This window comes from Bos grunniens, chromosome 29 (genome assembly GCF_055505025.1).
Source record: "Bos grunniens cultivar Pamir isolate PY7600 chromosome 29, Bosgru_T2T1.0, whole genome shotgun sequence".
Classification (NCBI taxonomy): Eukaryota; Metazoa; Chordata; class Mammalia; order Artiodactyla; family Bovidae; genus Bos; species Bos grunniens.
The window spans coordinates 7863780-7931587 of NC_141193.1; the positions used below are offsets into that span (position 1 = coordinate 7863780).

Consider the following 67808-nt stretch of genomic DNA (forward strand, 5'->3'; position numbering starts at 1 on the left):
CAATCATCTATCTGTATGGTCTCAGTATCCAGCGTAATGCTTGGCTCAAGGACAGAGTTTGGTGGACCAGTGTTTACTGGAGACCATTAACCTCAGAGTGGATTGCATTCTATCGCAATCATAAGTCATTGCTTACTTCCCTCTCCTTGTATTTGGGCCCTTTAGGCAAGTTTCAGTTTTTCTTCTGGCTGTCATTTGGCTACTATGGACCTCTGTGTGAATTATTTTTATTTCTTTTGGAGATGTTTCTAAAGCAAAGTTTCCAAGCAAAGTTACCAGGAACACCTTGCATTTGCAAGAATTCAGTTGACAAGATACCATTACTGTATAGCTTTGGTAGGGTTGCCAGATAAAACACAAGACACCCCAGTGAAATTTGAATTTCAGATGAAAAACAAACACTTTTTAAAGTATGAGTGTGGCTTGTTCAATGTTTGAGATATGCTTGAAAAAATGACCATTTATTCTGAAATTCAAATTTCACTGGGTGTCCTATATTTTACCTACAGAGGCCGCCCCAAGAAAAGCAGGGGAGGCTGGAAAGGGGAGACCAGCGGGATGGTGGGGGTGGCTCACCAAGTGAGTTACCATCTCCCTCAGTGTCCCTGGGATGGACAAACAGCCCACTCAGAGCCTGAGGAGAAGCCAGCGCCGCCACCTGCTGCGGAGCAGAAGTCAGAAGACACTCAGATCTCCGGAGAGCCGGATACAGAGGTGACCAGACCTCCCAAGGCCGAGGGCAGCGGGGGCGGGGGGGCTGGAGAAATTCTTCTCCTTCCTGGAGGGAGGCCTGAACGCCTCGCCACTGTGCCCATCCTCTGACTGTCGGGTGTGGGAAGACCCCAGTTCTCAGGTGGCCAGCCAGCCTCATGCCGCCTCAGTCACCAGGGCACCCTCTCTGCCAAAGCCATCTTTTTCAGATTCTTCAGAGCAGCAGCTGGGCCAGGAGCAGGAAGCCAGCGCCACATTCTTGTTTACCCTCCTGACCGCAACTGAGCCCGCTAGCGACCCTGCAGAGTAAGGCCACGTGAGCCGGGTGAGAGGGGAGGGGGCGGAGGGTGCCTCTCCGCCATCAACATTCAGACCTGGGCCAGGACTCAGCCCTAGGGCATGTGTGTGGGGGTGGCTCAGGCAAGACTGAAGAAGCCTGGGCCTTGGGCTGGGTTCCCCCTCTGCTCACCCCAGCCTCCCCAGCCTCCAGCCTCAGGTCCAATCCTCACTGTGCACCCACCCAGGGACTTGGACCTCCAGGAGTCCCAGTTCCTGGATAAGGAAGACTGGGGCCCGCAGCGGACCTCAAAGGAAATGAGCCATTTGCAAAATGTTTGCCTGAGGTGAGCCGGGACCGGGGCAGGTGGGGACAGGGAGGGGGACAGGGTTTCCCAGAATGGAGTGCAGGGCCTGGGGCTTGATGTAAGTTGGCGCCTTCACTGGGCCCTCTTCCTTCCCTCCTTCCCTTTCCTGCTCTCTGTTCTGCTCTGGGTGACCTCCTTACTAGCCAGTAGGTCCCTTCCCTCTCAAGCATCAATGGCTTGTATGTCCTGTCCCAGAGGAGTGGGGGCCACAGCCCGTTCCCATCAATGTGCCCATGTGCCCGATTAGCGGGAAGTCTATGATGTTGCCTGCAAGGGGCTGCCATCTTTAAATGTCCAAGAACTTGAGAGGTATTTTGTTCTGTGGAGAAAGGGGATGGGGGTGGTCAGTTCTCTGGATGTCAGGCTCTGCAGCTTAGGTCTGCACAGTCCCATGGCTGCTTGTTTATCAGTGGCGATGTCAGGGTCCAAACTCCACCTGGAGACAGAGGTCTTGGGGTGGGAGGAGTGTGACAGTCATTCCCCAAGGCTGCAGGAGATTCCCACAGCCATGGATCTGAGTGGTCAACGCGTATTCATCTACAGCTGGCCAAGGAGCTCGGGCCAGGCTAATTCCACACAGAAACCACACAGAACCCTGCCACAGCCCCCACTGCAGACCAGAGGGGTGGGCTGCTAGCCCAAGCCTCCTTTAGAGGGTTCCCGGGCCAGTACATGCAAGGCAGCAGCCGGATATCCCCTTGCTAAAGAAGAGAAGCAGGATTCATCTGCCTCTAGGTCCCCTGCTGCCAGTCACAAGGGAGAGATGAATTCCCTCCCTGCCTTTGGCTTTGCCAGAACCAGACCGGGCTCCTGGTGAATCCCTGGGCTTGTGGCTATTCCAGATCAGGAGCTCATGGGGGGCTGCCTAGGACAAGTCTGGGGGCTGAGGGGGCAGGTCTCCCTTTCAACCCTAGGCTTCGGGAGTCACTCAGCACTATCCAAGCCGACAATCTGGCTCTGGGGGAGAAGCTTCGAGACCTGGTGAGACCTCAACCCAGGACCCACCTCCTTTGTGGTGCCCCCTCCCCACCTCCCAGCCCTGCTCCTGGGCAGGCCCCTGGCAGGCCGTCCTGCCTGGCGTCGTCTACCCACCTCTGGCCCCTGCAACCCTTTGTTCCAGCCTGACTCCTTGTATAAAAGCCTGAAAGAGGAAGCAAGGGCCATCCTGGAGGGAAAGAAGGCCATCCAGGAGGAGGGTAAGGCCTTTCAGGAGGAGGGTAAGGCCATCCAGGAAGGAGCCCAGGCTGTCCAGGAGGGGGCGCTGTTCCAGGTACCAGGAACTCCACCCAGCTCTGGGTGGGGTGAGACGACCAGCTTGCCTAGCGCCACTCAACTGGTTCCCCCCTGTCTGCAGCAACCCAGCTCCCAGATGGCAGGACTGGTCATCCTGCAGCCTGACCGTGCCCTCAACAGCAGAAACACATGTCAGCCCTAGGCCCTAGCTGAGCTGAGGCTGGAGACAGCACATCTCCTTGGGGAGCCCCCCTGGCTGTTCCTCTCCAGCTCCCCGCAGTAAACTTTACCAAATCTGAGCCATGGCTCCCCCTGCCTGTGTGTGGGCCCTGGGAATCAGAGCCCACCAGCTCCAAGTAGGCCATCCTCCAACATCCTCCACCTCCCTGGGTCCTGAGCTGCCCCCACCCCAGAGGAGGCTCCAGATCTGGCTGTTATCATCCTCAAGGTCAGCGATCCTGTGATAAGCGCTGGGGTGGGACTGGAAGGGGGCCGCACCCTCTCCTTGGGAGGCTGGAAGCCCCAGGTCTAACTCCAAAGGGCAGATTAGGGAGGGGCGGGAAGAGCCACTTTCCACCCTGTGGCCTTGGATGAGTCTCTTCTTTTTTGTCAGTCAAGTCATGGGGGAGGGGGGAGTGAGAGCCCCAAAGGGGTCCCAAACCCACATACTTCATGCCTGGAAATGCTGCTGGAATTTGAATTCCCACTCCCACCTCCAACCAGGGTCTCCTGGGGCCCCGCCCTGAGACCTGCTCCCCTTCACCAACGATGGTCTTCCTGTCCTGAGTCATAGATTCCACCCCTACCTCATCCATGGACCCGAGTGTCCAGCTGTGGTCCCTGTGCCCTGGCCACTGACAGGCCCTCAGGGCTTGTACCCCTCATCTTCATTGCCCTCAGACCTGGCCCAGCCCCGGGAGCCTTCCTAGGCATACCCTGATTACTAATGTAATGAGAGAGAGAAGACAAGAGACAGATGCACAGAGAATGTATAGGCAGAGTATTCAAAAACTTAGACATTTTTCCCATACCACTAAACAAACAAAGTGCTTTAGATTTTTTTTTAACTCCCTAACGAAGGAGATGACAGAGCCAGCAAGCTGACAAAGCCTGTTCAAAGGAGGATACAAGAAAGCAAGACACATATATGTTCAAGGGAGAAAAAGAGGAGGAATCCTGAAACAAGATTGCTAAATGAGATACAAAATTGGTCAGCGTGCTATAGGACAACTTTTGGCAAAGCCCCATAACCCTAAGGGTGGTATTGTTCACTGGGCAGAATCCTCTAGTGTGGCATGGGAAGAACCATGACCATCTCTCTGCCTTCATATACCCACTGCAGGGGACACTAGCTGGGGGGGTGCAAGTCCAGGTTGGGCCCCTTGTCAGACCCAGTTTGACTTATACCAGACCCGTGGGATCCTGCCCAGGCCAAAACCTGACGATTCACTGGACCAGTGAAGGTTTGATTTGGTCCCAGCTTTAGACTGAGCTGTGTGTGTGTGCGTGCTCAGTTGTGTCTGACTCTGCAACCCCATGGACTGTAGCCTGCCAGACTTCTCTGTCCATGGAATTTTCCAGGCAAGAGTACTGGAGTGGGTTGCCATTTCCTACTCCAGGGATTGAATCTGAGTCTTTTGTGTCTCCTGCATTGGTAGGCAGATTCTTAACCAGTGAAACCTGTAGTCTAGTCAAGGCTATGGTTTTTCCAGTGGTTATATATGGATGTGAGAGTTGGACTGTGAAGAAAGCTGAGCACTGAAGAATTGATGCTTTTGAACTGTGGTGTTGGAGAAGACTCTTGAGAGTCCCTTGGACTGCAAGGAGATCCAACCAGTCCATTCTGAAGGAGATCAGCTCTGGGATTTCTTTGGAAGGAATAATGCTAAAGCTGAAACTCCAGTACTTTGGCCACCTCATGAGAAGAGTTGACTTATTGGAAAAGACTCTGATGCTGGGAGGGATTGAGGGCAGGAGGAGAAGGGGACGACAGAGGATGAGATGGCTGGATGGCATCACTGACTCAATGGACGTGAGTTTGAGTGAACTCCGGGAGTTGGTGATGGACAGGGAGGCCTGGCGTGCTGCGATTCATGGGGTCGCAAAGAGTCGGACACGACTGAGCGACTGAATTGAACTGAACTGAACTGAACTGAACCTGAACTGGGCTCTGATTTGTCTGCCCTCCACTCCCAAGACTCCACCCTCTTCCCTTAGCCAACCAGTGACCCAGGGGTACAGCTGTGTTCTTTTCCTGAAGGGAGTCATACCATAATGATATTGAGGAAGATAGATCAGCTAAATGATTAAATCAGTTTAACCACTTCTATCTCCAAGGACTTCTATCTCCAAGATATTGCATGGTCTCGTTTGATAGGTGGCAGGTTTTTAAAATTTTGTTTTATTGAAGTATAGTTGTTTTCTGATGTTGTGTTAATATCTGCTGTGCCTGCATGCTCACTCAGTCATGTCTGAATGTTTGCAACCCTATGGACTGTAGCCCACCAGGCTCCTCTGTCCATGGGATTTTATAAGCAAGAATACTAGAGTGGGTTGCCATTTCCTCCTCCAGATTTCTGCCTTATAGCAAAGTAATTCAGTTAAATAGGATTGGCCAAAAACTTCTTTTGGGTTTTTCCATAACATCTTATGTGTATATGCATACATTTTTTTTTTCTCTAGACTGCCTCTTTTATAAAGATTGGATTAGGGTAGGTGAGAATCACAAGTGAGGTGAAGTGAAATGAAAGTCACTCACATGTCCGACTCTTTTCTCCCCCATGGACTATACAGTCCATGGAATGCTCCGGGCCAGAACACTGGAGTGGGTAGCCTATCCCTTCTCCAGCAGATCTTCCCAACCCAGGAATCGAACCAGGGTCTCCCGCATTGCAGGAAGATTCTTTACCAGCTGAGCCACAAGGGAAGCCCGAGAATCACAAAGATTTAAAAAATAAAGAAGAACCCACGTCAAAGCTGCCATCAGGTAGCAGCAGTGACAGTTTCTTGCCCTTTTCTTCCCTGTCTCAGTAATCGCCTCCACAGAAGGCAGACTTTATTGGAACAGCTCTGTCTTCCCTGTCAAGTCTCTGCGCACCAGTTTGCTGGCACTGCCCAGCAAACCTGGACAGTGGGGGAATGCCTGCCTTAGGCTGGTTTTATCACAGGATATTGGATATAGTTCCCTGTGCTGTATTTGCAGCATAGGGGATCTTTAGTTGCAGCATGTTTTAGGACCTTGCTTTTTTCTATTCTATATGTAATAATTTATACCTGCTAATCCCAAACTTTTAATACACCCCTCCCTTACTCCACCTCGGCAAGCTAGGCAGCAGTTTCTATTTTATGCATTTATTTATTTTAGTTTAGTTTTATGTATTTATTTGTTTTAATTTTGGCTGTGCTGGGTCTTCATTGCTGCGTGAATTTTTCTCTAGTTGCAGAGAGTGGGGGCTACTCTCTCTTTGCGATATGCGGGCTTCTCATTGCAGTGGCTTCTCTTGTGGAGCCCGGGCTCTAGGGCACCTGGGCTCAGCAGTTGTGGCTCCCAGGCTCTAAAGCACAGGCTCAATAATTGTGGCACACGGGCTTAGTTGCTCTGCGGCATGTGGGATCTTCCTGGACCAGGGATCGAACCCAAGTGTGCTGCATTAGCAGGCAGCGTCTTTACCACTGAGTCACCAGGGAAGCCCACGTGCCCACATTTTGTATCCCTGTGGTTGCCCTGGACACCCCTTAAATATCAGACAGCTGAGTATGAATGCCCAGGGTGGAGGAGCTGAGCTTCGGGTCAGGTTTTCATCCATTCTACAAGTATTTGTTCAGTGCCTGCTATGTACCTGGCACTGCTCTGGGCTCTGGCGATTCAGTGGTGAATAAAACAAAGATGTGGGCCCTAGCAGAACTTACATTCTACAAGGGGAGATAAGGGATAATTAGTATCAGAACAGTGATGGATGCAATAGAGAAAAATGAAGCGGGAGAGGGGAGGGAAAGCCTGAGAGGTAAAGGAACACAATTTAGAGAGAGTGGCAGGGAAGACTGCGTGCAGAAGTGACGTTTGAGCAGAGATGTAGAGGCCTGAGGGAGGGACCACAGTGGGATGTACAGCCATGAGATCGCCTAGGAAATGGGTGTAGCTGGGGAAGCCATCCAAGGCTGAGCCCTGGTCGTCTGACACTAAGAGGTCAGGAGATGAAGAGGACCCAGCAAAGGAGACTGAAAAGAAAGAAACCGGGTGAGTGAGATGTCCTGGAAGCCAAGTGACCAAAGCACAGAAAGATGACAGGTGATCCACTGTGAGCAGCACGGCAGCCGATTCAAGTAAGAAAAGAGGACAGAACTGACCAGGGCATTGAGCAACATGGAGCAAAGTGGACCTTTTCAAGAGTGATTTCAGTGGAATAAAGCCTAAACGGAGTGGCCTCAGGAAAGAATGGGAGGAGAGACTTTCCCGGTGGTCCAGTGGCTGAGACTCCTCGCTCCCAGTGCAGAGGGCCTGGGTTCAATCTCTGGTCAGGAAATAGACCTCACCCACTACAACTAAAGATCCCGCGTGCTGCAACGAAGACCACATACCTCAAGTGCCACAACTGAGACCTAGCACAGCCAAATAAATACCTAAAACAAAGAAGGATGGGAGGAGACGAATTGGAGACGAGCATGGTCCACTCTGCTGAGTTTTTTTGTAAAAGGGGACAGAAAATGGGACAGTTACTAGAAGAGCAAGTAGAATTGAGAGTTCTTTTTTTTTAAGTGTTAAGCACCATAAACAGGTGATTTAGGTGGGTGCAAGTGATCCAGTAAAGGCAGGGAGCCTTGTGGGGCCACATGCTTGAGCGGTGAGGGCAGGGTGGGTTTTGCCCAGGGTAGAGGCTCCCTTGGATGGAAGTGTGGATCACACAAGGGGATGTTCCTTCTGATTTTCTCAGTGAAATAGGAAGCACAGTCTTCAGCTGAGAGTAAGGGTGGAGAAGAACGAGTCGGAAGCTTGAAAAGAGAGGAGGGAATATGAAACCACCATCTAGGATGGGGGGAGGGACTGCGGACCAGGGAAGGATGGTAGGACTGCTGGGCAGTGTTAAAGGCCTGCTTGAGGCCCCGGATTATAAACTTAAGGTGAGATGAGTGAGGTCATCTGACTGCACAGGTACATTTGGGGTCAAGGGTGAAGGTGAAGTGTAGGCAGAGGGGCGTGTAACCAGGTCAGGGATTTTTCCAGTGAATGTGACCAAAGCAGAGAGGATCAAGGCAGTGGAGAGGGTTTGCAAGAGACTCTGGCTGGGTGAGGAAGATAAGCACACTTGGGAGTGGAGAGAGGACGGGAGCCAGCACCAATGGACGGGCCGTCACGGGGGATTGAAGAACTCTGAGCCCAAGGGATGGAGGGAGTGAGGTGGGAAGATAAGGAAATCAAGAGACTTCCTGGCGGTCCAGCGGTTAAGACTGCACGCTCCCACTGCAGGGGTGTGGGTTTGATCCCTGGCCAGGGAACTAACATCCCACATGCCAGGCAGTGCACCCCAAAAGTAAGATAAATGGATGAGTGGCTGGACATAATCATTCACTAAAGGAAATCAAATGCATTAGCTCTCTGAAGGGATTTCCATCAATACCCACAGTCCATCCAAAATGTTCAGAGGGACCATACCATCCTCCCAGCCAAGATGGAGAAAGAAGATTGATCAAATTAACATCTGGTGCAGACAGCAGAGTTGACGTCAGCTGATTCCAACAACCTGAGCTGGAGTTCTCCAATGTCACCTGCTCAGATGTCACACACTCTTGTCCAGGTGTCATGTCTGTGGCTTCACACTTTCCAGGACAGGGGTAGGGCAGGATCATGGGGTTTCTGTCTCATGGTGTCATCACCACATCTGTTCTTTAATTATGAGTTGACCTTGATGTCTGGCTGGCTGCCCAGTGGTGACTGTCCTCTCATGCCCTTGTAAAGGAATGTGTGCACTCCCCACACTGATAGGCTACAGATAAGATCACATCCTGGGTGCTGATAATCATCTCTCCAATACCTGGCTTTTTGGGGCACCTCCCTGAAGTCCCTGATCACACTGTACCCCACCCCTAGTCCTGACACGCTAATGTGCTAACACTCCTGACCAATAGCAAGAGGGAGGTGGGCACCGTGGCACAGGTGAATGGGGCTGTAAGCAGTAGGAAGGGGGCTGCTCTGCTCTGAGAGGGTGCTGAGAAATCACACACACACACACACACACACAAAGTCTACCATGCCCAGCTCTCCTGGATCTCCAGGAATCTTTGGGCCGATCAATAGATTGCAGCCTGGCTGGACAAAATCCCAAGGCAGGATAAGCCATGGATGGTGGAAGGAGTCACATTTGAGCCCCAGGGATCTTCCCAGTCCTTCCCGGCTCCCTTTGAAGTCAGAAAGAGGCTCAACACTTATACTGAGTACTTGGTGGCTCCCTCTCCACCCATCCTCATCTGTATGGATGGCCTGCCCCTTGCCTTTTCTGCATGCCAAATACTATCTTATCATTGGAAGATCCCCTCAAATGTTCCCTTCTGGACAGAATTTGTCATTCATTCCACTGGGAGCACGCTGGTCCTCCCCTCTATAGGGGTGCTCACCACATGGTTCAACACAAAGCCTGTCTGGCTCCTCTGCTGGACCTGAGTTCCTGGGCACTTTGGCTTCCCCAGAGCCTGGCATGGGTCTGGCATAGGGCTGAATAAATGAAATATGCTGGCAGTTAGAGTGAAGGAATGAATAAATGAATGGATGGATGGAGGGGAGGGCAGAGGATGGGTGGATGGGAGAATGGGTGAATAAATGTGGGGGGTGGGTGCATGAACAGATGGATGGATTCCTGAAGGAATGAATGGATGGATGGAGGGGAGGGCAGAGGATGGGTGGATGGGAGAATGGGTGAATAAATGTGGGGGTGGGTGCATGAACAGATGGATGGATTCCTGATACAGTCAGGGGATGATGATGAGGAGGAGGTCACCTTATCAAGAAAGTGTGGGCTTCCCCAGCTCCATCCTCTAGAACAGTTTTCATTTTAAGGGTCCCACTTCCTTCTGTAAGCTTAGGTCCCTGCGGGATAGATATAGAAAGTTCTGGGTCTCTCTTCTTCCCTTAGCTCTAGGCTTAGCATTTTTAGGGGGTTCACATGAGGCAGAAATAGCTAAAATACACTGAGTTCCCACTATGGGTCTAACACCAGGCTAGACATTTTTACAGATGTGGCCTTGTTTAATAAAAATAGCACCCCAGTTCTGTGAAATTTGTTCTATTATCTCATTTTTACAGCTAAGAAAATGGGCTCAGAGACACTAAGTGAATTGTCTAAGGTCATACAGCTAATGTCTAGCAAAGGATGGGATTTGAACTTAAAACCTACTCAAGGAGCCAGGGCTGGATGGGCTACAGATCAAGTGACACCGAGGAACCAGAGGCCGGGATGGCGAGCAGTAGGGCCAGCCCTGCTCTGGATACAGGGGCTCTGAGTTCTAGTCCTGGCCTGGCCTCTTTTACTGGCAGACAGTGGGTGAGACTTTGCCCATCTCTAAGCTTCAGCGTCCACGCGTGGATCTGCTGCCCCTCGGGGGTCTCTTCCAAGTCAATGTTGCAGAAATAGAGGTGGATGTAAGGAGCTCCTGGCCCTTCCTTGGGACGTCCCCTCCTTTCTCTGCCAGCTAGTGACCAAAGGGCAGGGCTGCCCATTAGATAATAGTTAACTAGGTCTGAGGTCCCATCTATAAGGAGGCCACCGAGCTGGCCAAGATTCCACAGGATGCAGTGGGTAAAGGTGCTGGGAGGGGTGGTGGGGGCCGCTGCCCTCTTGGGGCTGGGGATCATTGTGGGTCACTTTGCCATCCCCAAGGGGGCTGACTCACCAGCCCCCAGTGCCTCAGCCTCCCAGGACCTGGACCTGAAGATCCTCGAGACCGTCATAGAACAGCTAGATGCCAACAGGATCCGGGAGAACCTTAGGTGAGAGGCCTGCCTTTGCACCTCTCCCGTGTGCCAGAGGCCCCTCCCCTCCCTGACCCTGGACCCACCCCTCTCTCGCCCACCCTGCAGAGAACTCTCCAAGGAGCCACATCTGGCCACCACCCCCCGGGATGAGGCGCTGGTGCAGCTGCTGCTGCAGCGCTGGCAGGACCCGGAGTCAGGCCTGGACTCAGCCAGGACCACTGAGTATGAGGTGCTGCTGTCCTTCCCCAGCGGGGAGCAGCCCAACCGTGTGGCTGTGGGTGAGTTCCGGCCCTGGCTCCGGGATGCCTGTGGGCTGGGGCAGCCGCCGGGCCCCGCTCCGACACGGCCCTCTCTCAACAGTGAACTCCACTGGGGCCATCCTCTTCTCCTGCCGACACAGTGAAGAGAACCTGACTGGGGAGCAGGGGGGCCCCAACGTGGTGCCGCCCTATGCTGCCTATGCTCCCCCTGGAACCCCGCAGGTGGGCCTGGGATGCCCCCTCCCCACTGCCCGCCCAATTCCCCCTTGTTCCCACCTCAGCTGCTCCCATCCTGACCCCAGGGGTTGTTGAGAAATGCCTCAACTGGGGCGCAGCCCCCACCCAGAATGTACTCGCTTCCACACTCCATTACTACTCCTTTTGCCCATCGCTTAGTCATTCAACAAACACTAACGGGCCCTGCTCCAGGCCTGGCCTGATACAGGGTACCTGGACACAGAGCACAGAGAAAACCAGGTGTGACTTGGTCTTGGGGAGCTGAGAAGCTCTGGGTAGGGTAGGGGGGCGGGATCTAAACCCTTCATCCTGCCATTCAGCCTTTCCCTCTCTTTCCTGGGCCTGGCTTCAAGTCACCTTCTCTTGGGAGTAGGGCCCCCTCGTCTATGCCAACCAGGGCTCGGAAGAAGACTTCAAGGAACTGCAGAACAAGGGAGTCAAACTCCAAGATAGCATCGTCTTGACCCGCTATGGGGGTGTAGGGCGCGGGGCTAAGGTAAGCAGCAGCCCCCAGTGCAAGGGGCTGGGTGGGGAGAGGGGCCGGCAGCAGGCAGGAGGAGTGAGGGGAAGGGGATGAGCAGTGCCGAGTGGAGCACCAAGCCCTGGGCTTGGGGCAGAAGAAGGGGGTGATTCCTCTTTCCACTCACGATGGCTGCTGTGGGACTCCGCCCACCCAGGTTCTAGTCCATGGGTAGGCCCAAAGAATACTTCTGTGCTATGTAACCATGGGTGCCTCCCCCAACATCCCTGAGCCTTGGGAAATAAAGGAATTGGGGAAATTTTTCAGCTTTCATACTCTGGAAGTCTAAGTCCTCCTGTGAAATTCTCCTGAATATTTGACTTAAACCCCTCCTATTGTCCCCTCCCACCCACCAGTTTGCTTCATTTCAATACAGAATTTTGACGGAGGATTCCATGCCTATTGCTATTTATTATTATTTTATTTATTTATTTTTTAGCTGCACTGGGTCATGGTTGCTTGGTGCTGGCTTTCCCTAGTTGCGGGAGCAGGGTGGGAGGCTATTCTTCATTGCGGTGCAGGTGGCTTCTCCCGTTGTCTAGCACCAGCCCCAGGGCACTCGAGCTTCAGTGGTTGCGATGCATAGGCTCCACAGTTGTGGCTTAAGGGCTTACTTGCCCTGCTGCATGTGGAATCTTCCAGACCAATGTCCCCTGCATTGCAAGGCAGATTCTTAACCACTGGACTACTAGGGAAGCCCTGTCTATGGTTTTTAAATGTTTATTTACTTACTTATTTTAAATATTAAAAGGTATATAACAAGAGATGGGGCTAGGGAATTAGTGTTTAGTGGGTTAAGAGCTTCAAATTTGCAAAATGAAGAGCGTTCTGGAGATAAATGGAGGTGATGGTAGCACAGTAATAGAAATGTACTTAATGCCACTAAACTGTACTTTTTTTTTCCTTTATATTTATTTGTTTGGCTGTCCTGGGTCTTAGTTGTGGCACTTGGTACTCTTTAGCTGCAGAATGCGAACTCAGTTGTGGCATGTGGGATCTAGTCCCTGAACTGTACACTTAGATACTAAATTTTATGTTATGTGTATTCATCACAGTTTTTTCTACAATAATAGTAAAGCATATTTATCAGTTTTCAGAATCAATAGCTAGAAAAAAATAAAAGATTATAATTGCAAGCCATAATGAGAATATGATTAACCTAACAATTAAAGCATCTGCCTGCAATGTGGGAGACCTGGGTTCAATCCCTGGGTTGGGAGGATCCTCTGGAGAAGGAAATGGCAACCCACTCCAGTATTCTTGCCTGGAGAATCCCATGGACAGAGGAACCTGGTGGGCTACAGTCCATGGGGTCGCAAAGAGTCGGACACGACTGAGTGACTTAACTTTCTAACTTTCTAACAATATAAAATAATTACATACAATTTGGGGGGTCAAGCAGAGTGATGTGGTAAGTGGAAGTGCATACATGCACAAGTATGCCACCCAGCCAGTCTATATCTCTTGGTTGGTGCATTTAATCCATTTACATTTAAGGTTATTACTGACATGTATGATCCTATTACCATTGTCTTAATTGTCTTGGGTTTATTTTCTGTTGATCTTTTCTGACTGTTGTGTTTCCTACCTAGAGAAGTTTCTTTAGCATTTGTTGTAAAGCTGGTTTGGTGGTGCTGAATTATCTTAACTCTTGCTTGTCTGGAAAGCTTTTGATTTCTCCATCAATATGAATGAGAGTCTTGGTGAATATGGTATTCTTGGTTGTAGGTTCTTCCCTTTCATCACTTTAAATGTATCATGCCATTCCCTTCTGGCTTGTAGAGTTTCTGTTGAGAAATTAGCTGATAACCTGATGGGAGTTCCCATGTATGTTATTTATCAATTTCCCCTTGTTGCTTTTTAAAAACATATATATAATATTTATTTATTTGGCTGCCCCAGGTCTTAGTTGCAGCACATGAGATCTTCAGTCTTCGTTGCAGTCCATGGGATCTTTAGTTTCCGTGTGCACACTCTTAGTTGTGGCATATGGGATCTTTGTTCCCTCACCAGGGGTCTAACCTGGGCCCCCCGCATTGGGAGCGAGGGGTCCTAGCCCCTGAACCACCAGAGAAGTTCCTCCCTTGTTGCTTTTAATATTTTATCTTTGTCTTTAATTTTTGTCCGTTTGATTACTATGTGATTCAGTGTGTTCCTCCTTGGATTTATCCTGCCTGGCACTCTCTGTGCTTCCTGGACTTGGCTGACTATTTCCTTTCCCATGTTAGGGAAGTTTTCAGATATTTTCTCAGGTCTTTTCTTTCTTTCTTCTCTTTCTGGGACCCCTATAATACAATTGTTGGTGCCTTTAATGTTGTCCCAGAGGTCTCTTAGGCTGTTTTCTTTTTTTTTTTTTTTTTCATTCTTTTTTCTATATTCTATTCTCTGGCAGTGATTTCCATATTCTATCCTCCAGGTCATTTATCTGTTCTTCTGACTCAATTATTCTGCTATTGATTCTTTCCAGTGTATTATTCATCTCTGTTTCTTTGTTCTTTCGTTCTTCTAGTTTCTTGCATCTTCTCCATTTTCCCAAGATCCTGGATCATCTTCACTATCATTATTCTGAATTCTTTTTCTGGAAGGTTACCTAACTCCACTTAATTTAATTGTTTTTCTGGAGCTTTATCTTGTCCCTTCATCTGGGATGTAACTTTCTGTTTTTCATCTTGATTAACTTTCTGAAATGTGGTTTTTGTTCTAACCAATTGTGGTTCTTCTAGCTTCTTTTGTCTGCCCTCTGATGGAAGAGGCTAAGAGTTTTGTGTAAGCTTCCTTATGAGAAGGACTGAGTCTTGCTCTGGTGGGCAGGGCTGTGCTCAGTAAAGCTTTCAGATCAGATCAGTCGCTCAGTCGAGTCCGACTCTTTGCGACCCCATGAATCGCAGCACGCCAGGCCTCCCTGTCCATCACCAACTCCCGGAGTTCACTGAGACTCACATCCATTGAGTCAGTGATGCCATCCAGCCATCTTATCCTCTGTCGTCCCTTTCTCCTCCTGCTCCCAATCCCTCTCAGCATCAGAGTCTTTTCCAATGAGTCAACTCTTCGCATGAGGTGGCCAAAATATTGGAGTTTCAGCTTCAGCATCATTCCTTCCAAAGAAATTTCAGGGCTGATCTCCTTCAGAATGGACTGGTTGGATCTCCTTGCAGTCCAAGGGACTCTCAAGAGTCTTCTCCAACACCACAGTTCAAAAGCATCAATCCTTCGGTACTCAGCATTCTTCACAATCCAACTCTCACATCCATACATGACCACAGGAAAAACCATAGCCTTGACTAGACGGACCTTTGTTGGCAAAGTAATGTCTCTGCTTTTGAATATGCTATCTAGGTTGGTCATAACTTTCCTTCCAAGGAGTAAGCGTCTTTTAATTTCATGGCTGTAGTCACCATCTGCAGTGATTTTGGAGCCCAGAAAAATAAAGTCTGACACTGTTTCCACTGTTTCCCCATCTATTTCCCATGAAGTGATGGGACCGGATGCCATGATCTTTGTTTTCTGAATGTTGAGATTTAAGCCAAGTTTTTCACTCTCCACTTTCACTTTCATCAAGAGGCTTTTTAGTTCCTCTTCACTTTCTGCCATAAGGGTGGTGTCATCTGCATATCTGAGGTTATTGATATTTCTCCCGGCAATCTTGATTCCAGCTTGTGTTTCTTCCAGTCCAGCATTTCTCATGATGTACTCTGCATATAAGTTAAATAAGCAGGGTGACAATATACAGCCTTGACGTACTCCTTTTCCTATTTGAAACCAGTCTGTTGTTCCATGTCCAGTTCTAACTGTTGCTTCCTGACCTGCATACAAATTTCTCAAGAGGCAGGTCAGGTGGTCTGGTATTCCCATCTCTTTCAGAATTTCCCACAGATTATCGTGATCCACACAGTCAAAGGCTTTGGCATAGTCAATAAAGCAGAAATAGATGCTTTTCTGGAACTCTCTTGCCTTTTCCATGATCCAGCGGATGTTGGCAATTTGATCTCTGGTTCCTCTGCCTTTTCTAAAACCAGCTTGAACATCAGGAAGTTCACAGTTCACATATTGCTGAAGCCTGGCTTGGAGAATTTTGAGCATTACTTTCCTAGCATGTGAGATGAGTACAATTGTGTGGTAGTTTGAGCATTCTTTGACATTGCCTTTCTTTGGGATTGAAATGAAAACTGACCTTTTCCAGTCCTGTGGCCACTGCTGAGTTTTCCAAATTTGCTGGCATATTGAGTGCAGCGCTTTCACAGCATCATCTTTCAGGATTTGGAATAGCTCAACTGGAATTCTATCACCTCCACTAGCTTTGTTCGTAGTGATGCTTTCTAAGACCCACTTGACTTCACATTCCAGGATGTCTGGCTCTAGGTCAGTGATCACACCATCGTGATTATCTGGGTCGTGAAGATCTTTTTTGTACAGTTCTTCTGTGTATTCTTGCCATCTCTTCTTAATATCTTCTGCTTCTGTTAGGTCCATACCATTTCTGTCCTTTATCGAGCCCATCTTTGCATGAAATTTTCCTTTGGTATCTCTGATTTTCTTGAAGAGATCTCTAGTCTTTCCCATTCTGTTGTTTTCCTCTATTTCTTTGCATTGATCGCTGAAGAAGGCTTTCTTATCTCTTCTTGCTATTCTTTGGAACTCTGCATTCAGATGCTTATATCTTTCCTTTTCTCCTTTGCTTTTTGCTTCTCTTCTTTTCACAGCTATTTGTAAGGCCTCCCCAGACAGCCATTTTGCTTTTTTGCATTTCTTTTCCATGGAGATGGTCTTGATCCCTGTCTCCTGTACAATGTCACTAACCTCATTCCATAGTTCATCAGGCACTGTATCTATCAGATCTAGGCCCTTAAATCTATTTCTCACTTCCACTGAATAATCATAAGGGATTTGATTTAGGTCATACCTGAATGGTCTATTGGTTTTCCCTACTTTCTTCAATTTAAGTTTGAATTTGGCAATAAGGAGTTCATGGTCTGAGCCACAGTCAGCTCCTGGTCTTGTTTCTGCTGACTGTATAGAGCTTCTCCATCTTTGGCTGCAAAGAATATAATCAATCTGATTTCAGTGTTAACCATCTGGTGATGTCCATGTATACAGTCTTCTCTTGTGTTGTTGGAAGAGGGTGTTTGTTATGACCAGTGCATTTTCTTGGCAAAACGCTATTAGTCTTTGCCCTGCTTCATTCCGTATTCCAAGGCCAAATTTGCCTGTTACTCCAGGTGTTTCTTGACTTCCTACTTTTGCATTCCAGTCCCCTATAATGCAAAGGACATCTTTTTTGGGTGTTAGTTCTAAAAGGTCTTGTAGGTCTTCATAGAACCATTCAACTTCAGCTTCTTCAGCGTTACTGGTTGGGGCATAGACTTGGATTACTGTGATATTGAATGGTTTGCCTTGGAAACGAACAGAGATCATTCTGTCGTTTTTGAGATTGCATCCAAGTACTGCATTTCGGACTCTTTTGTTGACCATGATGGCTACTCCATTTCTTCTGAAGGATTCCTGCCAGCAGTAGTAGATATAATGGCCATCTGAATTAAATTCACCCATTCCAGTCCTTTTGAGTTCGCTGATTCCTAGAATGTTGACGTTCACTCTTGCCATCTCTTGTTTGACAACTTGCAATTTGCCTTGATTCATGTAAAGCTTTAATCCAATTATTTGCTAATGGGTGGGGTTGCACTCCCTCCCTGTTAGTTGTTTGGCCCAAGAGGACCTAGCCCTGGGGCCTGTGGGCCCTATGATAGGGTTAATGGCAACCTCCAAGACAGCTTATATGAAAGGGGGTCTTCTAGGAGTGCTCCTGCCAGTGTCCCCATCCCTTGGTGAGCCCCTGCTGACCATCGCCTCCACAGGAGACCCTGCAATACTAACAAGTGGTTCCGTCTCCTGTGGGGTCACTGCTCCTTTCCTCTGGGTCTTGGTGCCCACAAATTTTGTTTATGCCCTCCAAGACTGGAGTCTGTTTCACCCAGTCCTGTGGAACTCCTACAATCAAATCCCGCTGGCCTTCAAGGTCAGATTCCCTAGGGGTTTCCAGTCCCTTTGTCAGATCCCCAGGCTGGGAAGCCTGACGTGGGGCTCAGAACCTTCGCAACAGGGGGAGAACTTCTTTGGTATATTGTGTTCTCATTTGTGGGTCACCCACACGGCGGGTATGGGATTTGATTTAGTCGTGATTGTGCCCCTCCTACCCTCTCATTGCAGCATCTTCTTTGTCTTTGGAAGCAGGGTATCTTTTTTTGATGGGTTCCAGCGTCCTCCTGTTGATGGTTGTTCAACAGATAGTTGCGATTTTGGTGCTCTCACCGGAGGAGATGAGTGCATATCCTTCTACTCCACCATTTTGAACCAGAAGCCCTCTCATCACAATTTTAAAAGAAGTAAAAATAAATACCTATGTACATACATACATAAAAGGAGTGCCCTTGATAAGAGCTGGTGGGAAAAAAAAAGAAAGGAAAGGGGAACAGGTGTAGTAAAATGATACAGACAGTGAAACTCTCAGCTTTTAAAAAAACATATAGAATGAAAAAAGTTTTCTCATAATGCTCCCTCCAAAGAGGTAGCTTTGTTTGTTTGTTTATGGAATGTGATCCAGAGTTTCCTTGGGAAGAAGAATATATGAAGGTATATTCTTCTTTCTCTTTTTTTTATATAAAAATAGTGTACAATACCCACTGTTCTGAACTGTGCTCTTTTCATATTAATATATCTTAGAAGAAATTCCCTGGTGGTCCAGCAGTTAGGACTCCTTGTTTCTACTTCAGGGGGCCCAAGTTCCATCCCTGGTTGAGAAACTAAGATACCGAAAGCCACTCAGCCTGGCAAAACAAAACAAAACAAAACAAAAAAACCAACCCCAAACCAAACAACCAAACAAAAAGTCATCCTGGAGATCATTCTCAAGTGGTACATAAACTCTGTCCTTGATCTCCTTTTTTAATGTACTGTTTTGTTTTCATTGACTTAAAATATATGTAACATAAACTTTACTATGTTAACCATTCTTTAATGGGCCTTTGTTGCTGTGAGGGCTTTTCTCTGGTTGCAGTGAGGACGGCTTCTCATTACAGTAGCTTCTCTTATTGCAGCTCCTGGGATTTAGGGCACAGGCTCAACAGATGTGGCACACAGGCTTAGTTTCTCTGAGGCATGTGTGATCTTCCTAGTTCAAGGACTGAACCCGTGTCCCCTGCATTGGCAGGCAGATTCTTTACCACTGAGCCACTAGGGAAGCCCAGTGAACTGTTTTTTAAATGTACGTTGCAATTAAGAACATTCACAGTGTCAAAAAAAAAAAAAAAATTCACAGTGTCGTGCAGCCATCACTACGACCCATTTCCAGATTGCTTTCATGGTTCCAAGTGAAACTCTGCACCCATTTAACACCCTTATTCTCCCTCTGCAGCCCCTAGTAACCTGTATTTGAGTTTCTTAGCCTATTCTAGGAAGCTCACGTAAGAGGAATCATGCAATATTTGCCTTTTCATGTCTGGCTTCCTTCACTTAGCACAACGTTTTGAGGTTCATTGATGTATCAGAGCTTCACTCCTTTTTAAGACAGTAATTTACGTTTGCATGCTGTATACTGGGTTTTGCTTATCTGTACATCAGTGACGGAGAGTTGAGTTGTTTCTATCTTTTGGCTACTACGAATAGTGCTTGTATGAATAGGGGTGTAGGAGCACACTCTCCTTCCTTCTTACAGCTGCATGTTGCTCCTCTGCAGGGTACCTCAGTCTCACGGCCCCACTGATGAGCCGTTGTCTACACTCAGCAGTCTTCTGCTGTCTCAAGCAGCACTGCAACAAATGACTTGCATAAGAGTCATCTTGCTGGGAGGAAGGCAGACCTGTACTGGCTTCCACAGTGATGAAGGGAAGAAGAGGAGCAATGTGAGATGTGCCCCCCTTTCACCTCCCTTCCCTAAACACAGCCTCCTCTGCTTCCTGCAGGCTGTGAATGCTGCCAAGTACGGGGTGGCTGGAGTGCTAGTGTACACGGACCCCAAAGACATCAACGACGGGAAGAGCTTGCCAAATGAGACCTTCCCACACTCCTGGTGCCTGCCTCCCTCGGGCGTGGAGCGAGGCTCCTACTTCGAGTATTTTGGGGACCCCTTGACTCCTTACCTTCCAGCTACGCCCTCCTCCTTCCGCCTAAACTCTGACAATGCCTCTGGATTTCCCCCAATTCCCATTCAGCCCATTGGCTTCGAGGATGCACAAGTCCTTCTCTGGTGAGCTTGTGCCCTAGGGTCTCCTGCCCACTCTCCGGTGGTGGCCCCCAACTTCAACCCCACATCCATATTTGCTCTGAAGGGCCTCCCCCTCCTCCCCAGTAACCTTGGAGGAAACTTAGCGCCAGCTGACTGGCAGGGAGGACTGGGCTGTGACTACAATTTGGGGCCAGGCTTCCGGTCGAATGGTATCTTCCCAGAAGACGGGTAAGATGGAGTCCCCTCCTCCCCCAACGCTCCCATTCTCTTCCCTTGTTATACTTTCTTTTTTTTTAAAAAAAATGTATGTATTTATTCTTTTATTTTTGGCCGTGCTGGGTCTTCGTTGCTGCACGTAGACTTCCTCTCATTGCAGCAATCAGGGGCTGCTCTCTAGCTGTGGCGTGCCAGCTTCTCATTGTGGTGGCTTCTCTTGTTGCCAAGCACAGGCTTTCGGGCACGTGGGCTTTAGTAGATGTGGGCTCAGTAGTTGTGGCTCACAGACTCAGTTGCTCCACGGCACGTGGCATCTTCCTGGACCAGGGATCAAATCGGTTCCCTTGCATTGCAAAGCGGATTCTTGACCACTGGACAACCAGGGAAGTCGGTTATGCTTCCCTGACCCTAGGCTTCCTCGATGCTCACTTTGAGGCCTGACCCTTCCCTTTCTCCTCTTTCCCAACCCCTCCTTGATTCCAAAACACCTGTCTTGTCCTGGGGAAACCTGTGAATCAGTTGTGTGCTCCACAAGGCTCTGTGGAGTCCCCCGACCTCACCTTGGACCTCCGTTCTTCAGCCACCCTCTCTCTTGAACACACCAAGCTCCTTCCCAAATCAGGGCCTCTGGACTTGCTGTTCCGGCTGATGGAACACTCTTCCCCAAGCTCTGCCATTCCTGGCCTGCCCTAACACCCCACCTGCCACCAGGCACCTTGTCAGTGTCCCCCCAAGCTCCCTCACTGCCTGCAGTTGCTCACTTCCTTGGGGTCTGGCTGCTCCAGGAGAGGGAGATCCGACGAGGGTGGGGTCCATGTCTGTCTCAGCCATTGCCCAAAGCTGGTACGATGCTGACATACACTAAGTATCCAGTAACCGAGTGAGTACAAAGGAGAATTGGAGTCAGAAGAGCTGGGCTCTAGCCTCGCTGTCTCTCCTGGTATTTCGAAGCAGGTGACTTTTCCAGGTTCCTTTCTGACTCTGGGCCTCAGGTTTTCCTGCATTTTGGAGGGGGAGTGGGCGGTGCCGAGACTCCTGTCCCCCTCCAGCCAGGTGAACGTGAGTGTCCACAACCGTCTGGAGCTGCGGAACTCCTCCAATGTCCTGGGGATCATCCGCGGGGCTGTGGAGCCAGGTGAGCGCCTCCTCACGGCTCCCGGCGCCCCCAGGACCCCGCCCAACCCTGGGCGCCGCTGACCACGCCCCCTCGGCCCCGCTTGGCTGCCCCGCCCACCCATGCTCCTCTGAAGTTTCTGACTCTGCTCCTCCTGCCAGACCGCTACGTGCTATATGGAAACCACCGGGACAGCTGGGTTCACGGGGCCGTGGACCCCAGCACTGGTACTGCCGTCCTCCTGGAGCTCTCCCGCGTCCTGGGGACTCTGCTGAAGAAGGGTGAGCGGGCCGCCCTGCCTCGGTCCAGGGACTCGCTCCCCAAGAGGGCACCTAAACCCAGTCCTCCCTGAATTTTGGGCGCTGACACCCCCTCCACTCTTGCATTGGCCTGTGCCCAAGCCTAAGGGCCCTCGGGACAGACATGCATGACACTAGCCCTGGCTTCGCTCAAGCAGCCCAGTGCGGTACAGGGAACTCTTGCAATACCTTCTGAGGGTCTTCTGCACCCTTCCAGTGAAGCGAGATCAGGTGTGGTCGCGAGCAAAGCTGTGCCCAGGCTCTGCCCACGGAGAATCTCAGCTTGGTTGAGGCAGGGGGACAGACAGTCGTTAACTCTACAAACACTTCAGCCATGCCTACTGTGTGCCAGGCCAGCTCTAGGCACTGGACGTCCCCCCAGAGAACCCCAGAATTCTGACTGTAATGACAACTATGAAGCATGCTATTAGGAAAAATATCTACCGGGCTTTCCAGGTGGAAGCCAGAGCTCAGGGAGGTGGCAGTTCCAGGTGGGGGTGGGGGTCCAGGTGGGAAAGAGTGGCTGCACCAGGTGGCAGAGCTGTGTGTTTCCTAAAAATAGGGACATTTTCTTTCATAACAATGCTACAATGATCAGAATCAGAAAATTAAAATTTTTTCCAGTTGTTCCAATAACTTTCAAAAATTACGTATTTATATTTTGGCTGGTCTGGGTCTTCACTGCCCCTTGAGGGCTTTCTCTGATTGCAACGTGCAGCCTTCTCTTGTTGTGCAGCACAGGGCTTAGTTACACTGAGGCATGTGAGATCTTAGTTCCCGGCCAGGGATCGGACTTGTGTCCCTTGGAAGATGGATTCTTAACCACTGGACCACCAGGGAAGTCCTTCCTTTAACATTTAGAGCAAAAGAATGTTCTGGTCCAAGAGTCAATCCAGGAGCACAGGTTGCCTGTGTAGTAATCGCATGGGTCATCTGTAATAGTTTCTTAGCTGTTCTTTCTTTCCTATCCTGATTATTTAGTTTGTTGACTGTCTCTCAATTTCGGTTTCTCGGATTAGATTCAGGTTATGCATTTTGGGCAGAAAAAAGCGTGGGAACTTTCCATTGCAAGCATATAATCATTTTATACTTAAAAAATTTTTGATTTAAAACAAAAAGATGAGAAATGATCAAAGGGGACTGAGTTGCAGCCAGAGATGGGAGTACAGCCCAGAGCACACAGTGCCATGGAGGGTGAGGGGAGTCTGAAGGAGGTGAGGGGCAAGCAAGCACTCCGAGGCTTCCAGGAGGTGACTGAGGACTGTGGCAAGAGCAGTGAGGGCATGAGGCGGAGATGGGAGCCAGCCTGCAGGAGGCTATGAGAGCGATGTGGGGCGTTGGTTAAGCCCCTGGATTCTGGAGCCAGATCCTGAATTTGAACTCTGGCTCTGCTGCCTACCAGCTGTGTAACCCTGGGCAAGTCATTAAACCTCTTTGTGGCTCCATTTCGTCAATGGAGACAATGAGAGTCTGTCTCTCAAGACCTTGTAAGGACTGGCTCAATATGGATAATGCTCTAAGGACAACGTGTGTTTCATCACCAAATGAATAGGAGTAGGGGCCGGTTTTGCATAAGATGCCAGGAAGAGAGTTAGGGGATCCAGAGAGAAGAGGGGCAGGGCATTCTGGTAGAACGGACCACCGGACTGAAGGAGATTGTTGTCGGGGGTGGGGGCCAAAGTTGAGGTGTCACAGCAGAGGAGAGGCCCTGGTAAAAAGAGGGCGAAGCCTCAGCGAAGGTTTGGCCGGGGAGGTGCCAAGACCTACCTCCAATGGCCAGCTGCCCTGTGGGTTCCAGCCCTCTCTCCCTCCACATACCCAACCTTCCCCCTAAGCCACCCCGAGATCTGGGGGATCTTGCCCTCCAGCACTTTATCCTTCTCCCCAGGCACCTGGCGTCCCCGCAGATCAATCGTGTTTGCGAGCTGGGGGGCAGAGGAGTTTGGTCTCATCGGCTCCACAGAATTCACGGAGGTGAGTGAGCCCCGCAGCTGGGCACTCGAGAGGATTCCCGGGGCGGGCCGCGCGGGGCTGACGTGGTCGGGTCCACCTGCAGGAGTTCTTCAGCAAGCTGCAGGAGCGCGCCGTGGCCTACATCAATGTGGACATCTCGGTGTTTGGTATGAGGGGCGGCAGGGCTGACTCGGGGAGCGGGGACACGAAAAGGCGGGGCCCAAATAGAGTCTTTCTTGGATCCTCTCACAGCCAATGCCACCCTGAGGGTGCAAGGCACGCCCCCGATCCAAAGCGTCGTCTTCTCCGCGGCCAAACAGGTGGAAAGGGGAGGGGCTGGGAGCGGGGTGGGAGGAGGCTTGTCGGGGGCGGGGCTACACGGGGTAGGCGGAGCTGATGCTTCGGAGAGGGGCCGGCGGTGGGACTGAGGCTGCGGGGAGGGCCTTGAAAGATCTGCAGGATTGCGCAAGGGCTGGTGCGGAGGACCTGCCTGGTTGTTGGACCTGGGGAGGGGCCAGCGGCAGACTAGATTCCCCTCCACTCAGATCTCCGCACCGGGCTCCAGCGGTCTCAGCATCTATGACAACTGGATCCGATATTACAACCGTAGCAGCTCCGTGTACGGCCTGGTCCCCAGGTGAGCCCGGGACCGGGATGGGGACCCCAGGCTGGTGAGCTGGCCCAGCGCCCTGCAGCCTGACCATATTCCTTCCCATAGTGTGGGGACTCTGGGCGCTGGCAGCGATTATGCCCCTTTCATTCACTTCTTGGGCATCTCCTCCATGGACATCGCCTACACCTATGACCGGGTAAGCAGGCACCCCTTAGTCCCCAGCCCGGGACTTTGCTCCACTAGCCCCCTCCTCTCTCGGGCTGCTCCTGTGCAAACTGCATCCATCACTCAGTAGTTGTGCTACCTCGACCAAGTTTCTTTACCTCTCTTGAGCATGTTCATCCTCATCTATATTATTTTATCAAATTTAAGACACCACTGAGTATAAGATGCACTGTTGTGATATGCATTATTCAGAAGGGAAAAAATACACGGTCAGTTGAATGCAGGATGACATTGACTGTAAGAAGCATCCTGATTTCAGAGATCTTAAAATGTGAAAAAAAGTTTGTCTCAGAGTACATTAAAAAACAGTATAAAACGGGTGATTTGAGGGTAAAATGAGATAAGGGCTGCAGAGTGCCAGACTGTTTCCCTGTTTGATGCTCCAAAATACCCTTTCTCCCCTCCATGGCCACTCTGCTCCTGAGTGGTGGAGCTGGGATGTGAATCCTCCTGTTTGACTGCAAAGCCTCAGGTTCTTCTCCTTCATGCGAAACAGGAAGCTGGCACCTGACCCAGCTCTGGACTTAGTTGTGTGACATCAGGAAGGTTACTTAACCTCTCTGAGCCCATTTCCTCCTCTGTAAGGTGGGAACACCTAGAACCTGCTTCACAGGTGTGGTGACAACTGACTTGAGATAATGGCTCTACACTGAACTCCTCCTTCCACTTCTCATCCCAAGCCTGTCACCGTGGGTCTTGTTTCCTCAGAGCAAGACCTCAGCCCGGATCTACCCCACCTACCACACAGCCTTTGACACCTTTGATTACGTGGACAAATTTTTGGACCCTGGTGAGGAAGGGGGCAAGGGGTCTCCTGCGGCGGGAGGAGGCAGGGCTGAAGGCTGAGCCTGGCCTCATCACCCTCCCCGCCAGGTTTCAGCAGCCATCAGGCCGTGGCCCGGACCGCGGGAAGCGTGCTGCTCCGGCTCAGTGACAGCCTCTTCCTGCCCCTTAACGTCAGTGACTACAGCGAGACCCTCCGCAGCTTCCTGCAGGCTGCCGAGGACCTCAGGGTCCTACTGGAGCAGCACGGCATCAGCCTCGGTATGGAGACCCCGATATTGAGGCATGGGGAGCCTTATGCCCCCAGGGCTAAGATGCTGGCTGTTCTCCCCCAGGACCTTTGGTGACTGCGGTGGAGAGGTTTGAGGGGGCAGCCACGGCATTCAACCAACGCATAGCAACACTGCGAGAGGGCACCCCCGAGTAAGCAAGGGTTGCAAGCAGGTGTCTGGGAGGGCAGCATCCAGGGCAGGATGCAGGCTGGCAGCTGGGTGGTTGTAGGGTGACCAGAAGGTCTTGTCACCCTCAGTCCCCTGCAGGTGCGGATGATCAATGACCAGCTGATGCTCTTGGAACGGACTTTCCTGAACTCACAAGCCTTCCCAGAAGAACGCTACTACAGGTGAGCCTGTCCAAAGCTCTTGGGAGGTGCAGTGAGATGAGGCCGGGCAATGGGTACCCATCCAAGGGAGGAGAATGTCACTTTTGCTGGCCTTTAGAGCACAACCCAGTCCCTTGAGATGGCTGGGGAGTGAGGCTCAAAGAGGGGGAGGCAAATCAGTTAAGGTCACCCTGGGACTACAGCCTACATCGCCTCCCACTACCAGCAGAGAGGTGCATTTGTCCCTAGCTGTATACAGGAGCTGTTGCAGGCTGAAGCTCTGCTCATTCTTGGCCCCTGCATGACCTTGATCCTCCCCCATTTCTCCCTTCAGCCATGTGCTCTGGGCACCCCGCACCGGCTCTGTGGCCACGTTCCCTGGCCTGTCCAATGCCTATTCCCAGGCCAAGAACGCAGGCCACGAACCTGCAGCCTGGGCTGAGGTGCAGAGACAGCTCAGCATCGTGGTGGCAGCCCTGGAGGGCGCGGCAGCCACCCTGAGGCCTGTGGCTGACCTCTGACCCCGCCCTCATTCTTCAGCTCCCACCTACTCTCTATCCTACTCACTCCCCCTCCAGGTTTCTTTGACTATGTCCCCATCTCCCTTCATGCTAGGAAAGGGCACGACCACAGGACCCTCTCAAACTTCGGAGGGGTCCCACAAGTGTGGACGCTTGAAGGGAGTGACAAGCCCCAGATGAAAATTTCCCTCTTGCTGGATCTTGGTTGGCAGAGGGTGAACAGGAGACAGGGATGAGGGGAATGACGAAACCACCAACTGCTCTTGGTAGCAGATGAGTGAAGATGGGACGCATAATGCCAACCTTAGATGTCAACTAAGAGACACCAGAGCCACCCCCCAGTGATCAGCAGGGAAACTAAGGCCCAGGGTGGACAGGGCATAGTCCAGTTTGGGTTCCTCTTCCCCCACGGCCCCAGCATGTCTCAACTCCTCCGTGCCCTCCCCAAATAAATCAAGCTGAGCTTTTGTTCCTTGTACTGTGCGGGAATCATGAAAAAAGAAACCTGAGTGGTTCAGCCCCAGTCTCGGGGCTCTGGGAGGACCCAGTCCTCTTCATACCTCGGTTGTGGGTCTGTCCACAGCCTCATCTTCCTCCTCTGCCATGACCACGTCTTCCAGAGTGCGCCCTCCAAGTTTGTTCCCCACCAGTATCTGGCAGGTCCCGGCAGGTGGCAGCCCCTCCTCAGTGTAACGACCCCTCAGGAACACCACTCTCTCCTGTCCATCTAAGGGTAGTCCGTGGGCCTGGCACAGGTCCCGTGCCTCGTTGGGCCCATCCAGGGCCAGCAGGTGGACCATGAAGCCCAGGGGCAAGGTCTGGCCCTTGGGGGTGCTGAGTGCACGAGCAAGGCGGGCCAGGGCTCCCCGGCGGGCACGGCCCACGTGGCACTGCACAGCGCAGCTCTGAAGGTAGGGCAGCGTCCTGAGCAGGCGAAAGAGGCGGGCGGCATTGCCTTCACGGAAGGCGGAGTCAACTGCCAGGGCAGTGCGCAGGGCCGGGCAGGAACGCAGAGCTGCAGGCAGCCGCAGAACCTCGTGGAGGGCCTCTACCGAGCCTGGAGGGGCGAGAAGCGCGAATGAGGATGCTGAGTCCGGGAGCAGGCCCGCCTTCCGTGCTATCCCCTTTCAGTGGTGTCTGACTCTTGGCAACCCCATGGACTGTAGCCCACCAGGCTCCTCTGTCCGTGGGATTCTCCAGGTGAGGATACTGGAGTGGGTTGCCATGACCTCCTCCAGGGGATCTTCCCAACGCAGGGATAGAATCCCTGTCTCTTACATCTCTTACATTGGCAGGCAGGTTCTTTACCACTGGTGCCACCTGGGGAACCCATCCCCTTAGGTTTCCCCATCCCCCTCCCACCTTCATGAATCTTCAACCACCTTCTCTGGCCTTCCCCCACCCCCAACTCACTCCTCCTCCACCAGCTCCTGCTCTGGCCACGCCATATCTCAAGCAAAGCCAATCCTCCCTTCCCCTTAAGGTGAAGTCGCTCAGTCGTGTCCGACTCTGCGACTCCGTGGACTGTAGCCTGCCAGGCTCCTCCGTCCATGGGATTTTCCAGGCAAGAGTACTGGAGTGGGGTGCCAGTGCCTTCACTATCTAGGTTCAACTGTCCCATTCCAACTCTATCCCCTCCACTTTCATAATGAGAAAGCCGAGACCCAGAGAAGGGAAGGGACCGGTCAGAAGGTTCATGTAGGGGCTCAGTGGATCTTGTGCAATGGCTGAGATACACATTAAGGAGACATTTAGGATGGAGAGGGAGCTAGTGGTGAGGTTTGAAAGCTTCTCCTTCCTTTTTTGGCCTCCACTGTCCCGGCCTCTGCTCTGCCGCGGGGACCCTGACTCACCCAGGTTATACAGCAGAAAGAGGCCCTGGAAGGTGGCCTGGCGGGGGTGGGGACCGGCGCCCAGCGCGTAGCAGCGGCGCAGAGAACCGAAGCTCTCCTGGACCTGGGCTTGCAGCAACATTGGGTCCACTGGCCCGTGCGTCGCGTTGGGTCCGAGCCGCGCCACCACGGCCAGCAGCACAGCCAGAGCCGATTCCAGCACCAACGCCGTCTCGACGTCGCTCGCGGTTTGCAGGGCCAAGTCCAGCCGCACCGCGCGCAACCGGTCCGCCACGAAGCTGGCCACCTCCGCGCAGGAAGCGTCGGTGCGCTCGGCCACCTCGCTAGCCAGGTAGCGCACGGTGGCCAGCAGCACGGACGGCGGACGAAGCTGACTCGGCGGGGGCCGGATCTTCCCGGCGGCCGGCCGGCTGTACTCCTTCACCGCGCGCTGCGGGTCGGCTCGGGGCCTGTCCCTGCGGCACCCCGGCACCACCTCGAAGCGGTGCAGGCGGCGCTCCTTTTCGCGCTGTGCGCGCTCGGCGGCCGGACACATGTCCAGGCACGTGCCCACGGGCAGCTCGTAGCCGGGCATAGGTGGGCTGGGGGGAAAGGACGGGCTCTCAGCATCCAGTGGACAGCGGCGGCCCCTCGCCCCATTCTGCGGGAGAGCACGCCAAGGCTGGCGAAGGCGGGGCCAACCCCTCTCGGCCCGCCTCCCCGCCCTGGTCTGAACCTTCCCCCCGCCCGTCTGGCCGCCGCAGTCCTCACCGAGTCCTGTCGCCTCCCACAGATCTCCGTGCAGGCCTCCCGAGATCCTCTGCGTTGTAGTTCAACGTCGCCAACACTGTTTCTCAGGTTCAGGTCCCACTAAAGCCCAACCACAGTGCACCGCTATAGTCGGACCACTCCCATGATGCACCACTTTATAGTTCCCTTCCGCAACCAATCGCTTTGCAGGAGAGGCGGGGCAAGTGTGGAGCCACGCCTTCCCGGGCTCCCTCCCTCTAATCCCATCATTGTTTAGCTCTGAACCACCCGACCCAAGTGGGGAGACCCGCTTTGGTTCCTCTTTACCCGATAACCTGACTCAGTCGGCCTTACTGCCGTTCTTTTCTGTTCCCTTGAGGACTCTTCTCCCTGTCTTCTAGATCAGGGGTCAGCAAACTTTTTCTACAAAGACAGTAGATACTACAAAGACAGTATCTACAAAACAGTAGATACTCTTGGATTTACAGGTCACAACCAATCACTCAGCCTTGCCGGTGTAGTGAGAAAGCAACGGTCGACAACACTAAATGAAAAAGCCTGGTTGAGTTCCAATAAACTTTTATTTTTTAGATACTTAAATTTCATTATAATTTTCACCTGTCACAGAATATTATTATTTTGGATTTTTTCAACTATTAAAAAAAAGTAAAAACTCTTCTAGTTCATGGGCCTTACAAAAAAAGGCAGTGGGGCATCTCCGGCTGTGGGCGGTAGTTTGCAGACCCCTGTTCTAGATGGATAAACAGATGGCTTACGGACCAGAGCTGCAGCCTCCCATATCAAGATAGAGACAGGCAGGATCAGACATGTGAGTCCCTGATTCCAAGGTGGCAGGTGTTGTCAGGGAGCTGAGAACTCATTATTTTTCTCATTCTTGGTCCAGTTACATACAGAAACAGCCAGTTACAGGACCAGGAGATCAGGCACCAGGGAGAGAAGAGGGTGGCTGGCAGTGCTGGAGCCAGAGTCCTGGGAATAGGTCCACTCCCATCTCGGGGTGGGAGTTAGGACAGATGCAGGTGCAGGATTTCCTCTGCCCGCTTCAGGTACTCGGCCGCCTTCTTCTTCACACCCTCTCGGCGGGCAGGTGATGGATCACCTGGGAAGACAGAATGGCTCAGTGGGTACCTGGATTCAGAACCCTTGGTCTAGCTCCTTACTGTCCACAGAGCATCACCAAGTGTCTTTCCCTGTTCCTTGGGAGTCAGATATATGCTCCCCATTTTACAAATAAGAAAACTGAGGCCACAAGAGATAAAGCAGCAGCCCAAGGTTACACAATTGGTCAGTGAGGAGCAATTGTGATCCTTGTTTTTCACTTTCCTTTCCCTTCACTGTACCATCCAGGATCCCAGGCCTGACCCTCCAGCCTCCAGTCTTGCTCACCAGGAACTCCCTGGAGCAGGATGTGCACGCCGTCCCGGTAGCCCTGCAAAGCGGCAGGGTAGGCGCCTGCCTTCTCGTCCCGTAGGGCCTGGGTGATGAGTTCTGTGGCTTGGCTCAGATAGGCAGGGGCGGGCTCTCCTTCCTCGTCGTCCTCCTCTGCTTGTCCACCTGGCTCCCAGGGTTCCTGGTCCGGCCTTCCAGATCCTGCCTCCAACGCTGCCAGCTCCCCTATGTGGGTAGGACTGGGTCCTGCACCTTCTGTCATCAAATGTGGAGGACTCAGGTCAGACGGGCCCTCTTTTGCCCTGGGCTTGCTGCCCAACCCCAGACCTCTCTGGCCCACCAACCCGTCCTGGGTTTCTCAGTGCCTGAGCAATCCAAAAGCCACTTGTGCAGAGCACACCAGCCACGATCTATTTGGTTGGTGGAGTTTGTGTGCTTTTGTAAAAACAGTCTTACTTCCCTAATTCTTTGTTTATAATGAGATATAGTTGATTTACGATATTATATAAGTTTCAGGTGTACAACGTAGCCTAACTCTTTGAGCGTGCATGCTCAGTTGTGTCTGACTCTTTCGAGACCCCATGGACTGTAGCCCGCCAGGCTCCTGTCCATGGGATTTTCCAAGCAAGAATACTGAAGTGGGTTGCCATTTCCTACTCCAGGGGATCTTCCCAACCCAGGGATCGAATCCAGGGGTCCTGTGTCTCCTGCATTGCAGGTGAGTCATTATTAACATTTTACCACTGAGTCGTCATTAACATTAATTTGCAAGCTCCGAGTCACTGGTTCTACTCCCCTCCCGACTACAACAAATCCAAGAATTTCCTTCACAAAGTTTAATTGAAGGATTCTAGGCCAAGCATGCCAGGTCAAGGGTAGAAATGCTCCAAGCTTTGGAATCTTAGAATAATGGATCCAGTGAACCTCCAGGCTTTTTAAAGTCTTTCAATTTCAGCTGAGGCCCCAAATGGGAAGAAATGGGTGGCATACATTCACACATTCCAGAGAGAAGGGCTCATATATCCTCTAGGACTGGCAAGGAGATGGTCAAAGATTCCCTCTGTAGATTCCACAAAAGAAGGCTAGCGATCTGGTGAACCTTGGATGAAAAGGCCTTTAAAGGGAAGGTGCAGGACTAGGAACCACCACTGCACACCACTGGCCTGGAGAGGGAAGGGTGGGCCTCTCTAGAGCCCCACCAGAGGAACCCCATGTGGAGACCAGGGGCCTTACAGGAAGGTAAGGTGACATTTCACTTTCCAGTTGGACTACAGCCCTTCCTGTGTTGCTCATGAAGCAGAAGACAGAAGAGATCTTGGAACACCCTAGTACTTGAGTTCAAGAGGCTGGTATATTTGATGAAGAGAGAGAGAGATGAGTGCCAGCCCCTCACCTGGAGAATTCTGATGGTAAAAGTTTGGCTGGACGAACCCACAAAGTGGGGCAAGGACAGAAGGCAGCATCTGAGCAAAGTACCCCTCCAGCTTGGTTGGGGCGAGAATTTAGGAGTTTTTTCATGGGCCGAAGGAACATCTTATGGGAGCTGCCTTTGAAGAGTCTTTCCAGGCTCCTGCCCAAGTACCTGGGCACTGGGCATCCCAGGAGGCTTGGCTGGGGCCAGGCAGAGTGCCTGGATCCTGCCTCTCTGTAGCCGGGTTCATCAGCCATGGCGACATCACCCCTGCCTTTCTCCTCCAAAGGACATTCCTCACACCCTGGTTACCATGGCCGGGGGCCCAGCCACCAATCAGGCCCGAGTTGTGGGGTCAGGGGGTGCAGGGTAAGGCTGAAAACTGGATGCAAGACTGAGGTCCTGATTTGGATCGGACCTCAGAGTGAGAGAACTCAAGTGCCAGAGACAATCAGAAAGCTAAGGGCCTGCCCAAGAGGTCACCAAAGGGTAGAGAAGGGAAGCCAACAAAACAGGCTGAAAGAGACAGCTACGGAAGCCAAAATGAAACTGTGTCATGACGACCCGAAGTGCCGTCAACCACTTCAACACCCTAGCTGCAGTAGCAGCATAAACTCAGAATTTTAAAATGAAAAGATTCTGAGTCTCAGAGCCAGGGATTGTCAAGCTCGTGATCTGACAAGGAGCTCAGGACCAGGGCCTCCATGTGGGGCCCTTCCACGTCTGGTGCCCTCACATGCCAGAGGCTGCCCCAGGGGCTTCCTCTGCTGTCCTTGGAGCCCAGACCTCACTGCCCTTCACTGACAGGATCTATAGCCTTCAGGATCTACAGCCAGACCCTGAGCCAGCTAGGAAACCTTCACCTTGAGCTTCGAGCGAAAGAAGTCAGACCCTCCCAGGGCAGTGTGACACCCTGCTGGTTCCAAAGCGTTCTCAGGGAGACGATCCATGGTGGGAAGCGGCTCACTTCCACTACAGTTGCTCACTGTGCTGGAGTACCCAGCTGGCCAGGGCAGCAACAGCACCTGGGAAGGGTGCAGTTCAGTTCAGCTGCTCAGTCATGTCTGACTCTTTGCGACCCCATGGACTGCACCACACCAGGCTTCCCTGTCTATCACCAACTCCCAGAGCCTACTCAAACTCATGTCCATCGCGTCAGTGATGCCATCCAACCATCTTATCCTCTGTGGTCCCCTTCTCCTCCTGCCTTCAATCTTTCCCAGCATCAGGGTCTTTTCAAATGAGTCAGTTCTTCGCATCAGGTGGCCAAAGTTTTGGAGTTTCAGCTTCAGCATCAGTCCTTCCAATGAATATTCAGGACTGATTTCCTTGAGGACTGACTGGTTTGATCTCCTTGCTGTCCAAGGCACTCTCAAGAGTCTTCTCCAACACCTTCCTTGGGAAGGGGCACTGCTTCTAATTATCAAAGCCACCTTTCGCCCACAGGGGGCGCCTTTCTCAGATTTACACAGGCAGGGTGCAGCTGGTGGCTATGCCTCCCTATGGTAGGGACCTCCTGCCCAGCTCCACCCCCTCACCCTACCCTGACCCCACTCATCCCAACTTGTTACCTTCCTTGGAGAAGGGGTCAAACAAGGCAAGCTCAGCCTCGGTGAGGGGGCCTCGGGCAGGGGAACTGGATGCCTCCTCGGTGCTCCCACAGTTAAAGAGGAGATCCAAGGCCTCCTGAGCAGGGCTGGATGGTGGCGGGTCCGCTGAGGAATAGATCATTGGTGACATTCATGCCTGCTTTTATTGTTATCTCCCAGCTTTCAAAATATCGTTACCCACTCACTGAAGCCTTGCAGCAACCACGGGCATAGACAATTCCATTCTTAAAGTTTGTGCCCATTTTACAGATTAACAAACTATAGCCCTGAGAAGGAAAATGACCTGGGCAGAGTTCCTCAGCAGGATAGTGGTAGAGGAGGCGGGAAAGGCTTTTCATTGAGGAAGGAGTGGTTCCCACTCCCCATACAGACAGGCTCTGGACCCTCCAGCCCTGGCTCGCTCTCCTGCTCCACGTACCTGGCACCTCCAACTCCTCAAGGCCCCTTCTCTCTGCAGGAAGCGGCTGGGGCAACCAAGTCTCATGAGGCTGGACCCGGGGCTCGTCGGGCGGTGGTGTGGGAATCAGAGGCGGGGGCAGGATGTGCAGGTCTCCGGACACCTCGGAGGGCCGTGTCACCTCCCCACCCTGCACGAGAGAAAGACCAGCCGGGGGAGTCACAGGGACAGCCTGTGGGCAGGCAGGCTTCCCAGGTGCTGAGGACCAGGGAAGAGCAGGCGCACATACCCGGAAGAATTCCTTGAGCTGGGGGCTGTTGTTGAGCGCGGGGATGTGCACAGTGAAGCGAAGCAAGTCCTCGGCCCCCTTTCGCCGCTCCTCAATCACCGAGGCTTCAAACCGGCCTGCACCCGCCAGGACAAGGGACAAGGAGACAACAGTGACCCACTGGCCACTTTTCCTGGTCCTGCCTGAGAGGATCTGAGCAGCCCCCTGGCCCCCACCCCATTCTCCCAGAAATCCACCTTGGCTCTGCCTGGGGCAAGGGTCTCGCAAGGAGGGACCTATCTCCCTATTCATCCATTTACCGGATGAGTATTGAGCGAAGCGAGGTCTCTGCCCTCATGGTTATTACATCCCAGACAGGGGGAAGCAGGCAACCAACAAGAAACAAATAATTTCAGATGGTTTCGATGTATTAGGGAGGAAAGTAAGACTCAGAGCGGGGAAGTGACTTGCCCAAGGTCACACAGAAAGTAGCCCCGTGTTTACAGCTTCTCTGCTCGGTTCCAGGCATCATGCAGAGTTATTTAACTCTGGGCTAGTTATCGTGCTGCCAGGGGGAGTTATCCCACTGCCTGGCATAATTTGCTAGCGAGGACCTTTCACCTTGCTATACAAGAACATCTCCTGTGAGTCCAGAGACACAAGTAACAGACCAGCCCCGTCTGGGAGAATATAATATAAGCCTCATATGTAATTTACAATTTTCTAGGAGCTGCATTTAAAAAAAAAAAAAGAGACAGATTAAATTTTAATTACATATTCTGTTTAACCCAGTATATCCAAAATAGTCTCATTTGAATATATAATCAATATTCAACTATTGAGATAGTTTACATTGTTTTTTCAGTGTATTTGACCCATAAACACATCTCAGTCCAGACTAGCCACATTTCTGGTGCTCCTCAGCCATAGGTGGTTCATGGCTGCTCTTTCTAGACAAGTGCAGATCTAGAAGAAACACCAGGTTGTGGCTTGGAGTTCTGGCTCAAGCCCCTTCATCCTGAGCCTCAGTTTCCTCATCTTGAAAATGGGGCTAATGAGGACAGGAATTAATATTAAAGGGCTCAACACACAAAAAGGGCAGAACCATTTCCCCATGTGTAAAATGAGACCGTCTCTAATGATCCCTGGGTCAGGAAGGTCCCCTGGAGGAGGGCATGGCAACCCACTCCAGTATTCTTGTCTGGAGAATCCCATGGACAGAGGAGCCTGGCGGGCTGCAGTCTATGAGGTCACAAAGAGTCGGATACAACTGAAGTGACTTAGCACACACACACACAAGGGCCCTTCCAGTGGTCTGAAACACATCTTTGCCAGGAGTTTCAGACCCCTTCCATCCAGCCCTTAGCAGCAAGTGTCCCCTTTGCCCAATGCTCTCTCCATCTTTGGCCTGAATGCCTGAATCAAGACTCACCAAACACCTGGCCGCGGGGGAAGGCTGGGAACTCCTCGAGGCGGCGGAAGAGGTTGCGGTGGGTGTAGGCCAGGTCTCCGTGCAGCTTTCGAAAGTCACTGTACCGCTTCCAGACCACCACCTAAGAGGGACACGTGACTTGACTGGGCTGAGCAGTGGTGGGATTCGGCCTTCGCCAGCCCCAGCCCGGCTCCAGGCTGTGTGCGCGTTAGGGCACAGCAGCCCCTCCTTCCAGGGAGAGAGGGGGGCTGGTCTCCTGTGCAGTTACCAGTGTCCCTGCACTGGTTTTGGATCTGGAATCAGGAGATGGTCCCTTCCTCCTATGAGGCTCACCTCTTTGACATCCTCCGGGTCCCTCTTTGAGATGAACTGAGGAAGAAAGGCAAAAACCAGTGAGACCGACATCCATCCCCTGTAAAAGATGGCCCAGCTAGCTCCCAGCCCCCTTCAGAAGAGCAGAGCCCTTCAGCCAGTGGTATCAAGGGGTCCTGGTTTAAGGCCCTGAGTATAACTTTAAGCAGTTTTTGTACCATGTACCTTAGTTTCTTCATCTGTCAAACTGTTACCGACCTGGGTCCTTGGACTCTTTAATCAACAGAAACTGATGAGGCTGGCCGAGAAAATCGGGCAAGGCGTTAATGGGACCCAGATGCAGCACAAGGGATGGGAAACAAGCGACAGGGACCCTTAAGCACTCCCTCCGAGGAGGGCTAGCTGGTTCCTTAAATGGTTAGGGCCCGAGGGGTGGCTTGAGTGATCAGCTCATCCCCTTGGTGGTGCGGTGTGCAGGCACCATGCACAGCACCCTGCTTTTGCGCCAGGCACCTCTGAAGTGGCAGTAGGTTTACGGCCTTATTGTATCTCATGGTTCACAATTGCTTAGACTTAGCATGCAGGCAGTTATTTTGAGTCCCTTATAGCTTCTTTTTCTTTTTAAAAAATATCTATCTAACTATTTGGGCTTCCCTGGTGGCACAGATAAGAAAGAATCTGCCTGCAATGCAGGAGACCCGGGTTTGGTCCCTGGCTCGGGAGGATCCCCTGGAGAAGGGAATGGCTATCCACTCCAGTATTCTTGCCTGGAGAATCCCATGGACAGAGGAGCCTGGCGGGCCACAGTCCATGAGGACGCAGAGTTGGACATGACGGAGCGGCTGATGCACACTTTCTATTTACGTGAGTATTTACTTGGCTGCTCCAGGCCTTAGCTGCAGAACACGGAATCCTTTAGTTGTGGCGTGCGGATTCTTAGTTGCTGCACGTGGGACCCAAATCCCTGATCAGGGATCGAACCTGGCCCCCTGCACTGGGAGTGTGGAGTCTTAGCAGCTGGACCACCAGGGAAGTCCTAATAGTTTCTTTGTGTTCTGTTTGTCTAGGGGCAAGTGTAAGTACGCCAGTACAGGGTCCCAGGTCCCAGCCAGTCTCAAAATGGGGGGAGCCCTAAAGGCCCATCTAGAGGGCTCCATCCTCAACCCGGCTTTTATCTCACTTCCTTCAGAAGGTAAGCCCCTGCATCTCTTTCTGAAACCAAAGACCTCCAAGTTCTCTAAAGAATGAGGTTCTGTCTCAGGAGCCACCCCTCCGTTCAAGGAGGAAGCTGCTGTGGGTGAACACTCCTGGACACGGAAGTGAACACTCCTGGACACGGACATGAACACTCTTGGACACGGAAGAAACCTCACTGGGGTTGTGAAGAGCAGACTGGTGTCTGAGATGGAAAAAAGACTCCATTTTCATTAGGGCATGCTCATAAGAATTAAAAAATAACACCCTACAGCTTGAAGTAGCTCTGACAGTTTCCAAACATCTCCAATTCATTATTCTACATCCCAGGGAGACACCTATGATTCACATGCCCATTTAGGAGATGAGGAAATGGAGGCTTAGAGAGGGCTCCTGACCTGTGGGAGGACTGCTAGCATTGAAATCCTGGCCTTTGCTTTTCACTACAGGCTTGCCTAAAATATTTTGGGTAAAATAAACTATATTGAAAAACCATTGAGGAATATATACCTGACAAAGGACTCCTTTCCACAATATATATATAACTCCCATGTGCGTGCTTAGTCACTCAGTCGTGTCTGACTTTTAGCAACCCCATGGACTGTAACCCACAGGCTTCTCTGCCCATGGGATTTCCCAGACAAGAATACTGTAGTGGGTTGCTATTTCCTTCCCCAAGGGATGTTCCCAACCCAGCGATTGAACCCATATCTCCTGCATTGGCAGGATTCCTTACTACTAAGCCACCAGGGAAGCCAAAAGTACCCCTATAGGTACATATATATACACAGAATATTACTCAGCTATAAAAAAGAATGCAATAATGCCATTTGCAGTCACATGGGTGAACCTAGAGATTATCATACCAAGTGAAGTAAGTCAGAGACAGACAAATATTATATGACATCACTCATATGTGGAATCTAATTTTTTTTTAAAGTTGCAAATGAACTTATTTACAAAACAGAAATAGACTTACAGATATGGAAAACAAACTTATGGTTACCCAAGGGGAAATGGGGGAATAAATCAGGAGCTTAGGATGAACACACACGCACTGCTACATATAAGACAGATAACCAACAAGGACATACTGTATAGCACAGAGAATTCTACTCAATATTCTGTGATAAACTATAAGAGAAAAGAACCTAAAAAAGAATATATGTATCTGTGTAGCTGAATCACTTTGCTGTACACCTGAACCTAACACAACATTGTAAATCAACTATACTTCAATAAAATTAATATAAAAACAAACAAGAAGGGGAAATCTTGTAGTTCATGTAAGGATTATTGGAAACAAAGTATAGAAAATAGTAAGTAAAAAAAAAGAACATTCTATAAATTAATATCAAAAAGACAAACAACCCAACTTTACAAAATGGACAAAATACTTGAACAGGCAACTCCCACTAAAGAAGATGTTTGAACGGCCAGAAAGATAATGAAAATATGCTCTTTAGTCCTAAGAGAAATGCAAATTTTAATATCCCAGTGAAATACTACACACCCACCAAGAATGGCTAAAATTAAAGATGCTGATGATGTCAAGTGTTGGTGAGAATGAGAGTATACAATGGTACAACTACTTTGGAAAACTGGCGATTGCTAGGAAAAGTTACACATATGCCCAGCAAATGACCCAGCAATGCCCAGGTACTCTCTTCTTTTCAACTCTTACTTTGATTTTGAACTTATTTTTGAACTGTGGTATTGGAGAAGATTCTTGAGAGTCCCTTGGACTGCAAGGAGATTCAACCAGTCAATCCTAAAGGAAATCAGTCCTGAATATTCATTGGAAGGACTCATGCTGAAGCTGAAACTCTAATACTTTGGCCGCCTGATGTGAAGAACTGATTCATTGGAAAAGACCCGGATGCTGGGAAAGACTGAAGGTGGGAGAAGGTGACAACAGAGGATAAGATGGTTGGATGGCATCACCGACTTGATGGACATGAGTTTGAGTAGGTTCCAGGAGCTGGTAATGGACAGGGAAGCCTGGCATGCTGCAGTCCATGGGGTCGCGAAGAGTTTAACTGAACTGAGATAGCTGATTTACAATATTCAGGTGTATACACATACATAATCTTTTTCAGATTCTTTTCCATTATAGTTTTTTTTTTTTCCATTATAGTTTATTAGTTTATTACAAGATGGGATCCTGCTGGCTCAGACAGTAAAGAATCTGCCTGCAATGCAGGAGACCTAGGCTTGATCCCTGGCTGGGGAAGATCCCTGGAGAATGAAATGGCAGCCCATTTCAGTATTCTTGCCTGAAGAATTCCACGGACAGGGGAGCTTGGCAGACTATAGTCCATGAAGTAACAATGGGTCGGACACTACTGAGTGACTAATACTTCTTCTTATTACAAGATATCAACTATAGGGACTTTCCTGGCAGTCCAGTGGTTAAGATGCCAGGCTTCTATTGCAAAGGGCATGGGTTTGATCCCTGATCAGGGATCTAAGACCCCATATGCCTGGGGGTGAGGCAAAAAAAGAAAGAAAGATATAGTTCCCTGTGCTATACAGTAGGGCCTTGTTGCTCATCCTTTTTTTTTTTTTTAAGATTTATTTATTTATTGTTGGTTGCGCTGGGTCTTCATTGCTGGGTGCAGATTTTCTAGTTTTGGGGAGTGGGGGTTACTCTCTAGTTGCAGTGCACAGGCTTCTTCTTGTGGTGGCTTCTTTCATTGCAGAGCATGGTCTCTAGGGCACACAGGCTCAGTAGTTGTGGAGCACTAGCAGCTGCTTTGCGACATGTGGCATGTTCCCAGACCAGGGATCGAACTCGTCCTCTGCTTTGGCAGGCAGATTCTTAACCACTAGACCACCAGGGAAGCCCTAATCTATTTTATATACAGTAGTTTGTATCTGCTAATTCCAAACTCCTAATTTATTCCCCACCTCCCTTTCCCTTATGGTAACCATAAGTTTATTGTCTGTGAGTCTGTTCATTTTAAAATAAGTTGACTTGTATAATTGTTTTAGATTCCAGATATAAGTGATATACCATATGACATTTGTCTTGGGATTATCTTTTTATTTTCATTTTGTAAATTTTTTTTAATATTTGCATTTTTTGGATACAGGAATGACACAAAAGATTTGAGGAAAGACCATTTTAAACATCTAGGATTCTGCGTTTAAATCATTTTGGAAGCCTTTACATTTCTGCTTTAACAGTTATTAATGCACCTGTTTAATAGTTGCCTACTTCAAAATTGTAAAAATACAAAAAAATTTACAGTGAAAAATCTTCCCCAATTAGTTCTTGTATGTCATTCTACAGATAATATTATACTGTTTCTATTTTTAATTCCTTTCATGATATCCTGTCTCTATACACTTATAACGTTATTACTTCATATACCAACTTTCGTCTTTATCTACTGACTTCCTGCTGTGACTGTGAAGAGACTTATTCCTTTATAGCTTTACAAGTGTATGAATTTTTAGTCACAGGCATAATTTTTTGAAAAAATTTATAAAGTAATTCAATTACTTAAAGAGTTTTCATATAAATATCAAACAAACCAACAGACAAAACTTACTCCAAGAGACTGGAGACCTAATCAATATTTGGGGTGAGCCAGTTTTCAAGTTAATTTAAAGAAATTCACAGCCTGACGCCAAGCTGCCACGCGTTGGGCGTGGACACACCTCGCAGTCTGGGAACTGCCGGCACGCCCTTTTAAAAGAGCAGAGCCCTCCTGTGGCCCCGCCCCTTGATGGCTAAAGAAGTAAACTAAGGCCGGTTAACCGCCCCCCCCCTTAAAGGGGAAATCCATTCTGTCGTCTAAAATGGGAGCCTCCAGCAGCGTCTTGCCTTAAAGTAAAACACGGCACCGCTCTTGTTAAAAGGGTAAAGTTCCTGCTGGGCCCCACCTCACCTGCGCCGTCACTTTGTATTCAGTGTAGCCCTTGGGGTGGGTCCGGGGGTCGGAGACTGTGTAGTGTCGCAGAAAGTCGTCTTTCGCCTGCCGGGACATGGCAAACAAATTGGAGCGGAGCTGACCGCCGGCCTCCGCCTCCTCCACGCCTCCCCCGCCCCCGCCCCCTCCAGTTCAGTCTTCCCGAGTCGCCGCTTCGCCCGGGCCTGCGCCCTTCGTCCTACGGCCCAGGGAGCTGGTCGCAAGTGACAGCGCAATTCTCAGCCAGGCGCTTGGCCAAGGGAGTGTCTAAAAAGTTCTCGATGGTTGGTAAAGCCGGAACCAAGTGATTTGGGAAGGGATTGGGGAAGAGTAAGGAAGGCAATGGCAACCCACTCCAGTACTCTTGCCTGGAAAATGCCATGGGCGGAGGAGCCTGGTAGGCTGCAGTCCATGGGGTTGCGAAGAGTCGGACACGACTAAGCGACTTCACTTTCACTTTTCACTTTCATGCATTGGAGAAGGAAATGGCAACCCACTCCAGTGTTCTTGGCTGGAAAATCCCAGTGACGGGGGAGCCTGGTGGGCTGCCGTCTATGGGGTCGCACAGAGTCGGACAAGACTGAAGCGACTTAGCAGCAGCAGCAGCAAGGATTGGGGAAGCTGGATCACTCAGGTCTGCTTTGAGATAAACCCACCCCATGCGATGGTAAACCCTCATCACATATCAATGACTTCTTTGCTTCCCAATTCCCTTCTTTCATCCATTCCCCCAAATTTTATTGTGTTCAGTATGTGCCAGACATTGGCAAATCATTTCCCTTTCTCCTTCCCTGCTGCTGCTGCTAAGTCACTTCAGTCATGTCTGACTCTGTGTGACCCCACAGACGGCAGCCCACCAGGCTCCCCTGTCCCTGGGATTCTCCAGGCAAGAACACTGGAGTGGGTTTCCATTTCCTTCTCCAATGTATGAAAGTGAAAAGTAAAAGTGAAGTCGCTCAGTCGTGTCCGACTCTTTGCAACCCCATGGACTGCAACCTACCAGGCTCCTCCGTCCATGGGATTTTCCAGGCAAGAGTACTGGAGTGCAGTGCCATTGCCTTCTCCTTCCCTAGGATTCGCTAAATTCACATTTTCTGTAAGGATTCAGTTCAGTTCAGTTCAGTCTCTCAGTCATGTCCGACTCTTTGCGACCCCATGAATCGCAGCACGCCAGGCCTCCCTGTCCATCACCAACTCCCGGAGTTCACTCAGACTCACGTCCATTGAGTCAGTGATGCCATCCAGCCATCTCATCCTGTTGACCCCTTCTCCTCTTGCCCCCAATCCCTCTCAGCATCAGAGTCTTTTCCAATGAGTCGACTCTTCACATGAGGTGACCAAAGTACTGGAGTTTCAGCTTCAGCATCATCCCTTCCAAAGAAATCCCAGAGCTGATCTCCTTCAGAATGGACTGGTTGGATCTCCTTGCAATCCAAGGGACTCTCAAGAGTCTTCTCCAACACCACAGTTCAAAAGCATCAATTCTTCGGTGCTCAGCCTTCTTCACAGTCCAACTCTCACATCCATACATGACCACAGGAAAAACCATAGCCTTGACTAGACGGACCTTTGTTGGCAAAGTAATGTCTCTGCTTTTGAATATGCTATCTAGGTTGGTCATAACTTTCCTTGCAAGAAGTAAGCGTCTTTAATTTCATGGCTGCAGTCACCATCTGCAGTGGTTTTGGAGCCCAAAAAAATTAAGTCTGACACTGTTTCCACTGTTTCCCCATCTATTTCCCATGAAGTGATGGGACCGGATGCCATGATCTTTGTTTTCTGAATGTTGAGCTTTAAGCCAACTTTTTCACTCTCCACTTTTACTTTCATCAAGAGGCTTTTGAGTTCCTCTTCACTTTCTGCCATAAGGGTGGTGTCATCTGCATATCTGAGGTTATTGATATTTCTCCTGGCAATCTTGATTCCAGCTTGTGTTTCCTCCAGTCCAGCGTTTCTCATGATGTACTCTGCATAGAAGTTAAATAAGCAGGGTGACAATATACAGCCTTGACGTACTCCTTTTCCTATTTGGAACCAGTCTGTTGTTCCTTGTCCAGTTCTAACTGTTGCTTCCTGACCTGCATACAGATTTCTCAAGAGGCAGGTCAGGTAGTCTGGTATTCCCATCTCTTTCAGAATTTTCCACAGTTTATTGTGATCCACACAGTCAAAGGCTTTGGCATAGTCAATAAAGCAGAAATAGATGCTTTTCTGGAACTCTCTTGCTTTTTCCATGATCCAGCGGATGTTGGCAATTTGATCTCTGGTTCTTCTGCCTTTTCTAAAACCAGCTTGAACATCTGGAAGTTCACGGTTCACGTACTGCTGAGGCCTGGCTTGGAGAATTTTGAGCATTACTTTACTAGCATGTGAGATGAGTGCAATTGTGCGGTAGTTTGAGCATTCTTTGGCATTGCCTTTCTTTTGGAATCAAATGAAAACTGACCTTTTCCAGTCCTGTGGCCACTGCTGAGTTTTCCAAATTTGCTGGCATATAGAGTGCAGCACTTTCACAGCATCATCTTTCAGGATTTGAAATAGCTCAACTGGAATTCCATCACCTCCACTAGCTTTGTTCGTAGTGATACTTTCTAAGGCCCACTTGACTTCACATTCCAGGATGTCTGGCTCTAGGTCAGTGATCACACCATCATGATTATCTGGGTTGTGAAGATCTTTTTTGTACAGTTCTTCTGTGTATTCTTGCCATCTCTTCTTAATATGTTCTGCTTCTGTTAGGTCCATACCATTTCTGTCCTTTATCGAGCCCATCTTTGCATGAAATGTTCCCTTGGTATCTCTAATTTTCTTGAAGAGATCTCTAGTCTTTCCCATTCTGTTGTTTTCCTCTATTTCTTTGCATTGATCGCTGAAGAAGGCTTTCTTATCTCTTCTTGCTATTCTTTGGAACTCTGCATTCAGATGCTTATATCTTTCCTTTTCTCCTTTGCTTTTCACTTCTCTTCTTTTCACAGCTATTTGTAAGGCCTCCCCAGACAGCCATTTTGCTTTTTCGCATTTCTTTTCCATGGGGATGGTCTTGATCCCTGTCTCCTGTACAATGTCACGAACCTCATTCCATAGTTCATCAGGCACTCTATCAGATCTAGGCCCTTAAATCTATTTCTCACTTCCACTGAATAATCATAAGGGATTTGATTTAGGTCATACTTGAATGGTCTAGTGGTTTTCCCTACTTTCTTCAATTTAAGTCTGAATTTGGCAATAAGGAGTTCATGATCTGAGCCACAGTCAGCTCCCGGTCTTGTTTTTGTTGACTGTATAGAGCTTCTCCATCTGTGGCTGCAAAGAATATAATCAATCTGATTTCAGTGTTGACCATCTGGTGATGTCCATGTGTAGAGTCTTCTCTTGTGTTGTTGGAAGAGGGTGTTTGCTATGACCAGTGCATTTTCTTGGCCAAACTCTATTAGTCTTTGCCCTGCTTCATTCCGTATTCCAAGGCCAAATTTGCCTGTTACTCCAGGTGTTTCTTGACTTCCTACTTTTGCATTCCAGTCCCCTATAATGAAAAGGACATCTTTTTTGGGTGTTAGTTCTAGAAGGTCTTGTAGGTCTTCATAGCACCGTTCAACTTCAGCTTCTTCAGCGTTACTGGTTGGGGCATAGACTTGGATTACTGTGATATTGAATGGTTTGCCTTGGAAACTAACAGAAATCATTCTGTCGTTTTTGAGATTGCATCCAAGTACTGCATTTCGGACTCTTTTGTTGACCATGATGGCTACTCCATTTCTTCTGAGGGATTCCTGCCTGCAGTAGTAGATATAATGGTCATCTGAGTTAAATTCACCCATTCCAGTCCATTTCAGTTCACTGATTCCTAGAATGTCGACATTCACTCTTGCCATCTCTTGTTTGACCACTTCCAATTTGCCTTGATTCATGGACCTGACATTCCAGGTTCCTATGCAATATTGCTCTTTACAGCATCAGACCTTGCTTCTATCACCAGTCACATCCACAGCTGGGTATTGTTTTTGCTTTGCCTCCATCCCTTCATTTTTTCTGGAGTTATTTCTCCACTGATCTCCAGTAGCATATTGGGCACCTACTGACCCGGGGAGTTCTTCTTTCAGTATCCTATCATTTTGACTTTTCATACTGTTCATGGGGTTCTCAAGGCAAGAATACTGAAGTGGTTTGCCATTCCCTTCTCCAGTGGACCACAGTCTGTCAGATCTCTCCACCATGACCCGCCCGTCTTGGGTTGCCCCACGGGCATGGCTTAGTTTCATTGAGTTAGACAAGGCTGTGGTCCTAGTGTGATTAGATTGACTAGTTTTCTGTGAGTATGGTTTCAGTGTGTCTGCCCTCTGATGCCCTCTTGCAACACCTACCGTCTTACTTGGGTTTCTCTTCCCTTGGGCGTGGGGCATCTCTTCACGGCAGGGGAACATAAAGAACTCCAGAGAAGTACAGTGGTGACATGGGTTCTGAAGTCACACGTCTTACTAACTCCAAGAGTTCCCCTTAACTACTTGAGCGACAGTTTCTCATCTCTAGAATGGGGATGTTGACATAGAATCTACCGCAGTGGCTTTCTCTTTTTCCTTTGTGGGTCCGTCTAGCATTCGCCCCTGCCTCTTTCTGTTAGCACCATAGCACCAGATCTTTCGAGGTAGTTCACTAGGATGTGCAGCCCTCCAGCCTCTTAGCTCAGAATCCAAAGGTGCCAGCTCCTTTCCCTGCCCCAGGTCCCAAGTAGGGGTCGGGGACTCCCCCCTGAAAGACTTGACTCTTGAGTGAGGGACAGGCACAGTGCCTGGTGAGGGGACAACGTTCCTCGAGTACAGTGTCGGCTGTGGGTTTGGCTGCCCAGCCTTTGGAGCTGTCCAATCTCCACCGACGTGCCCTGAGTTCCCAGTATCTGCCCAAGAAACGTCTTTCTGCCAAAGGCAGTGATCTGTGTCTGGACAGCGTACCCAGGACCCTGACTGATCCCACCACCACCACGCTGGAAGCCTAAATGGAGTAGCAGGGGAGGCCACTCTTCTTACTGGAACTCAGATGAGTGGGTGCTGTAACTTCAGAAACACAAAGCAAACTCCCAAACCAGACTCTTGGGAGCGGTGGAAACAGGGTAGTTCATCCAGAGGTGTTCGTGAGGAGGCTGGGATGGGGTGTGTCCCCTCTTACAGCATACACAGGGCTCCTCTGAAGACCCCTTTCTTGGTTGGGAAGACCCCTGGAGAAGGGAATGGCTCCCCACTCCAGTATTCTTGCCTCAAGAATCCCATGGACAGAAGAGCCTGGTGGGCTACAGTCCATAGGGTCGCAGAGTCAAGACAGGACTGAGCAATTAACAGACATGCACACCTGGTTTTCAGAGTTCTCTTGGCAGGGCCCTGGCTTCAAGTCCCCTTCTCTCCCATCATTCCCTCCTCTCCCTTGCCCAGTGGCTCCGCATTCTCCCATTTCTGCCTTCTTTATCTAAGACCTTTCCCACCTAGGTCAGCTTAGCCTCTGGCCTTTCTCCTTCCATTAGGAGTTCCGTCACTGGTAGAAGTGAACAGAAGAGCCTTTTCAGAAGGCAGAGGAGAAGGAAAAGCTGCAAATGCACAGGGGCAGGGCAGGGGGTCTGCTCCCCACATTCCCACTCGGTCGGCTTGACCACGTGATGCAGACTTTCTGCTGCAGCTCATCCTTCACATTCAGAGGACTTGTGATGACTATAACCTTGTTATTTTTCTTATTTGTCTCTGGACTTCCCTGATGGCTCAGATGGTAAAGAATCTACCCGAAATGTGGGAGACCAGGTTCGATCCCTGGTCAGGAAGATCCTCTGGAGAAAGGCATGGCAACCCACCCCAGTATCCTTGCCTGGGAAATATTTGTCATTAACCATGTATAATTCACCTTTGAATGAAAGCATGCTGCTTACTAAGGGCCCCTAGGAGGGCTTGAACACTGGGTTGACTCACCCAGATCAGTGGATGTCTGAATTCACATTGGATCTGCTTGAACTCCTACTGGTTCAAATAAAAATAATTATAGCTGACCTATAGTGCATACGATGCGCAAGGCAACCCACCCATCTGATTCTCCTCCCAACCCTAGGAAGTAGGTGACACTGTTTTCAACCCAGGTGGGGACCCCAAGGCAGAGACAGGTTAAGCAACTAGCTCTTCATCAATCAGTGAGTGGCAGAGCCAGGGTTCGGCTCTGGAGACTGGATATGTCTGCTCCCCATAGGGATGAGAGCCTGGGACATGGTGTCTATATTGCACAGAAGACACGGCAGGTGGTTCTCAATTTCTATGGTGATGGACAGTTTATACTCTTAAAAAAAATACTGATTTTCTTATTTTATTTGGCAGCGTCAGGTCTTTATTTGCCACACGGAGTCGTCATCGAGGTGCGAGGGCTCAGTAGTTATAGCACCCGGGCTTAGTTGCCTCACAGCATATTCCCCAAACAGGGATCGAACCCGCGTCCTCTGCACTGGAAGGCAGATTCTTAACCACTGGACCACCAGGAGTGTCCCGACAAGTTTATATTTTAAGGTTGTCCACCCAAAACCCATTTCTCTTCTTCCATCCTAACAGAGTGCAGATTTGCGGAGGTCTCCACCCTCCAGGGAGGGCTCCTGGAGCAGTGAATCTGTGTCTTTTGCTCACCTGTCCCTTAGGAAAACTCACCTTCCCTCATAAACATGTTATGCCCAATTCCATCTGGCACTGGAATTCTGAGCACAGAAACAAAAGCAAAATGGTGAGCAGGGTGTGGCGGCTCAGTGTGCTGGGTTCCAACCCCAGCCCCACTACTTCCTAGCTGGGGGCGGTTTAAGTCAGTCACATGACCTCCTGGAGGCTTTGTTCCTACATAAATGGGGACATATATGGTTGGGCTTATAATTCAATGTGATGGTAAGTGAGAAGTGCTTCAAACAGAGCCCTGCAGAGGAAGCCCCTACTGGAAGGACTACAAGCAGGGCACCCTGTCCAAATATCCATTTATCCTGCCACCTGGATGGGGGCTCTGGGTCTCCCTGGTTCCCATCCTTTCCCACCCTGGCCCTTGCCTCAAAGAGTGCCCGTTAGCCTTCAGGGAAGGTCCCTTCCCAGCCCTGTTCTCAGTTAGCTAACTGGCCTGATGTCCACACCCTCCTACACCGGAGTCATCACCCCCCGTTTCCCAAGAGCCCTTGCTCTTCAGGCCTCTGTCCTGTGAGTCCCTCTGCTTGAACCAGCGCTGCCTCACACAGCCGTGTAGGCTGCCCACTGCGCACAGATTCCTGGCTGCCAGTGGGAAGCTGGGAGCTGAGATTCAGCCCCTGTTCCGTTTGACAAGCTGAGAGCCCTGATGTTGGGGTGCCTTCCTTTTTCTCATTCATACCTCTGAGGGTAGCAGTTGCTCCAGTAAACTGTCCTTCCCCTCCTCTGGCCGGAAAACTTCTACTCATCCTTTACTCCCAGCTTTCACGTCACCTCCTCTGGGAAGCCCACCTGAACTCTTCCAAATGGAATTCCAATGCCCTGTCCCGTGCTTCTGTAATTCTCTGCCACTCCCTTGACACAGTGACAGTTGATCCTCTGACTGAAATGTTGTCTTTTTCGTCTCCCACTGGGCTGTGGGCTCTAGGCACCCTGCAGGGCTGTAGAATCAACAAATGACTCAGCCAGGAATGGGAGCGGGGAACAATTTATTCTCACAGCTGAGCAAATGGTGAGGCCCACAGCCTCGATAGCAGCAGAGGCAGCCCCCTCCCAGCCACAGCCCTCTCTTCCTGGTCCCGCAGCTGCAGGCGGGCCGGGTCAGGAGCCAGGGGGACAGCCAGGGTGACAGGCCTCCCGCCTCGGGAGCCGGCTGGCCACAGAGCAGCAGTGGGCAGCAGTAGCAGCAGCAGGGTATGGAGGGGGGCGGGGGCTGTTAGTTGGGCTGGCGGACTCCCACCCTTCCAGGGATGGTGCTTGGTGGCGGGGTGGGGGGTGCCTAGACTGTGAGCTGAGTAGGGGGGCATCAGAAGCGGCTCAGTCGGCCATGAAGATGCGGCTGGAGATGTCATCCAGGAGCCAGTCGATGCCAGGCAGCAGGTTCTCCCCGGTGACGGCGCTGCAGCCCTGGATGCACCAGTGGTGGCTACGGATGGAGTCCAGCTCCAGGGCCTGGGAGGGCGGGAGGTGATGGTGGGCCCTGGGGACCACAGGCCCTGCCCACCCTCAGCCCCTTCCCTCCCCTGGCCCAGGGGAAATCCAAGCCCCCATCAAGGGCCTGCTTTGGGAAGCCTCCCCTGGCCCCTGGTGAAGATCTGCTGGCCTCCCAGGGCACCCGGGCTCTCTGTCACCACCATGCCAGCACTACCCCTTATAATAAGATTGCAACAAGGGCCCCTGACATTGTGCTATGGGCCCTACAAATGTCCTCTTATCCATTCGCCCCATGGTCCCCTAAGCCAGGGATTGTGTTTGCTATTTTACTGAGGAGAAAACCTCAGAGAGGTTAAGCAGCCTGCCTAAAGTCACACAGCTAATCAGTGGCAGAACCTAGATTCTAACCCCACTCTTTCTCATTCTGGTATTCAAGCTTCAGAGTCAGATGAAGATGTAACCTGCGGTCACATAGGCCTGTGTTTAAATCCTGGCTTGTCTGCTTCCTGGCTGTGTGACCCTGGGGGACTTACCTAACCTCTCTAAGCCTCCTTCACTATCTGTAGAATGATGATAATGGTTCCTACCTCAGGAGGTTGCTGTGAGAACTGAGTAAGTTAATCCATGCAAAAAGCCTAGCACAGAAAAAGCGCCCACTGCCTGTTGGTTACTGTTATCCCCGGGATAATCTACTTGCAGATCTGCTGTCCCCCAGGCTGTGGAGCACAACTCCGTCTTCTATCACTGAATCTCCAGTACCCTGAATACACACAGCAGGGGCTAATAAATGCTTTCTAAATAAATGAACAAAGAATCACATGCCCCTTTTCCTCTGTGAGCTTGTGCCAAGGCCTGGACTCACCTCGCGGATGGCGTTAGAGGACAGTGCTCCGGGCAGGTCTTGCTTGTTGGCAAAGATGAGGAGGGTCGCTCCGGCCAGGCGCTAGAGAAGAGAAACAGAGAGTAAGGGGAGGCGGGGTGGAGGCTCAGAGGGCAGCCCAGCCCCTGCGCTAATCACCCAGAGCAGCTGGGGTCAGAGAGCAGTCTGGAAGATTAGAGCAAGGTCCCATGGTGGTTGCAAAGACACCATTAGTGTGGGCAGTGTGAACACAGCCTTCCTGTCCAGCCATTATGGGCTGGAGGGAGCTGTGGGCTGGCCTGAGACCCTGCTTCCAGCACAGTCACACCCAGGGGGCACCTCTCTCCTCTGTGCATCAGATTCCTCTTCTATAAATGGGAGGGGATGATGGACAAGGGGAGGGGGTGATGGACAAAGGGGAGGGGTTATGGACAAGGGGAGGGGGTGATGGACAAGGGGAGGGGGTGATGGACAAGATGATCCTCAAGCCTCTGCTTCTAGATTGCTGTGACCTGATGACCTGACATCAAAAAGAACGCGACTATCCCAGGGGCTGTGGGGGCTGAGGGCAATGAGCTTCCCCTCCTCCAAGTTCACACAGTCCCCTAACTGTCCCATTACCCTGACAGACCTTCCTCTCTGCCTGTGATTCCAGTTACTTCCCTCTGTGTGTTTGTGACCGGGAGTCCCTCCATGTGGATGGCGGCTCTACCCCTTAACAAGGGCCTTGAGGTGCCAGGCCAGGGCTGAACATTCAACAGCCAGGATCTCACTGGACCTGCTTGACTGCTGTTTAGGCCTATTGTCCCTAAATAATTATTAACAACTCCCTCTTTAACTCTCAAAAGTGTCCTGAATTTCAGCTAAATGCAGTGGAGTAACCTGGATTAAACCCTGGAACAGAGAAAGGACATTAATGGAAAAACTGGTGCAATCCAAACAAAACCTGTAGTTCGGTTAACAGTAACTTGTTAATTTCTTATTAAATAGTTTTAACAAGTGTTTGGCAGTTCTGTAAGATGTTCATATTAAGGGAAACCAGGTGAAAGATACATGGGTAACTTTTCACTATCTTTGCAACTTTTCTATAAATCTAAAATTTTATTTAAAGAAGAGCATTTTGGCTCAGACAGTACATTTTAAGATCACCGTAATTATTAATATAATGCCCATCTGAGAGATGCAGTGGCGATTCAGAGAAACTAAGTGCCTTGCCTAAGGTCACAAAGCAAACAGTCCAACTCCTGAACCAGGCTCCACTGCCTGCCAAAGCTTCACACACCAGCCTCAAGTCATCCTCCCCAAAGCCTGACTCAAGGTGCAGAAACTGAAGCTCAGGGTGGTGAAGCAGTGGCACTGCAGGGATGTGGACCCACATCAGACCACATGGATCCGTGTTCTGCTCATGGCACTGTCAGCCTCCCTGGGGCGGGTGTACTGGTTGTCTCTGCCTCCCCAAGGGTGCTGGACACGTGGTGAGGGCTGGGTGAGGGAACAGACCCCAACTGAGTGTCCCCCTGGGATCATGGACCCCACAGGGAATCGGCTGAGGATAGTGTTCACACACCCACACAGGTGCATGAAACACCAGGACCAAGGCACTGGGGGAGCCCCCTGCCTACCTCCTCCACCAGCAGGTTTTGGAGCTCCCGCTGGCAGTCCTGCATGCGCTGGCGGTCGGCGCTGTCCACCACCCAGATGAGGCCATCGGTGCTCTCAAAGTAGTTCCGCCAGTAGGACCGCAGGGACTTCTGGCCGCCCACATCCCAAATGTTCAGCTTGAATCTGGACAGGGCAGTGGGGGCTGCAGGGTCAGTCCGGCCCTCGCCCACCCTCCCTGCCCTGTGCTGGGCAGGCCCGCCCTCGGGGACCCCGCTCACCCTCGGTGCTCCAAGGTCTTGATGTTGAAGCCCAGTGTGGGGGAGATGGTGTCAATGTCTTCGCCGTTGAACTTCTTGAGGATGGTCGTCTTGCCGGCATTGTCCAGGCCCCTGGGGGTGCGCCAGGTTAAGGAGAAGTCCCCAGGCTCTGCGGGCTGGTGACACCATCCCAGGGCCCCTCTCTGACCACATATCAAAGTATGTTGAGTACCTGCCTGACCTACACGATAAATGTGAAAATGTATCATCTTCTGACCAGATGCTCATAATTCATCCCACAACATATACTGTTGGCCAGGCTACCCTGGTTGCTCAGTGGTAAAGATTCCACCTGCCAATGCCGGAAACTCGAGTTCGATCCCGGGTCTGGGAAGATTCCACATGCCAAGAAGCAACTAAGCCCGTGCACGACCACTGAGCCTGTGCTCTAGACCAGGAGCCGCAACTCCTAAAACTCGTAGAAGCAGGCCCTAGAGCCCCTGCTTCACAAGAGAAGCCGCCACCAGGAGAAGCCTGCACACCACAGCTAGAGAGTAGCCCCCCACTCACCACAACTAGAGAAAAGCCTGTGCGGCAACGAAGACCCAGCACAGCCAAATACAAAAAATAAAAATGTACTGTTGGCCAAAAAGTCCCTTCGGTTTCGCCACAGATGTTACAGAAAAACCTGATGAACTTATTGGCCAACCCCATGCTTAAGGCCTACACTGCTCCAGAATACCTCTGGCACTGGGGGTGCCCTGGAATCACGGTCCCTGCCCTGTGCGGCTTCCACTCCAGTGTGAGACGGCTGGACTGAGGCCCAGACTGCAAGGAGCCGGCTTTTTGAAGGACTAGGGAAAGAAGAGCATTCCACGGAGCAAGTATTTGGAGGCAGCCACCCTTGCCCTTTTGTTTCTGGAATATTCCAAACCCTTTGCTGCTGAGTGTGCAAACAAATGGGTTAAGTTCACCAGCTGGAGAAAACCACCCTCCTTTTTCCTTCTAACACCCAAGGGGGCTTACAGCTGGGACTGGGGGGATGGGGGTGAGAGGATCTCTCCCGAGACCCGGCTTTAGTCCCTGATCACTGGTGGCTGATTGCTCTCCTCATCGCCCCCCACCCCAGCTCCATCGTCCTGCTTCCTTCTCCACTGGATCATTTTCATCAGCTGATGAGTGGATGTCTCTCCCACCAAGAAGAAGCGAACAACACCCTCTCTTGACCCCTCTCCCCCTGACGTTTTCCTTTATTTCGTTCCCTTTATAGCAAATCTCAGAACTGTTGTCCATACTCACCCTTTCCAGTTTCTGTCTTCCTGCTCCTCTGTGAACCCATAAGACCTCTGCTCCCACTGCTTCCCCGAGACTGCTCTGGCCAAGGTCAGTCCTTAGAGACGCCTTGCTCTCCACTGACTGGGTAGTCCTCAGCCCTCTTCCTCCTGCTCCTGGCCAGCCCCCTCCTCCACTCCAGGACACGGGCTTGCCTGGCTCTCCTGACTTCCCTGGTCACCCTTCCTCATCGCCCTGACCTTTTGATCTGAGCTCGGCCCTAGGTTCTCTTCCCTGTCCACACATACTCTCTCAGTGGTCTCATCCAGAATTATGGCTTCAAATACCATCTTTATGCTGATGACTCCGAAATTCGTACGTCCCACCCGGCTGCTCCCCTGGACATTGGTCTCTATATCCAGCTGCCGGGGTGACATTTCTAGGATGTCTCAGCAGCATCCTACAGGACCAGTCTGAGCTCTCATCTTCCCCCTGAACGTGTTCCCCACCCGCTTCTATAATACCTGTCAGCAAGTGGCTCCTCACTCATCCTATCGCTAGGACCCACGCTTGACACCATTCTTCTCCTAACGCTCACGGCCAATCCAGCAGCAACTGCTGCTGGTCTTACTATCAAGATTTAAATCAACGTCTGTCACTGCTTCCACCCTGATCCAAGCTACCATCCTACCTTACCTGTGTTACTGCAGTGGCCTAACTAGTCTCAGCTCTCACTTCCTGTCTGCACTTCTCATTAAAGCAAACATCCCCTACTGTATAGTACGGGGAACTACTCAGTATTCTGTAATAACCTACACGGGAAAAGAACCTCAAAAACAATCAGTTCAGTCGCTCAGTTGTGTCTGACTCTTTGTGACCTCATGGACTGCAGCACACCAAGCTTCCCTGTCCATCACCAACTCCTGGAGCTTACTCAAACTCATGTCCATCCAGTCAGTGATGCCATCCAACCATCTCAAAAAACGGATGGAAAAAGAATGTGTGTAAATATATACATAACCAAAACACTCTGCTATACACCTGAAACTAACACAATATTGTAAATTAACAATGTGCATGTGTGTGCTTAGTCACGTCTGACTCTTTGCAACTCTATGAACTGTAGCCCGCCAGGTTTCTCTGTCCGTAGGATTTCCCAGGCAAGGATACTGGGAGGGGTTGCCATTTCCTGTCCAGGGGATCTTCCCACGTAGGGACTGAACACCCGTCCATTTCGTCTCCTGCATTAGCAGATTCTTTACCACTTGCACTACCTGGGAAGCCCGAAAATCAACTGCAAAATAAAAATAAAAATTAAAATTAAAATATTTAAATTTAATGCAAAATAAAATTAAATTAAAATGCAAAAAATTTTTTAATTGAAAAAAAATAACAAAAATATGGGACTTCCCTGGTGGTCTAGCGGTTAAGACTTCACCTTCCAATTCAGGGGCTGTGGGTTCAATCCCTGGTCAGGGAGCTATGATCCCACAGGACTCAGAGCCAAAAAACAAACAATATAAAACAGAAGAAATACTGTAACACATTCAATAAAGACTTTAAAAATGGTCCTCATTAAAAAAAAAATCCACAAAAATAAACAAACAGAGGAAAAGTTCAGAACTAAAGGTCCCACCTGAAATACCTCTTCCATCTGACCTAGCCTTCCACTGTTCTCACTCCCTCAGCTCACACTTCCCTCCCTGACAGTCCTTTGAACACACCAGTCGGCTTCCTCCTCGGAGACCTTTACACTTGCTGTTCCCTTTGCTTAAACATTTTCCCCCCAGATCTCTACATAATTCATCCCTCACCTGTCTAGATTCAACTGTCACTTTCTCAGTATGGTCTTCTTTGACCACCGTATTTGTGCAGGATTAACTTTGTTAACATTTTCTTCCCTCAGTATCACACAAAATGTCCGAAGGTAGGATTTTTGTTTTGTTTTGCTGTTTTCCCTAGCCGCCCAGGACAGAACTTAGCACGTAACAGTGAAGTGAAGTCGCTCAGTCGTGTCCGACTCTTTGCGACCCCATGGACTGTAGCCTATCAGGCTCCTCCGTCCATGGGATTTTCCAGGCAAGAGTGCTGGAGTGGATTGCCATTTCCTTCGCCAGGGGATCTTCCCAACCCAGGAATCGAACCCAGGTCTCCCGCATTGCAGGCAGACGCTTAGCTCAATAAATGTTTATTGGATGAATGAATTCTCTGTGCCTGTCTCACAGTTCTTAAAAACAGACATGATGTAAATATTACTAAGTTATTTGTGCACATAAATGTCTCCTCTCTGCTGGGGGTGAGGCCGGCCCAGCTCTTGGATCTCAGCTTGCCCCCCACCCCGCCCCAGCCTGGCACGGAGCGGGAGAACGGATGTGCACGCCTGCGAGCGAGACTCAGAAAGTCGGCAAGGCCCTCGGGTCTACAAGCCGTCAACCGCGGGGACCCCGACTGGCCGTGAGACAGCAAAGAGATGGACAGTCGGACCCACGCGAACCTAGCGACCGCAGACGGCGCCCCTGCTCCTCCGCCCTCTACCGGGAGAGTAGGGCGGGGCCCGCACGCCCCCGAGAGGCCGACCCTGAGGGCGGGGCCGAGGCCTGGCACCCTCCAACTAGGGGAGGAGGCGCCCAGGTCGGGGGAGGACGGCGGCCCCACGCTCGGGCCGACGGGTGGTAGCGTTCGAGTCACCAGCCCCGCCTTCCCTTATATCGGGACACCTGGTCCGGCCGCCGCGCCGTAACGCCCACACCTTGGAAACGAGGCCCCCCCGACCGCGTCGAGCCGGTGGTACGGCCTCCTCCCGGCTCCCCCCCGCCAAAAGCGATGGTAGGGCCCACGAGCGTGACGCACAATGGGCAGTTGGTACAGGCCGGCCGGCCGTACAGGCAGCGCCCGGTAGGGGGCGCCTGACACTGCCCGGTGGGCGGGCTCCCCACCGCACCCCCGCTACCCTCGCGGCTCCGGCTCCGGCGTCAGGAAGGATACAGCATGAGCAGTCGCAGCTCCCGCTCTTTCTGCTTCATCTTCTTCAGTATGGTCAGAAGCCCCATGTCCCGGTAGCCCCCTCCCGGCCGCCGTTTCTTCGTATCCCGGGACCCCTTTCCCTGCTCCTATTGGCTGTCACGCCCACGGACAGCACAGCCTATTGGCTGGCTCCTCGATTGGTCCCGCCCTCGCTCCCACGTGACCGCGAAGGCGCCGGGAGGTGCTGGGATGCACAATCCTTCTAGCCTGCCGGGGGCGGGGAGGTGTGGGGGGGTGGGCGCTTCTGGGTGGCCGTTCGCGTTAACTCTTCGCATCCCCAGTTCCTGGGTGACCAGAGCACCGCCCTTCTGGGACCCCCAAGCCCGACTGGAACGGAAACCTGAAGTTCCGGTGCTGTGTCTTAGCTGAAGAGGGAGTCGGAGTTCTGGAGTCAGAACCGAGAGCCCCAAGGCCGTTGACGTCACCCTGGGGCTACCGTAGGGCTTTGTTCCGCGGAAACAGGATCCAGATCCTGCTGTCTTGGGCCTTGAAAGGCGTCATCCTAAATCTGCCCGTGTTAGGGCTTCCCCTCATTCCCTGGCTTCCGAAATCAATCGTAGAGGGTAGGCTGGGGATTCTTCATCCAGGGTGGAAATGCCCCTGAGGAAATGTGTAGGGCTGTCAGTGAGTTGTTCCAATTTCAAGGCAGAGCCCCTGTCGTCTAGAGGTCATTGGACAGACTTGCACAAAGAATTGTTCCGCCCAAGATGCCCATTGTCTCTCTGTTGAGAAGCACCATTTTTCATTTTGCCAATAAGAAAATTGACGCTCACATGTGCTTAGCATAACTGACATGTAGTAGGTGCTCAATAAATATTTGTAGTTTAATGAATGACTTTGTCCAAGAGTTTGGTTCTTTACGTTAGTGCTTAAGTCCAGAATAAGTGAGGAAGCCGAGGCCAGGGACTCCGCAGATTGTAAACTCGGATGAGCTTGGGATTTTACTGGCAGTCCAGTGGTTAAGACTCCCTGCTTCCACTGCAGGGGGCAGGGGTTCTATTCCTGGTCGGGCAACTAAGATCCAGCATGCCACTCAGTGTCCCACTCCAAGAAGAAGAAAGGTGAGCCTTGGACTTCCCTAGCCATCTAGTGGTTAAGACTTCTTTCTTCCATTGCAGGGGGTGCGGGTTCAATCCCTAATGGGGGAACTAAGATCCTTCCTGCTGTGCCAGGAGGCCAGAAAATTAAAATAAAAAATGAAGGGTGAGCCTTAGTGTCTTTGTTTTGAGCCCTTCGCAAGGGAACTATGGGGTGAATGTGAGTAGGCAGTAGAAGAAGCTGTGTCTAATGATTGGGAAAGACCAGTGCAGCACTAGCTGAAAAGAATGACTGATTGCTGTGACATTTATAAAGCATCCACATTTCCTACTTTATCTTCCCTGCAACCCTAAGAGATTATTTCCTTTTTGTAGATGTGATAGTGGAGTCCCCAGAGTTTAAGGAACTTGGGCAGCAATTTAAACTATGTCTGGTGGGCAGTACAGAGTGTTGTTTTTCTGGGTTCCTCCGTGGTGGTTGTCTACAGAGGGAGAGGTCTGGGGTGAACTGGAACTTCCCATCTTGCAGAAGAAGGTTGTAGAGAGATGAAAGCTGGACAGAAAGGGGTGCCTGGTGGGGCCCCTCAGCACCACTTGCTCTCCACCAAGCGCCCCCAAGGGAAAAAAGTGACAGTAAATTTTCTTCAGAGGCTTTGAAATACAGCTAAGATCACAGTGTTTCCATCCTGCCTCGCTGAGTCCACACTACAGAAATTCTAGCACCAGCACATGAACATTTATGACAAGGAAGTTCACTTTGGCATGGTTTGGAACAGTAAGAAATTGGAAAAAAATCTAAGAGTCTTCAGTGGACATCAGTTACCTAAGTTGGGGTAATCCTGTGTGGTGGTTTCTATTAAACTTTTGAGAAAGGTGTAGTATTGGGTTGGCCAACAAGTTTGTTCAGGTTTTTTCATAAGATGTTACAAAAACCCGAATGACCATTTTGGCCAACCCAATACCTGCATGGAAAGATGTGCATGCCATATTAAGTGAAAAAAATGAATTTCAGGCCCATTTTAATTTTTAAAATGACAATAACCCCTAAACAATGTTTTCGAACTATGTAGCCCATTTCGAACTAAGTAGCCCATTAAGTAGATTGTAGAGTTACTTTAGTGTCACAAATAAATTGGACCATATGAAATTGCCCATATTTGACAGTTTGGACCACACAGATACCAGTTTCATATAGCTCGGCCAGGTAGCATTGGCAAAAATTAAATAGAATGAACAAAACAGAAAACATTTGGGATTTCCCTGGTGGTCCAGTGGCTAAGTCTCCTTGCTCCCAATGCAGGGGGCCCAGGTTTGATCCTTGGTCAGAGATCCCACATGCTGCAATAAAAAATTGAAGATCCCATGTGCTGCAACCAAGACCTGGCACAGCCAAATAAATAAAAAAGAAAACAAAACATTGCTGCCTGTGCCCTTGAAGAGAAGGTACGTGGTATTTGTTAGCATGTTTGTTTCTGATATTTATATCAGATTCTGATTTATATCAGAATATATGTACTCACAAGCTCATAGTCACAGAAGTTTGAAAATTGCTGCAACTCAACTGTTAACGCTGGAGCAAGTTTGAGGGAAACTTAATTATTACTGTAAGCACTTCTGGGTGGTTTTACTTCACTGCTACTGTTCTTGCTGTTATTAAGGCAGTGAGTTGTGCCCGACTCTTTGTGACCCCGTGGACTACAGCACACCAGACTCCTCTGTCCCACTGTCTCCCAGAGTTTGCTCAGATTCATGTCCACTCAGTCGGTGATGCTATCTAACCATCATCCTCTTCCACCCCCTTCTCCTTTTGCCTTCAAACTTTCCCAGCATCGGGGTCTTTTCCAAAGAGTCAGTTCTTTGCATCAGGTGGCCAAAGGATTGGAGTGTCAGCTTCAGCAACAATCCTTCCAATGAATATTCAGGACTGATTTCCTTTAGGATTGACTGGTTTGATCTCCTTGCAGTCCAAGGGACTCTCAAGAGTCTTCTCCACACCACAGTTCAAAAGCATCATTTCTTCAGTGCAACTCTCACATCCAGACACGACTACTAGAAAAACCATAGCTTTGACTATACAGACCTTTGCCAGCAAAATGATGTATCTGCTTTTTAGTATGAAATCCTTGTATAAATGTCAGGCTTTAGAGCCCTGTCCTGTCCAAGCTGTTGTTGTAGCTCCCCTGGGGCTAGAGTAGAATTTCAATGGACACCTGTTTGAAAAAAACATCATAGCTTAATGAAACATTAGGAGACCAGGGGGTAACTGTGTTGAACTTTTGAATCATAATTGCTAGTAGCTAGAAGTCAGGGGTTGGGGAGTGGGGGTGGAGGGGCTTTTAAAAACCTGTTAGGGGCCTGCGTGCATGCTAAATCACTTCAGTCATGTCCAGCTCTCTGTGACCCCATGGACTGTAGCCTGCTAGGCTCCTTTGTCCATGGGATTCTCCAGGCAAGAATACTGGGGTGGGTTGCCATGACCTCCTCCAGGGAATCTTCCTGACACAGGGATCAAACACAGGGATCAAACCCACATGTCTGCTGTCTCCTGTGTTGGCAGATAGGCTCTTCAGCACTAGCACCACCTGGAAAGCCCAGTTAGGAGCCTAGTGAAAAGTATTTTCATTTGCTTCACGGAAAGGAGGAAAGGTTGCTCTTGAGGAACTGAATCTTTGGGGAATACCTTTGAAAGACAACTGGGAAAGAAGATCTCTAGAGCTGTAGTTATATATAACTGTGAATATATATATCTTTTGAATATATACATATTCACAGGAAAGACTCATGAGCTTAAAATACCCAAATCCTGACAGCTCTGAAACTGGCTTTTGAAGGGAGAGTTTCTTGGAACTAAGTAAGTGAATTTTAATTTGAGGGTAGAGTTCTAGATGCCTTCTAAAAGGGAATATTTACCCAATATCTGAGGAGGAAAATTTGGCCTTATGGTTTTAATTTTAAGACATGTAAACTTTTTTTCTACACCCCATGGCATTCGGGATCTTAGTTCCCCAACCAGGAATCAAACCTGTGTCCCCTACACTGGGAGCACGAAGTCTTAACACCAGACTGCCAGGGAAGTCCCAGAGGTGGATCCAGATAGTCCACTTACTGCATCACCTTTATAATCATAAAGGAAACTTTGTTATCATGGAACAACAACAATAATAATAATCATAAAAGCTAAGGGAAAAGACTCTACTTAAGTATAACTGTTGATCATTAAGCATTAGCACTGAGTATTACTGTTGTTGTTGAAGACAGACACTGAGACACCAGGACACTAAGTCGTGTCTGACTCTGCGACCCCATGGACCGTAGCCTGCCAGGCTCCTATGTCCATAGAATCTCTCAGGCAAGAATACTGGAGTGGGTTGCCATTTTCTTCTCCAGGGGATCTTCCTGACTCAAGGATCAAAGCCGAATCTGCTGCGTGGGCAGGCGGATTCTTTTTTTTTAATTTTATTTATTTATTCCTGCGCTGGGTTTTTGCTGCTTTTGCCCAGGCTTCTCACTGCGGTGGCTTCTCTTGTTCCAGAGCACAGGCTGTAGGCACTTGGGCTTCAGAAGTGGCGGCACACGGACTCAGTAGATGTGGTGCACAGGTTTAGTTGCTCTGAGGCATGCGGGATCTTCCCAGATCAGGGGTTGAACCTGCGTCCCCTGCATTGGCAGGCGGATTCTTATCCACTGCACCACTGTGGAAATCCGGCAGCCGGCTTCTTTACTGCTGAGCCACCAGGGAAGCCCAGCAAGGAGTATATATCAAAGTATGTATTTTATTTATTTGTATATATATTTAAGGTTGCTCCAGATCAATTTCCTATTTGATTCTTTTAAACTGTAATGTTCAATTGAGGTTGTTTAAAATGAAGTTACAGGTACTTCCCTGGTGGTCCAGTGGTTAGGACTCCATCCTTCCGCTGCAGGGAGAGTGGGTTCAGTTCTTCATGAGGGAACTAAGATCCCACATGCCATGGGGGCTGGCCAAAAAAATAGAGTTAAAAAAAAGTAGTGTGAAGAAGTTTACCATCTTATATATATATTTTAAAAAGTTACAGTTTTGATAAAAGGAATCCTGTTTTTCTCTCTGGTGAAACATCTGTGATGCAAGTTTTATTTTGGGGACCACACGTGTATGACGAAAGCTCCACCCAGCACTTGGTGGCAGCATACCCAAGGGCAGCTTTTGTCCTAACGAGTAAACAAAGACCGGGGGGTTGAATACACGGCTTAGTCACCAACAGCTGCCTGTGGACCACGGTCCTACTCTGGCTTGCCCCTGTACGCCCGCCCCGTTCCCCCCGCGGCGGTGGTTTAGTGGGCCTGAGTATCCACGGGCCCCGTGTCCCAAGTGCACGTGTGTGCAACGTGCAAGCCGCAGCCGAAGGCCCTGAATGGCAATCAGAGTGTCCGAGCATCCTCGTTATAGATCGAAGCCCAGATGCCTCTCGTGGGAGCCAGGGGAGGTATCTTCTCCAACTCCCAGATGACAAAATGAGCTGTTACAGCCCAGTCATCCTCCTCAGGGCACATGGCATCCTCAGACCTTTCCAGAATCTTAAGAATGATTGTGTGTGTGTGTTACTTGCTCTGTCGTGTCCAACTCTTTGCAACCCCATGAACTGTATGTAGCCCTCCAGGCTTCTCTGTCTATGGGATTCTCCAGGCAAGAACGCTGGAGTGGACTGCCATTCCCTTCTCCATAAGAATGATTAAGAACTTGAAAATCTGAGCTCTTCCACGTCCATCTGACCCATGCCTTGGCAACCTCTAGAGCAAGGCTGTGCCGGCTGCTTCTTGTTTGTCTCCCCAGGGCCTGGCCTGGTGAATGGGGTGGGGTGGGGGAGTGGGGAAGGGGGCCAGGGAGGAGCTGTGGTGCCTTCACTCAGCAACCTGAGAGGCAGGTACCACTCTTATCTCCACTAGACAGATGAGCCAGGGCTCCGCTCACCCGGATGGCCGCAGCAGTCTCTCGAGCAGTTTCGCTGCTCCTCCTCCCCAGGGTAAAGGGACCTTTATAACCTCTGGTCAGATCATGTCCGTCCTTTGCTCAAAACCCTCCACGGTCTGCTGGGCAGAGCCCAGGGGCTTCAGTGGCCTTCCTGCCCCTTGCATGAGTGCTCCCCATTCTCTGTGCCCCATCGCCTGTTCCTCCCCTGCTTGTCAGTCCTCCGAATGACCAGCGCCCTTAACGCATACCTCCTTGTCACCTCTCTTCAATTTTTTGCTCAAACGTTCAACGTCTCAAAACAGTTTTAGAGGGGCATTCCCTGAGGGTCCAGCGGTTAGGACTCTGTGCTTTTCACTGCTGAGGGCATGGGTTCAATCCCTGGTGGGGAATTAAGATCCCACAAGCTACAGAGTATGTCCAAAAAAAAAAAAAAGAAAAAAAAAATCACAAAACTTTTTTTTTGTCATTCAAATACCACAACCGGGTCCAGTGTGACCACCCTTGTTAAGTTTGAAACAGCCCAATCCCCCACCCACATTCGCCAAATCCTTTGTTTTGCTCTGTATTCCCTTGTGACACCTAAGTCCTCCTATCAGCCTATGTAATTCCCTTAACTGATCACAATTTATTCTCCCCTATACCTCCATCCCCTCAAGAACGGAAGTACCGCGAGGCCACGGATTTGTTTCTGCTTGTTTTGCTTTTTTATTTTGGCTGCGCGGGATCTTCGTTGTGGCTCACGGGCTTAGGAGTCGTGACACACAAGGTTAGTTGCTCTGAGGCCTGTGGGATCTGAGTTCCTCGACCAGGGATTGAACCTGCATCCCCTGCATTAGCAGAGAGGCGGCTTCCGTGCTGGCTCAGTCAGGAAAGAATCAGCCTGCAATGCAGAAGACTGGCTGCAATACAGAAGACCCAGATTCGATCCCTGGGTCAGGAAGTTCCCCTGGAGAAGGAAAGGGCAACCCACTCCAGTATTCTTGCCTGGAAAGTCACATAGAAAGAGGAGCCTGGCGGGCTACAGTCCATAGGGTCACGGAGTCAGACTGAGTGACTAAACCACCACCACCACCTTTGTGAATTGGGTCAAATCATTAACCATTTTGAGTTTCTGTTGTCTCCTTTGTAAAAACAGTATAATAATTATGTTTCCCATGCAAGGTGGATCTGAGAATTCAAGAAACTACCATATATCAGTATAAAAGGAATGTAAAGAAGGCTTCACAGTCCCCTGCGTCCGCTGCATTAGAAGGCAGATTCTTAACCACTGGACCACCAGGAAAGTCCCAACAGCAGGATTTGGATTTTTTTTTAAGCTGTTCACAATACCTGGAACAGGGCCTACCACATAATAGGTGCTCAGAAAATATCTGTTGAGTGAAAAGAATGGGGCAGAGGGTTCACTAACTGCTTTCTAGCTGCTCACATGGCCTGGAAGCAGCAGAGCCTCATCAGCCTTGTTCCTAACCACCAGGCTTCTCAGCCCAGGCCTGGCCCCTACCCTCTCCTCTGAGAACCCACAGAGCTCAACGCCCAGACCAGGCCCCAACCAAGCAGGGCGTCTCGCAGGCAGCCTGCCCGCGGGTGTCGAGTGGGAGCTGGAGCCTGGCGTGGAAGGCAGGCAAGTGCTGGGTCTCCTGTGCCCATGCGTCCACCCTCGGTTCAATGCTCAGCCCCTGGTTCAGTAAAATACTGGCTCTGTTCTCTCAAACGTCAGGAACTCGCTCCAGCTTAGAGGTGTCGCCTCCCCATAGGCCTCAGGCTGTTCCCAACCTCCACCCAGGGCAAAAGGACTCTCAGAGGTCAGTGGTCACATTCCTTCATTTTACATATGAGGAAATTGAGCCCCAGAGAGGGCGAAAGTCTGCCGGAGGCCTCTTCCCTGGCAGTCCCTGAGCTGCAGGTGAACCCAGTTCTCCTGGGACAACTTCCTGGGCTTTTTCTGACTGGGGACCCCTACCTGGCCCAGGACCCGTGGGAGGCCCCGTCTTCAATGGTGCTTCAACGAAGGTCAGAGTCCTTCTGCCAAGGACCCACGGCAGGTTTCTGCCACAGGTGTGAGTGCTCCCTGCTCTTCTGAGGGTGCCCTGTGTCCCTGCTATTTCCACAGCAGAGCTGGCAGACGTTACCTGGATAAGTGAGAAGTCAGAGGGGACAAGAATCCGGGGCTGCAGCAGAACCTGCCTGGCTCTGCCGCCTCCTTGCCCCGGGGCAAGTCCCCTCCCCGACTGAGCCTGTTTCCCCAACTGTAAAACAAGGAGACTGGATGACAATCTCTAGAATCTTCTGACCATGACGACTGCCAATCTGCCTTGCCAAAGCTCTTGGCACCCTTGGTATGAGTCCTGGGCTGGGTCAGCTGTGGCGAGCGCTCTCTGGTTTGTGCTCATGAGTCGCTGGCCACTCTGGGCTGGGCTTTAGCCCTCATCCCACCCCAGTCCTCCAGGCCCTTGCTCATGACCCTGGCTGCCCACCTCCCAAACTGGCCTCCTAGTGAGAGTTTCCTGCCTCTCAGAGCTCTCGTGGGAACCGACACAGAAGCTCAGGGGAAGAGAACCGTTTGAAGAAGGGAAACGCTCCCTCCAAGGCCAGGGAGACTGTCTTTGCTCTCCAGTGTCCAGGATCTCAGCAGGGTGCCCAGCCTGGGCTTCTCCACCATCCAAAGTGGACAGTCTAAATGTGACATCACCAGGGAGGCCCATCCAGGAACACGGGGACAAGAAGGAGCTCTCTGGTGACTGCTGTCCAGATGTGGTTTCAGTTATCACCATGGCCCATTAATACAGATGAGGAAACTGAGGCCCAGAGAAAGTAAGGGCCCTATCCAAGTTCACATGGGTGGAAGACGCAGAGCGGGGATTTGAACCCAACCTGTTTGGGACTTGGGCCACCTGGGGAAACCCATGTGCTGTGGTCGCTGTTGCCATACCCGAGAAGCCCTGGGAGGCTCGCCCACTCTTAAATGCTCGGTTGTTTACTATTTATAGTCCCTGCCCTCTTCCAGAGGTTTGAGTCAGCTTCCCAGAAAGACATGTACGTTCAAGAAATAGCAGAGAATCCGAAGCGTAAAGCTTTGGAGGCCCCAGGGGACCTGGCAGGATTGGGAGGTAATGGCATTACAGAGTTCCAGTGAAGTTGCCCTCTCCCTTGGAGGCCCAGCTATTTGCAGATTCCAGCTTTAATGAGAACCTCCATGGTCAAGGTGCCGTGCTGAAGTGAAAGTCAGTCCTTTTCTCCCTATGCCACGGGTTGTCCCCACGACGTCCTTGCCCAGCATTGTTCATCTGGAGTTGTCCCCTTAGCAAACCTTTCCTCTCCCACTTACAGGTCCCTGTGAGGTAATAAAAGGAGAAAGTGCCAGGCTTGGTGTGAGAGACACGTGGGGCTCGAGCCTGTCCCAGCTGGGGACATGACCCAGCCAAGGGATGTACTGCGGAAAGGCAGCTTCCTCATATCTGAATCTCAGCCAAGGTGGTGACATCAGCCCAGCATCCGGTCCCCCTTCTCCTGCCAACAGTGCCCCAAGCCCTCTGCAAGTTTCCCCTCCCTCACCCCTGGCCCCCAGGGGACCCCAGCCTTACCTATCTCACCTTGTCTCCTGGCCACAGTGACTGATGTCAGGAACAGGCACATGACTCAGGGCAGACCAAGCAGAGCCAGGTCTGATATCTTTGTTGGAAATAATGGGGAAGTAGCAGGGACGCCCCTCTTGGGGCAGCTGAGCTGGTGTTTCTAGTGGCCATCTTGCCACCATGAGCAGGACCTGCCTGAGAATGAAGCCAATAAGGGACAGAGCAGATAGGGTGAAGCACTGACTCCTGATGACCTTGTTTGGGCATCATGATCAAGCCATGCCTGAAGCTGGTATACTCAAAACTTGTCAGTAACTTAAGCCTAGCTAGATCATTTATAAACTAAGAATCTAGAGACAGCTCATTTCCCATCTCTTATTGAGACTTCTTTGTAAGCATGAGAAATTTTGAGCAGTTTTCATCAAATATTACGTGCTGCTCTTTACATATGGACACAATCACTAACCCCCTTTTCACTAAATGTATTTCATTAGAATAAAAAACCTCATGCCTGATCTTGCACTCTGCCATTTTTTTCTTAAAATTAGTAATAGTAATAAAAGTAATAATGAAAAAAACAAAATACAAGCCTGCGGTATGTGAACAAAAAATTCATCAGTTTTTTATTAAGTGCATCTGTTAAAAGCTTAAAAGATATTTATGGGACTTACTGTGCGCCAGGCAGTGTTCTAAGCACTTCACATGTATTACTTCTAGATACTTATGTTATTACCCCCATTTTACAATAAGCCAGAAAGAGGTTAGTTTGTTTGTTTGTTTTTGTAATTAAAAATATTTATTTATTTACTTGGCTGCATTGGGTCTTAGTGGTGGCACGCAGCATCTTTGTTGCGGTGCACAGGCTCAGTAGCTGTGGCTCATGGGCTTCGTTGCCCGGCAGTATGTGAGATCTTAGTTCCCCGACCAGGGGTTGAACCCACATGCCCAACATTGCCAGGCAGATTCTTAACCAGTGGACCGCCAGGGAAGTCCCGTTAGTTAAATGACTTGCTTGAGATCAAGTTCCGGACCCTGGGTCAAGTCCCTCTCCCTGATCTTCAATGTCGTTCCCAAAGACAACATCCTTCCTTTCTTTCTCTGGAAAGCCTCTGACTGCCCCAACAGGAAGTGCTCTCTGCCTGCCACAGACGCCTTCACAGAGGCAGGCTGTCACCCTCCTGCCCTGCCCATCAACATGCTGGGCATGCGTCCTACACCCGATTCGGTTGTGAACCCCTCCCAGCTGAGGCTTAGCTTCCATGAGGGCCCATCCATGCTCATGGTAGGAAGTCGATAGCCAGCCTCAGCCCCACCAGCTGGCACCTGGCCTCTTTCTCTCCTTGCCATCGTCTGAAGCTCGCTTGAGGTGCCCTGGAGAGGCCAGGCCTCAACTGAGGGGTGCACATGGACAGGACCTAGAAAGAGGGGGGTGTGACTGAAGACCCTGGGCATCTCTCTCACTCTAGGAGGTGTGGGAGGGGATTGGGACAAGGTAATCAATGTGTCCTGGCCTCTCCCAACCAGCTGTGTGATGGTCCCCTCCTGGTACCTCAGTTTCCCCACTGGTAAAATGAAGAAGTTGGTTAGGGAGAGTCCCCCAGGAACCTAGGAATGAGGAAAGTGAAAGTATTTTACTCATCCAGGAAGTTGGTGGGGTTCTCTGATGGCAAGCTGCCCGCCTGCTGGACTTTCACTCATGTGTTCGTTAATCAAGTGCAAACCAGTCAATCCTAAAGGAAATCAACCCTGAATACTCATTGGAAGGACTGATGCTGAGGTTAAAGCTCCAGTACTTTGGCCACTTGATGCAAAGAGCTGACTCGTTGGAAAAGACCCTGATGCTGGGAAAGACTGAGGGCAGGAGAAGAAGAGGGCAACAGAGGATGAGATGATTGGATGACATTATCAACTCTATGGACATGAGTTGGAGCAAGCTCCAGGAGATGGTGAAGGACAGGGAAGCCTGGTGTGCTGCAGTCCATGGGGTCGCAGAGTCGGACATGACTGAGTGACTGAATAGCAACATTACGTGGAGGCAGTTTGAGGTGCTGGAGGTGCTTCAGAGAGTAAGACAGGCAGCGATCTTGCTGCCCAGGAGCTCACTCTGTCACCCTGGTTTGGGGAGGCCTCCAAGCCTTCACCCATGGAGGTGCTCCAGTCTTGGGACTCATGGACTGGGGCCTTCCATGCAGGGTGTGGAGACAGGGCTTGGAGGAAGATGGTGTGTCCCCCTCCAGCTCCGCCCCCTTCCCCCAGATGACCTTGCCTCTCTGGGCATTAGTTCCTCACCTTCTAAGTAAGAAGTTGGACTGGGTGCCCTGAAGCCTACTTTACCAGCCTGGCACAGCCATCCATGGTTAAACATTACCCACTCTGTGTCCCTCCCTCCCTGCCACTCCTCGGGGACATCAAGCCATAAATGCTGCCTTCTTTGATTTTCCTCCGGGGCTGTGGCCTTCTGAGAGGGGTCACAGGAACACTT

At 50.5% G+C, this 67808-nt stretch overlaps 4 protein-coding genes across 15 annotated transcripts; 1 reads left to right on the forward strand and 3 right to left on the reverse strand.

Moving 5' to 3' along the window:
- The first annotated feature begins 10361 nt into the window (after positions 1-10361).
- NAALADL1 (N-acetylated alpha-linked acidic dipeptidase like 1) lies at positions 10362-26579 on the forward strand. Its single transcript, XM_086384945.1, has 18 exons — positions 10362-10566; positions 10657-10829; positions 10912-11033; positions 11422-11544; positions 19524-19807; positions 19910-20014; positions 21052-21137; positions 21278-21397; positions 23304-23389; positions 23472-23535; positions 23621-23688; positions 23914-24005; positions 24087-24177; positions 24915-24996; positions 25080-25250; positions 25325-25412; positions 25519-25611; positions 25925-26579. Exons 1-18 carry the CDS (start codon positions 10367-10369, stop codon positions 26109-26111), a joined length of 2235 nt encoding a protein of 744 aa, XP_086241071.1. The 5' UTR covers positions 10362-10366; the 3' UTR covers positions 26112-26579.
- On the reverse strand, positions 11971-28890 carry SAC3D1 (SAC3 domain containing 1). Of its 3 annotated transcripts, XM_086384946.1 has the most exons (4): positions 28715-28873; positions 27965-28545; positions 26672-27168; positions 11971-12221 (listed from the first exon to the last, which is right to left on the reverse strand). In XM_086384946.1, exons 2-4 carry the CDS (start codon positions 28536-28538, stop codon positions 12171-12173), a joined length of 1122 nt encoding a protein of 373 aa, XP_086241072.1. In that variant the 5' UTR covers positions 28539-28545; positions 28715-28873; the 3' UTR covers positions 11971-12170. The 3 variants fall into 3 exon arrangements, with proteins under 3 accessions (XP_086241072.1, XP_086241073.1, XP_086241074.1); XM_086384947.1 differs by lacking the exon at positions 11971-12221 and having other exon boundaries at positions 24367-27168; positions 28715-28890; XM_086384948.1 differs by lacking the exon at positions 11971-12221 and having other exon boundaries at positions 24367-27168; positions 27965-28604; positions 28715-28867.
- A 365-nt stretch (positions 28891-29255) lies between these two features.
- SNX15 (sorting nexin 15) lies at positions 29256-40785 on the reverse strand. 4 transcript variants are annotated; one of them, XM_086384949.1, is made up of 8 exons: positions 40624-40785; positions 35555-35590; positions 35222-35342; positions 33811-33926; positions 33543-33711; positions 33086-33229; positions 30101-30358; positions 29256-29813 (listed from the first exon to the last, which is right to left on the reverse strand). In XM_086384949.1, the coding sequence occupies exons 1-8, from the start codon at positions 40720-40722 to the stop codon at positions 29719-29721; spliced, it is 1038 nt and encodes a 345-aa protein (XP_086241075.1). In that variant the 5' UTR covers positions 40723-40785; the 3' UTR covers positions 29256-29718. The 4 variants fall into 4 exon arrangements, with proteins under 4 accessions (XP_086241075.1, XP_086241076.1, XP_086241077.1 ...); XM_086384950.1 differs by lacking the exon at positions 35555-35590; XM_086384951.1 differs by lacking the exon at positions 33086-33229.
- Positions 40786-48293: 7508 nt separating this feature from the next.
- On the reverse strand, positions 48294-56215 carry ARL2 (ARF like GTPase 2). Of its 7 annotated transcripts, none has more exons than XM_086384958.1 (6): positions 56110-56215; positions 53916-54039; positions 51495-51605; positions 51237-51399; positions 49618-49698; positions 48294-48773 (listed from the first exon to the last, which is right to left on the reverse strand). In XM_086384958.1, exons 2-6 carry the CDS (start codon positions 53990-53992, stop codon positions 48639-48641), a joined length of 567 nt encoding a protein of 188 aa, XP_086241084.1. In that variant the 5' UTR covers positions 53993-54039; positions 56110-56215; the 3' UTR covers positions 48294-48638. The 7 variants fall into 7 exon arrangements, with proteins under 7 accessions (XP_086241084.1, XP_086241079.1, XP_086241080.1 ...); XM_086384953.1 differs by lacking the exon at positions 56110-56215 and adding an exon at positions 55696-55841; XM_086384954.1 differs by lacking the exon at positions 56110-56215 and adding an exon at positions 55596-55841.
- Positions 56216-67808: the final 11593 nt, after the last annotated feature.

Excerpts from the sequence above, each read along its gene's own strand:
- NAALADL1 (XM_086384945.1), top strand. The coding sequence starts at position 10,367 with ATGCAGTGGGTAAAGGTGCTGGGAGGGGTGGTGGGGGCCGCTGCCCTC. Across the intron at positions 25,251-25,324 it reads GCAGCACGGCATCAGCCTCG|GACCTTTGGTGACTGCGGTG; the intron begins GTATGGAGACCC and ends GTTCTCCCCCAG. Across the intron at positions 25,612-25,924 it reads CCAGAAGAACGCTACTACAG|CCATGTGCTCTGGGCACCCC; the intron begins GTGAGCCTGTCC and ends TTCTCCCTTCAG.
- SAC3D1 (XM_086384946.1), bottom strand. The coding sequence starts at position 28,538 with ATGCCCGGCTACGAGCTGCCCGTGGGCACGTGCCTGGACATGTGTCCG. Across the intron at positions 27,169-27,964 it reads CTTTCTGCTGTATAACCTGG|GCTCGGTAGAGGCCCTCCAC; the intron begins GTGAGTCAGGGT and ends TCGCCCCTCCAG. Across the intron at positions 12,222-26,671 it reads TGGACAGACCCACAACCGAG|GGGACATTGGTCTGGAAGAT; the intron begins GTATGAAGAGGA and ends CTTGCAATGCAG.
- SNX15 (XM_086384949.1), bottom strand. The coding sequence starts at position 40,722 with ATGTCCCGGCAGGCGAAAGACGACTTTCTGCGACACTACACAGTCTCC. Across the intron at positions 33,927-35,221 it reads CCCCCGCGGCCAGGTGTTTG|GCCGGTTTGAAGCCTCGGTG; the intron begins GTGAGTCTTGAT and ends TGGCGGGTGCAG. Across the intron at positions 33,712-33,810 it reads AGCTCAAGGAATTCTTCCGG|GGTGGGGAGGTGACACGGCC; the intron begins GTATGTGCGCCT and ends TCTCTCGTGCAG.
- ARL2 (XM_086384958.1), bottom strand. The coding sequence starts at position 53,992 with ATGCAGGAGACGAAATGGACGGGTGTTCAGTCCCTACGTGGGAAGATC. Across the intron at positions 51,400-51,494 it reads AAGACCTTGGAGCACCGAGG|ATTCAAGCTGAACATTTGGG; the intron begins GTGAGCGGGGTC and ends TGCCCTGTCCAG. Across the intron at positions 48,774-49,617 it reads CCTCTAACGCCATCCGCGAG|GCCCTGGAGCTGGACTCCAT; the intron begins GTGAGTCCAGGC and ends CCGCCCTCCCAG.